The sequence below is a fragment of the Oncorhynchus clarkii genome, chromosome 16 (assembly GCF_045791955.1).
Source record: "Oncorhynchus clarkii lewisi isolate Uvic-CL-2024 chromosome 16, UVic_Ocla_1.0, whole genome shotgun sequence".
Taxonomy (NCBI): domain Eukaryota; kingdom Metazoa; phylum Chordata; class Actinopteri; order Salmoniformes; family Salmonidae; genus Oncorhynchus; species Oncorhynchus clarkii.
Window position 1 is genome coordinate 5,619,794 of NC_092162.1, and position 72,089 is coordinate 5,691,882.

Here is a 72,089-nt window from a genome sequence, read left to right on the forward strand (position 1 = left end):
CCCACTGTTCCTAGGCCAGTTAACCAACTGTTCCTAGACCAGTTAACCCACTGTTCCTAGACCAGTTAACCCACTGTTCCTAGGCCAGTTAACCCACTGTTCCTAGACCAGTTAACCCACTGTTCCTAGGCCAGTTAACCAACTGTTCCTAGACCAGTTAACCCACTGTTCCTAGACCAGTTAACCCACTGTTCCTAGGCCAGTTAACCCACTGTTCCTAGACCAGTTAACCCACTGTTCCTAGGCCAGTTAACCCACTGTTCCTAGACCAGTTAACCCACTGTTCCTAGACCAGTTAACCCACTGTTCCTAGACCAGTTAACCCACTGTTCCTAGGCCAGTTAACCCACTGTTCCTAGACCAGTTAACCCACTGTTCCTAGGCCAGTTAACCCACTGTTCCTAGCCCAGTTAACCCACTGTTCCTAGACCAGTTAACCCACTGTTCCTAGACCAGTTAACCCACTGTTCCTAGGCCAGTTAACCCACTGTTCCTAGGCCAGTTAACCAACTGTTCCTAGACCAGTTAACCCACTGTTCCTAGACCAGTTAACCCACTGTTCCTAGACCAGTTAACCCACTGTTCCTAGGCCAGTTAACCAACTGTTCCTAGACCAGTTAACCCACTGTTCCCCTGAACAAAGCAGTTAACCCACTGTTCCTAGACCAGTTAACCCACTGTTCCTAGACTAGTTACCCCACTGTTCCTAGGCCAGTTAACCCACTGTTCCTAGGCCAGTTAACCCACTGTTCCTAGACCAGTTAACCCACTGTTCCTAGACCAGTTAACCCACTGTTCCTAGACCAGTTAACCCACTGTTCCTAGACCAGTTAACCCACTGTTCCTAGACCAGTTAACCCACTGTTCCTAGACCAGTTAACCCACTGTTCCTAGGCCAGTTAACCAACTGTTCCTAGGCCAGTTAACCCACTGTTCCTAGGCCAGTTAACCCACTGTTCCTAGACCAGTTAACCCACTGTTCCTAGACCAGTTAACCCACTGTTCCTAGGCCAGTTAACCCACTGTTCCTAGGCCAGTTAACCAACTGTTCCTAGACCAGTTAACCCACTGTTCCTAGACCAGTTAACCCACTGTTCCTAGGCCAGTTAACCAACTGTTCCTAGACCAGTTAACCCACTGTTCCTAGACCAGTTAACCCACTGTTCCTAGACCAGTTAACCCACTGTTCCTAGACCAGTTAACCCATTGTTCCTAGGCCAGTTAACCCACTGTTCCTAGACCAGTTAACCCACTGTTCCTAGACCAGTTAACCCACTGTTCCTAGACCAGTTAACCCACTGTTCCTAGACCAGTTAACCCACTGTTCCTAGGCCAGTTAACCCACTGTTCCTAGACCAGTTAACCCACTGTTCCTAGACCAGTTAACCCACTGTTCCTAGACCAGTTAACCCACTGTTCCTAGACCAGTTAACCCACTGTTCCTAGACCAGTTAACCCACTGTTCCTAGACCAGTTAACCCACTGTTCCTAGGCCAGTTAACCAACTGTTCCTAGACCAGTTAACCCACTGTTCCCCTGAACAAAGCAGTTAACCCACTGTTCCTAGACCAGTTAACCCACTGTTCCTAGACTAGTTACCCCACTGTTCCTAGACCAGTTAACCCACTGTTCCTAGACCAGTTAACCCACTGTTCCTAGACCAGTTAACCCACTGTTCCTAGACCAGTTAACCCACTGTTCCTAGGCCAGTTAACCCACTGTTCCTAGACCAGTTAACCCACTGTTCCTAGGCCAGTTAACCCACTGTTCCTAGGCCAGTTAACCCACTGTTCCTAGACCAGTTAACCCACTGTTCCCAGGCCAGTTAACCCACTGTTCCTAGGCCAGTTAACCAACTGTTCCTAGACCAGTTAACCCACTCTTCCCCTGAACAAAGCAGTTAACCCACTGTTCCTAGACCAGTTAACCCACAGTTCCTAGGCCAGTTAACCCACTGTTCCTAGACCAGTTAACCCACTGTTCCTAGACCAGTTAACCCACTGTTCCTAGACCAGTTAACCCACTGTTCCTAGACCAGTTAACCCACTGTTCCTAGGCCAGTTAACCAACTGTTCCTAGACCAGTTAACCCACTGTTCCCCTGAACAAAGCAGTTAACCCACTGTTCCTAGACCAGTTAACCCACTGTTCCTAGGCCAGTTAACCCACTGTTCCTAGGCCAGTTAACCCACTGTTCCTAGACCAGTTAACCCACTGTTCCCAGGCCAGTTAACCCACTGTTCCTAGGCCAGTTAACCAACTGTTCCTAGACCAGTTAACCCACTGTTCCCCTGAACAAAGCAGTTAACCCACTGTTCCTAGACCAGTTAACCCACTGTTCCTAGGCCAGTTAACCCACTGTTCCTAGACCAGTTAACCCACTGTTCCTAGACCAGTTAACCCACTGTTCCTAGGCCAGTTAACCAACTGTTCCTAGACCAGTTAACCCACTGTTCCTAGACCAGTTAACCCACTGTTCCTAGACCAGTTAACCCACTGTTCCTAGACCAGTTAACCCATTGTTCCTAGGCCAGTTAACCCACTGTTCCTAGACCAGTTAACCCACTGTTCCTAGACCAGTTAACCCACTGTTCCTAGACCAGTTAACCCACTGTTCCTAGACCAGTTAACCCACTGTTCCTAGGCCAGTTAACCCACTGTTCCTAGACCAGTTAACCCACTGTTCCTAGGCCAGTTAACCCACTGTTCCTAGGCCAGTTAACCCACTGTTCCTAGACCAGTTAACCCACTGTTCCCAGGCCAGTTAACCCACTGTTCCTAGGCCAGTTAACCAACTGTTCCTAGACCAGTTAACCCACTGTTCCCCTGAACAAAGCAGTTAACCCACTGTTCCTAGACCAGTTAACCCACTGTTCCTAGGCCAGTTAACCCACTGTTCCTAGGCCAGTTAACCCACTGTTCCTAGACCAGTTAACCCACTGTTCCTAGACCAGTTAACCCACTGTTCCCCTGAACAAAGCAGTTAACCCACTGTTCCTAGACCAGTTAACCCACTGTTCCTAGACCAGTTAACCCACTGTTCCTAGGCAAGTTAACCAACTGTTCCTAGACCAGTTAACCCACTGTTCCTAGACCAGTTAACCCACTGTTCCTAGACCTGTTAACCCACTGTTCCTAGACCAGTTAACCCACTGTTCCTAGACCAGTTAACCCACTGTTCCTAGACCAGTTAACCCACTGTTCCTAGACCAGTTAACCCACTGTTCCTAGACCAGTTAACCCACTGTTCCCCTGAACAAAGCAGTTAACCCACTGTTCCTAGACCAGTTAACCCACTGTTCCTAGACCAGTTAACCCACTGTTCCTAGACCAGTTAACCCACTGTTCCCCTGAACAAAGCAGTTAACCCACTGTTCCTAGACCAGTTAACCCACTGTTCCTAGACCAGTTAACCCACTGTTCCTAGGCCAGTTAACCAACTGTTCCTAGACCAGTTAACCCACTGTTCCTAGACCAGTTAACCCACTGTTCCTAGACCAGTTAACCAACTGTTCCTATACCAGTTAACCCACTGTTCCCCTGAACAAAGCAGTTAACCCACTGTTCCTAGACCAGTTAACCCACTGTTCCTAGACCAGTTAACCCACTGTTCCTAGGCCAGTTAACCAACTGTTCCTAGACCAGTTAACCCACTGTTCCTAGACCAGTTAACCCACTGTTCCTAGGCCAGTTAACCAACTGTTCCTAGACCAGTTAACCCACTGTTCCTAGACCAGTTAACCCACTGTTCCTAGATCAGTTAACCCACTGTTCCTAGACCAGTTAACCCATTGTTCCTAGGCCAGTTAACCCACTGTTCCTAGGCCAGTTAACCAACTGTTCCTAGACCAGTTAACCCACTGTTCCTAGGCCAGTTAACCCACTGTTCCTAGCCCAGTTAACCCACTGTTCCTAGACCAGTTAACCCACTGTTCCTAGACCAGTTAACCCACTGTTCCTAGGCCAGTTAACCCACTGTTCCTAGGCCAGTTAACCAACTGTTCCTAGACCAGTTAACCCACTGTTCCCCTGAACAAAGCAGTTAACCCACTGTTCCTAGACCAGTTAACCCACTGTTCCTAGACTAGTTACCCCACTGTTCCTAGGCCAGTTAACCCACTGTTCCTAGGCCAGTTAACCCACTGTTCCTAGACCAGTTAACCCACTGTTCCTAGACCAGTTAACCCACTGTTCCTAGGCCAGTTAACCCACTGTTCCTAGACCAGTTAACCCACTGTTCCTAGACCAGTTAACCCACTGTTCCTAGGCCAGTTAACCCACTGTTCCTAGGCCAGTTAACCAACTGTTCCTAGACCAGTTAACCCACTGTTCCTAGACCAGTTAACCCACTGTTCCTAGGCCAGTTAACCAACTGTTCCTAGACCAGTTAACCCACTGTTCCTAGACCAGTTAACCCACTGTTCCTAGACCAGTTAACCCACTGTTCCTAGACCAGTTAACCCATTGTTCCTAGGCCAGTTAACCCACTGTTCCTAGACCAGTTAACCCACTGTTCCTAGACCAGTTAACCCACTGTTCCTAGACCAGTTAACCCACTGTTCCTAGGCCAGTTAACCCACTGTTCCTAGGCCAGTTAACCAACTGTTCCTAGATCAGTTAACCCACTGTTCCTAGACCAGTTAACCCATTGTTCCTAGGCCAGTTAACCCACTGTTCCTAGGCCAGTTAACCAACTGTTCCTAGACCAGTTAACCCACTGTTCCTAGGCCAGTTAACCCACTGTTCCTAGCCCAGTTAACCCACTGTTCCTAGACCAGTTAACCCACTGTTCCTAGACCAGTTAACCCACTGTTCCTAGGCCAGTTAACCCACTGTTCCTAGACCAGTTAACCCACTGTTCCTAGACCAGTTAACCCACTGTTCCTAGACCAGTTAACCCACTGTTCCTAGACCAGTTAACCCATTGTTCCTAGGCCAGTTAACCCACTGTTCCTAGACCAGTTAACCCACTGTTCCTAGACCAGTTAACCCACTGTTCCTAGACCAGTTAACCCATTGTTCCTAGGCCAGTTAACCCACTGTTCCTAGACCAGTTAACCCACTGTTCCTAGACCAGTTAACCCACTGTTCCTAGACCAGTTAACCCACTGTTCCTAGGCCAGTTAACCCACTGTTCCTAGGCCAGTTAACCAACTGTTCCTAGACCAGTTAACCCACTGTTCCTAGACCAGTTAACCCACTGTTCCTAGGCCAGTTAACCAACTGTTCCTAGACCAGTTAACCCACTGTTCCTAGACCAGTTAACCCACTGTTCCTACACCAGTTAACCCACTGTTCCTAGACCAGTTAACCCACTGTTCCTAGGCCAGTTAACCAACTGTTCCTAGACCAGTTAACCCACTGTTCCTAGACCAGTTAACCCACTGTTCCTAGACCAGTTAACCCACTGTTCCTAGGCCAGTTAACCCACTGTTCCTAGACCAGTTAACCCACTGTTCCCCTGAACAAAGCAGTTAACCCACTGTTCCTAGACCAGTTAACCCACTGTTCCTAGGCCAGTTAACCCCACTGTTCCTAGGCCAGTTAACCCACTGTTCCTAGACTAGTTACCCCACTGTTCCTAGACCAGTTAACCCACTGTTCCTAGACCAGTTAACCCACTGTTCCTAGACCAGTTAACCCACTGTTCCTAGACCAGTTAACCCACTGTTCCTAGGCCAGTTAACCCACTGTTCCTAGACCAGTTAACCCACTGTTCCCCTGAACAAAGCAGTTAACCCACTGTTCCTAGACCAGTTAACCCACTGTTCCTAGACCAGTTAACCCACTGTTCCTAGGCCAGTTAACCAACTGTTCCTAGACCAGTTAACCCACTGTTCCTAGACCAGTTAACCCACTGTTCCTAGGCCAGTTAACCAACTGTTCCTAGACCAGTTAACCCACTGTTCCTAGACCAGTTAACCCACTGTTCCTAGATCAGTTAACCCACTGTTCCTAGACCAGTTAACCCATTGTTCCTAGGCCAGTTAACCCACTGTTCCTAGGCCAGTTAACCAACTGTTCCTAGACCAGTTAACCCACTGTTCCTAGGCCAGTTAACCCACTGTTCCTAGCCCAGTTAACCCACTGTTCCTAGACCAGTTAACCCACTGTTCCTAGACCAGTTAACCCACTGTTCCTAGGCCAGTTAACCCACTGTTCCTAGGCCAGTTAACCCACTGTTCCTAGACCAGTTAACCCACTGTTCCCCTGAACAAAGCAGTTAACCCACTGTTCCTAGACCAGTTAACCCACTGTTCCTAGACTAGTTACCCCACTGTTCCTAGGCCAGTTAACCCACTGTTCCTAGGCCAGTTAACCCACTGTTCCTAGACCAGTTAACCCACTGTTCCTAGACCAGTTAACCCACTGTTCCTAGGCCAGTTAACCCACTGTTCCTAGACCAGTTAACCCACTGTTCCTAGACCAGTTAACCCACTGTTCCTAGGCCAGTTAACCCACTGTTCCTAGGCCAGTTAACCAACTGTTCCTAGACCAGTTAACCCACTGTTCCTAGACCAGTTAACCCACTGTTCCTAGGCCAGTTAACCAACTGTTCCTAGACCAGTTAACCCACTGTTCCTAGACCAGTTAACCCACTGTTCCTAGACCAGTTAACCCACTGTTCCTAGACCAGTTAACCCACTGTTCCTAGACCAGTTAACCCACTGTTCCTAGGCCAGTTAACCCACTGTTCCTAGGCCAGTTAACCAACTGTTCCTAGACCAGTTAACCCACTGTTCCTAGACCAGTTAACCCACTGTTCCTAGGCCAGTTAACCAACTGTTCCTAGACCAGTTAACCCACTGTTCCTAGACCAGTTAACCCACTGTTCCTACACCAGTTAACCCACTGTTCCTAGACCAGTTAACCCACTGTTCCTAGGCCAGTTAACCAACTGTTCCTAGACCAGTTAACCCACTGTTCCTAGACCAGTTAACCCACTGTTCCTAGACCAGTTAACCCACTGTTCCTAGGCCAGTTAACCCACTGTTCCTAGACCAGTTAACCCACTGTTCCCCTGAACAAAGCAGTTAACCCACTGTTCCTAGACCAGTTAACCCACTGTTCCTAGGCCAGTTAACCCCACTGTTCCTAGGCCAGTTAACCCACTGTTCCTAGACTAGTTACCCCACTGTTCCTAGACCAGTTAACCCACTGTTCCTAGACCAGTTAACCCACTGTTCCTAGACCAGTTAACCCACTGTTCCTAGACCAGTTAACCCACTGTTCCTAGGCCAGTTAACCCACTGTTCCTAGACCAGTTAACCCACTGTTCCTAGGCCAGTTAACCCACTGTTCCTAGGCCAGTTAACCCACTGTTCCTAGACCAGTTAACCCACTGTTCCCAGGCCAGTTAACCCACTGTTCCTAGGCCAGTTAACCAACTGTTCCTAGACCAGTTAACCCACTCTTCCCCTGAACAAAGCAGTTAACCCACTGTTCCTAGACCAGTTAACCCACAGTTCCTAGGCCAGTTAACCCACTGTTCCTAGACCAATTAACCCACTGTTCCTAGACCAGTTAACCCACTGTTCCTAGACCAGTTAACCCACTGTTCCTAGGCCAGTTAACCAACTGTTCCTAGACCAGTTAACCCACTGTTCCCCTGAACAAAGCAGTTAACCCACTGTTCCTAGACCAGTTAACCCACTGTTCCTAGGCCAGTTAACCCACTGTTCCTAGGCCAGTTAACCCACTGTTCCTAGACCAGTTAACCCACTGTTCCCAGGCCAGTTAACCCACTGTTCCTAGGCCAGTTAACCAACTGTTCCTAGACCAGTTAACCCACTGTTCCCCTGAACAAAGCAGTTAACCCACTGTTCCTAGACCAGTTAACCCACTGTTCCTAGACTAGTTACCCCACTGTTCCTAGGCCAGTTAACCCACTGTTCCTAGGCCAGTTAACCCACTGTTCCTAGACCAGTTAACCCACTGTTCCTAGACCAGTTAACCCACTGTTCCTAGGCCAGTTAACCCACTGTTCCTAGACCAGTTAACCCACTGTTCCTAGACCAGTTAACCCACTGTTCCTAGGCCAGTTAACCCACTGTTCCTAGGCCAGTTAACCAACTGTTCCTAGACCAGTTAACCCACTGTTCCTAGACCAGTTAACCCACTGTTCCTAGGCCAGTTAACCAACTGTTCCTAGACCAGTTAACCCACTGTTCCTAGACCAGTTAACCCACTGTTCCTAGACCAGTTAACCCACTGTTCCTAGACCAGTTAACCCATTGTTCCTAGGCCAGTTAACCCACTGTTCCTAGACCAGTTAACCCACTGTTCCTAGACCAGTTAACCCACTGTTCCTAGACCAGTTAACCCACTGTTCCTAGGCCAGTTAACCCACTGTTCCTAGGCCAGTTAACCAACTGTTCCTAGACCAGTTAACCCACTGTTCCTAGACCAGTTAACCCACTGTTCCTAGGCCAGTTAACCAACTGTTCCTAGACCAGTTAACCCACTGTTCCTAGACCAGTTAACCCACTGTTCCTACACCAGTTAACCCACTGTTCCTAGACCAGTTAACCCACTGTTCCTAGGCCAGTTAACCAACTGTTCCTAGACCAGTTAACCCACTGTTCCTAGACCAGTTAACCCACTGTTCCTAGACCAGTTAACCCACTGTTCCTAGGCCAGTTAACCCACTGTTCCTAGACCAGTTAACCCACTGTTCCCCTGAACAAAGCAGTTAACCCACTGTTCCTAGACCAGTTAACCCACTGTTCCTAGGCCAGTTAACCCCACTGTTCCTAGGCCAGTTAACCCACTGTTCCTAGACTAGTTACCCCACTGTTCCTAGACCAGTTAACCCACTGTTCCTAGACCAGTTAACCCACTGTTCCTAGACCAGTTAACCCACTGTTCCTAGACCAGTTAACCCACTGTTCCTAGGCCAGTTAACCCACTGTTCCTAGACCAGTTAACCCACTGTTCCCCTGAACAAAGCAGTTAACCCACTGTTCCTAGACCAGTTAACCCACTGTTCCTAGACCAGTTAACCCACTGTTCCTAGGCCAGTTAACCAACTGTTCCTAGACCAGTTAACCCACTGTTCCTAGACCAGTTAACCCACTGTTCCTAGGCCAGTTAACCAACTGTTCCTAGACCAGTTAACCCACTGTTCCTAGACCAGTTAACCCACTGTTCCTAGATCAGTTAACCCACTGTTCCTAGACCAGTTAACCCATTGTTCCTAGGCCAGTTAACCCACTGTTCCTAGGCCAGTTAACCAACTGTTCCTAGACCAGTTAACCCACTGTTCCTAGGCCAGTTAACCCACTGTTCCTAGCCCAGTTAACCCACTGTTCCTAGACCAGTTAACCCACTGTTCCTAGACCAGTTAACCCACTGTTCCTAGGCCAGTTAACCCACTGTTCCTAGGCCAGTTAACCAACTGTTCCTAGACCAGTTAACCCACTGTTCCCCTGAACAAAGCAGTTAACCCACTGTTCCTAGACCAGTTAACCCACTGTTCCTAGACTAGTTACCCCACTGTTCCTAGGCCAGTTAACCCACTGTTCCTAGGCCAGTTAACCCACTGTTCCTAGACCAGTTAACCCACTGTTCCTAGACCAGTTAACCCACTGTTCCTAGGCCAGTTAACCCACTGTTCCTAGACCAGTTAACCCACTGTTCCTAGACCAGTTAACCCACTGTTCCTAGGCCAGTTAACCCACTGTTCCTAGGCCAGTTAACCAACTGTTCCTAGACCAGTTAACCCACTGTTCCTAGACCAGTTAACCCACTGTTCCTAGGCCAGTTAACCAACTGTTCCTAGACCAGTTAACCCACTGTTCCTAGACCAGTTAACCCACTGTTCCTAGACCAGTTAACCCACTGTTCCTAGACCAGTTAACCCATTGTTCCTAGGCCAGTTAACCCACTGTTCCTAGACCAGTTAACCCACTGTTCCTAGACCAGTTAACCCACTGTTCCTAGACCAGTTAACCCACTGTTCCTAGGCCAGTTAACCCACTGTTCCTAGGCCAGTTAACCAACTGTTCCTAGACCAGTTAACCCACTGTTCCTAGACCAGTTAACCCACTGTTCCTAGGCCAGTTAACCAACTGTTCCTAGACCAGTTAACCCACTGTTCCTAGACCAGTTAACCCACTGTTCCTACACCAGTTAACCCACTGTTCCTAGACCAGTTAACCCACTGTTCCTAGGCCAGTTAACCAACTGTTCCTAGACCAGTTAACCCACTGTTCCTAGACCAGTTAACCCACTGTTCCTAGACCAGTTAACCCACTGTTCCTAGGCCAGTTAACCCACTGTTCCTAGACCAGTTAACCCACTGTTCCCCTGAACAAAGCAGTTAACCCACTGTTCCTAGACCAGTTAACCCACTGTTCCTAGGCCAGTTAACCCCACTGTTCCTAGGCCAGTTAACCCACTGTTCCTAGACTAGTTACCCCACTGTTCCTAGACCAGTTAACCCACTGTTCCTAGACCAGTTAACCCACTGTTCCTAGACCAGTTAACCCACTGTTCCTAGACCAGTTAACCCACTGTTCCTAGGCCAGTTAACCCACTGTTCCTAGACCAGTTAACCCACTGTTCCTAGGCCAGTTAACCCACTGTTCCTAGGCCAGTTAACCCACTGTTCCTAGACCAGTTAACCCACTGTTCCCAGGCCAGTTAACCCACTGTTCCTAGGCCAGTTAACCAACTGTTCCTAGACCAGTTAACCCACTCTTCCCCTGAACAAAGCAGTTAACCCACTGTTCCTAGACCAGTTAACCCACAGTTCCTAGGCCAGTTAACCCACTGTTCCTAGACCAATTAACCCACTGTTCCTAGACCAGTTAACCCACTGTTCCTAGACCAGTTAACCCACTGTTCCTAGGCCAGTTAACCAACTGTTCCTAGACCAGTTAACCCACTGTTCCCCTGAACAAAGCAGTTAACCCACTGTTCCTAGACCAGTTAACCCACTGTTCCTAGGCCAGTTAACCCACTGTTCCTAGGCCAGTTAACCCACTGTTCCTAGACCAGTTAACCCACTGTTCCCAGGCCAGTTAACCCACTGTTCCTAGGCCAGTTAACCAACTGTTCCTAGACCAGTTAACCCACTGTTCCCCTGAACAAAGCAGTTAACCCACTGTTCCTAGACCAGTTAACCCACTGTTCCTAGGCCAGTTAACCCACTGTTCCTAGGCCAGTTAACCCACTGTTCCTAGGCCAGTTAACCCACTGTTCCTAGACCAGTTAACCCACTGTTCCTAGACCAGTTAACCCACTGTTCCCCTGAACAAAGCAGTTAACCCACTGTTCCTAGACCAGTTAACCCACTGTTCCTAGGCAAGTTAACCAACTGTTCCTAGACCAGTTAACCCACTGTTCCTAGACCAGTTAACCCACTGTTCCTAGACCTGTTAACCCACTGTTCCTAGACCAGTTAACCCACTGTTACTAGACCAGTTAACCCACTGTTCCTAGACCAGTTAACCCACTGTTCCTAGACCAGTTAACCCACTGTTCCTAGACCAGTTAACCCACTGTTCCCCTGAACAAAGCAGTTAACCCACTGTTCCTAGACCAGTTAACCCACTGTTCCTAGACCAGTTAACCCACTGTTCCTAGACCAGTTAACCCACTGTTCCCCTGAACAAAGCAGTTAACCCACTGTTCCTAGACCAGTTAACCCACTGTTCCTAGACCAGTTAACCCACTGTTCCTAGGCCAGTTAACCAACTGTTCCTAGACCAGTTAACCCACTGTTCCTAGACCAGTTAACCCACTGTTCCCCTGAACAAAGCAGTTAACCCACTGTTCCTAGACCAGTTAACCCACTGTTCCTAGACCAGTTAACCCACTGTTCCTAGACCAGTTAACCCACTGTTCCCCTGAACAAAGCAGTTAACCCACTGTTCCTAGACCAGTTAACCCACTGTTCCTAGACCAGTTAACCCACTGTTCCTAGACCAGTTAACCCACTGTTCCTAGGCCAGTTAACCCACTGTTCCTAGACCAGTTAACCCACTGTTCCCCTGAACAAAGCAGTTAACCCACTGTTCCTAGACCAGTTAACCCACTGTTCCTAGGCCAGTTAACCCACTGTTCCTAGACTAGTTACCCCACTGTTCCTAGACCAGTTAACCCACTGTTCCTAGACCAGTTAACCCACTGTTCCTAGACCAGTTAACCCACTGTTCCTAGACCAGTTAACCCACTGTTCCTAGGCCAGTTAACCCACTGTTCCTAGACCAGTTAACCCACTGTTCCTAGGCCAGTTAACCCACTGTTCCTAGGCCAGTTAACCCACTGTTCCTAGACCAGTTAACCCACTGTTCCCAGGCCAGTTAACCCACTGTTCCTAGGCCAGTTAACCAACTGTTCCTAGACCAGTTAACCCACTCTTCCCCTGAACAAAGCAGTTAACCCACTGTTCCTAGACCAGTTAACCCACAGTTCCTAGGCCAGTTAACCCACTGTTCCTAGACCAGTTAACCCACTGTTCCTAGACCAGTTAACCCACTGTTCCTAGACCAGTTAACCCACTGTTCCTAGGCCAGTTAACCAACTGTTCCTAGACCAGTTAACCCACTGTTCCCCTGAACAAAGCAGTTAACCCACTGTTCCTAGACCAGTTAACCCACTGTTCCTAGGCCAGTTAACCCACTGTTCCTAGGCCAGTTAACCCACTGTTCCTAGACCAGTTAACCCACTGTTCCCAGGCCAGTTAACCCACTGTTCCTAGGCCAGTTAACCAACTGTTCCTAGACCAGTTAACCCACTGTTCCCCTGAACAAAGCAGTTAACCCACTGTTCCTAGACCAGTTAACCCACTGTTCCTAGGCCAGTTAACCCACTGTTCCTAGGCCAGTTAACCCACTGTTCCTAGGCCAGTTAACCCACTGTTCCTAGACCAGTTAACCCACTGTTCCTAGACCAGTTAACCCACTGTTCCCCTGAACAAAGCAGTTAACCCACTGTTCCTAGACCAGTTAACCCACTGTTCCTAGGCAAGTTAACCAACTGTTCCTAGACCAGTTAACCCACTGTTCCTAGACCAGTTAACCCACTGTTCCTAGACCTGTTAACCCACTGTTCCTAGACCAGTTAACCCACTGTTACTAGACCAGTTAACCCACTGTTCCTAGACCAGTTAACCCACTGTTCCTAGACCAGTTAACCCACTGTTCCTAGACCAGTTAACCCACTGTTCCCCTGAACAAAGCAGTTAACCCACTGTTCCTAGACCAGTTAACCCACTGTTCCTAGACCAGTTAACCCACTGTTCCTAGACCAGTTAACCCACTGTTCCCCTGAACAAAGCAGTTAACCCACTGTTCCTAGACCAGTTAACCCACTGTTCCTAGACCAGTTAACCCACTGTTCCTAGGCCAGTTAACCAACTGTTCCTAGACCAGTTAACCCACTGTTCCTAGACCAGTTAACCCACTGTTCCTAGACCAGTTAACCAACTGTTCCTAGACCAGTTAACCCACTGTTCCCCTGAACAAAGCAGTTAACCCACTGTTCCTAGACCAGTTAACCCACTGTTCCTAGACCAGTTAACCCACTGTTCCTAGGCCAGTTAACCAACTGTTCCTAGACCAGTTAACCCACTGTTCCTAGACCAGTTAACCCACTGTTCCTAGGCCAGTTAACCAACTGTTCCTAGACCAGTTAACCCACTGTTCCTAGACCAGTTAACCCACTGTTCCTAGATCAGTTAACCCACTGTTCCTAGACCAGTTAACCCATTGTTCCTAGGCCAGTTAACCCACTGTTCCTAGACCAGTTAACCCACTGTTCCTAGACCAGTTAACCCATTGTTCCTAGACCAGTTAACCCACTGTTCCTAGACCAGTTAACCCACTGTTCCTAGGCCAGTTAACCCACTGTTCCTAGACCAGTTAACCCACTGTTCCTAGACCAGTTAACCCACTGTTCCTAGACCAGTTAACCCACTGTTCCTAGACCAGTTAACCCACTGTTCCTAGACCAGTTAACCCACTGTTCCTAGACCAGTTAACCCACTGTTCCTAGGCCAGTTAACCAACTGTTCCTAGACCAGTTAACCCACTGTTCCCCTGAACAAAGCAGTTAACCCACTGTTCCTAGACCAGTTAACCCACTGTTCCTAGACTAGTTACCCCACTGTTCCTAGACCAGTTAACCCACTGTTCCTAGACCAGTTAACCCACTGTTCCTAGACCAGTTAACCCACTGTTCCTAGACCAGTTAACCCACTGTTCCTAGGCCAGTTAACCCACTGTTCCTAGGCCAGTTAACCCACTGTTCCTAGACCAGTTAACCCACTGTTCCCAGGCCAGTTAACCCACTGTTCCTAGGCCAGTTAACCAACTGTTCCTAGACCAGTTAACCCACTGTTCCCCTGAACAAAGCAGTTAACCCACTGTTCCTAGACCAGTTAACCCACTGTTCCTAGGCCAGTTAACCCACTGTTCCTAGGCCAGTTAACCCACTGTTCCTAGGCCAGTTAACCCACTGTTCCTAGACCAGTTAACCCACTGTTCCTAGGCCAGTTAACCCACTGTTCCTAGACCAGTTAACCCACTGTTCCTAGACCAGTTAACCCACTGTTCCTAGGCCAGTTAACCCACTGTTCCTAGACCAGTTAACCCACTGTTCATAGGCCAGTTAACCCACTGTTCCTAGGCCAGTTAACCCACTGTTCCTAGACCAGTTAACCCACTGTTCCCCTGAACAAAGCAGTTAACCCACTGTTCCTAGACCAGTTAACCCACTGTTCCTAGGCCAGTTAACCCACTGTTCCTAGGCCAGTTAACCCACTGTTCCTAGACCAGTTAACCCACTGTTCCTAGACCAGTTAACCCACTGTTCCTAGACCAGTTAACCCACTGTTCCTAGACCACTTAACCAACTGTTCCTAGACCAGTTAACCCACTGTTCCCCTGAACAAAGCAGTTAACCCACTGTTCCTAGACCAGTTAACCCACTGTTCCTAGGCCAGTTAACCCACTGTTCCTAGACCAGTTAACCCACTGTTCCTAGGCCAGTTAACCCACTGTTCCTAGACCAGTTAACCCACTGTTCCTAGACCAGTTAACCCACTGTTCCTAGACCAGTTAACCCACTGTTCCTAGACCAGTTAACCCACTGTTCCTAGGCCAGTTAACCCACTGTTCCTAGACCAGTTAACCCACTGTTCCCCTGAACAAAGCAGTTAACCCACTGTTCCTAGACCAGTTAACCCACTGTTCCTAGGCCAGTTAACCCCACTGTTCCTAGGCCAGTTAACCCACTGTTCCTAGACCAGTTAACCCACTGTTCCTAGACCAGTTAACCCACTGTTCCTAGGCCAGTTAACCCCACTGTTCCTAGACCAGGGTTTCCTTAGAGATGATGGAAAAATGACCAAGATGTCTTTGATCCGATTGAGGAGTAAGCAGGCTATGTTTAAGTAGTGTCTGGGCTGGACACTCTCAAAAAATTGTGTCCGTCGCTTGTAAAATAAAAAATGTAATAAAACAATTGTTTGTATTGCCCCTGAACTCTCAAATACCCGTCTTTCACTCTATGAACGGTCACTGCTTTCCAGATTCCTTGGGATGACCTTATCCTGAACCCTAAACTACAACCCTATGAACGGTCACTGCTTTCCAGATTCCTTGGGATGACCTTACCCTGAACCCTAAACTACAACCCTATGAACGGTCACTGCTTTCCAGATTCCTTGGGATGACCTTATCCTGAACCCTAAACTACAACCCTATGAACGGTCACTGCTTTCCAGATTCCTTGGGATGACCTTACCCTGAACCCTAAACTACAACCCTGAACCCTAAACTACAACCCTGAACCCTAAACTACAACCCTTAACTAACCATGTATACATGATTGAGGTATGGACACCCCAAGGATCCCAAATAGCACATCTTCCAAGGATTCCGAATAGCACCTCTTCGAAAGCCTATGAACTCCTCAATTCGACTGAAAACCACGGACACAGCTCTTATTGGTTGTCTAACACTGGGAACAACACAGTCTGTGATTGGCTAACAAGATTTAGATCTGAAAACGGTGAGATAACATACCATGCCATGAGGTGTTGAGGGAAAGACAGATTACCTATAGATTGGACATAATCTTTTCTAGGCCCATCAGCGAAAACAGGAAATACACAAGCCTCAAGTTGGCTACTTCGGAATGTCGGCTTGCACGGGTAAAAAAGGTAAGTTTCTAACATTTATGTTTGAGATTTAATTCATATAAATAGAAACTATGCACCTTTATGCCTTTCATTAACACGTAGGCGTTGGTATGACGACGTGTTAGTTACACGCAGCCGTCACGCAGGCGTTGGTATGACGACGTGTTAGTTTACACGCAGCCATCACGCAGGCATTGGTATGACGACGTGTTAGTTTACACGCAGCCGTCACGCAGGCGTTGGTATGACGCCGTGTTCGTTACACACAGCCGTCACGCAGGCGTTAGTAAGGCGTTCAATGGTAGGCGACAGCCACACAGTGGTACGGTTGCCTTGGCTTAATTCTGTCACTTATCACCCCCCATACGCCCCATCTTTCAGGTAGATTTCTATGGAATGCTGTTTGGGTCTTTGTGTGTCAAAAAATAAACACACGTCAAATAACAAAATTCTATTGTAGAATGTTGTGTGTGCTGAATTTGTGTTTACAATACTTTTGGTAATTGTTGGTAATAAGGCATTATTTGTTCAACCAAATGGGAAAACGTCTGTGCTGAGGCATTTGAAATCAGAGCAGGATCAAAAATGTTTGCAGATATCTTTGATACAGATGTTATTAGAAGCTTTAGCTTGATACCTAGCTAGCACCAATACGACCAGCCTGAACACAATGACCAGTAGAAACTGCAGTCATTTTCCTTATTCTTAGCAATGATGATTTGGGAATCCATGTGAGTAAGTATTAGCTAGTTAGCCACTTGTTGTTCTCCTATTGAAATCGAACTTCAGTTCATGAAAATAACGACATTAGCTAGACATCTACCCTGTTGCCCAAAGCTAACATTATAAGCAGCCAGCTAGCTCCAGTTGGCTAAGTGAGGCTCGACCGGACTGGGTTATGTGTTATGAAGCTAGCCACAATAGTGGAATTTGCAGTTTGCCTTCAAAATAAAACTCAAGTCTGCTCAATAAAAGAGAAGGGGAAAACAGCCCATTCTCTGTGGACACGTTAAATGAACACACTTGTATATGACATCACTAACAGACAAGTCATGACACACAGTCGTGCTCCAACTTGACTCAGTTCTCACTTTTTATTATGCGAAATATGTCTTATACATTTAAACATATAAAACACATCTTTGAAGATCCATTAAATACGGCATTTCTGTACATGTTATTTTAGGGGGGGTTTTCTGCGTTGATTAGCGTGTTTAGATTAAATTCGCAAGCATTACTATCTTGCCTTTGGAAGAGGATGGTGGAGGGAATCACCCAGACTAGCTTGGTTTAGTCTGCTCAGTACCCAAGTGCTCCTCAGAGTTATCAGACTCCAAAACATCCACGTTGCTTTGTTTTTCCCATGGAAGTGTTCAATACACCATAGTAGGTTGACTGGTACAATAAATGAGGGCTGTACGGTATTCATTCACAATACACGGGTATTACTTTTCTAAACCATCGCTAACGAAATATGCGGTCCCACATTGCCGTATACTGTTGAATATGAGTACTGCATGATTAATCCATACACTCGTGGATACATTGTGAATACCTGCGACGACTGCTCTGAATTCTGCTGTCCAGGCTGTATCACATCCGGCGGTGATTTTTGAGTGCAGGAGGTGCGGCGCACAATTAGCCCAGCTTCGTCCGGGTTTGGCCGTCGTTGTAAATAACAATTTGTTCTTAACGAACTTACCTAGTTAAGTAAAGATTAAATAAAACAAAACATTTAAAACAATACTCTGGTGTCTGAAGTCAGGAACTTGAGAGAAACACAGCGGGGACGGTTTGGTTTCCACTAGTTACCACAACTACAAAGTGTAAAATAAAAAAAATCGTCAATGTATATTAACAAAAAAATAGCTTTTTGGTCTTAATTGATGGTTAGAGTTAAGCATAAGGTTAACATTGTGCTTATGGTGAGGTTTAACATCTAATTTTAAGAAGCTACATTTAAGAAAAGGGCGGAGTTTATAACTCTGTGGCTGTGGTAACTGGTGACGACCGACTACTGAGACAACAATAACACAAGTCAGGATCAAGTCTGACTTTTACATCGGATTCAACCTATTCTGACAGGCCAAAGCCAACAACATCAGCGAATGTGTGCTTTCATTCTCATGCTGATTGATAGATGACACGCGTCGAATTGTAGGTGAGTATCTGATGATACGTGAATATCGATCAGGGATATTTGTTTTCTTGAGCACATTGGTTGGTGACTGACGGTGTATTCTGAACGTTTCAAGAAATCTGTTCCATACGGTGTTACCGGTTTGTTATGTAGTACCATGGATTCAATCAAACGAATGATGAAGGGAGTGTATAAATGCTACTAGATTGCTGTTGCAGTGTGGAAAGGCAGGTGAACCGGTTGAACTACTATTGTGTTTGGGGGATAGATGCGTTATGAACAAATATAGCCACTAAACTCGTGATCACAGTTTCAGACTAGTCAATCTCAGGCTGATGTGATTGTGAATTAGCCTAGTCGATGCATCATCTTACCGCAGCAGTTGTGCAAAACACAGAACTAGAATTAAAGTCGTGATTCTATTTCCATGCCTGCCAACACGTGATACTTACGGATGCAGGATCAGCACTTTACAATCCTATAGTCCTCTCTGGTTGACTGGCTCATCAAAAAGAGGTTGCAAAATTCTTGTTTTGCAAGAAAATAGCAGAACGGAAGACCGCATCATTTAATCACATCACACCTAGAACTATATGAGTGACATTGGTTCACTGGAAAAAAAAGTATTGTGGCTTCATGTGATCTGTCTGGTCACGTTTTCATTGAAATCGGTTAACCCAGAACTAAAAGCTTGCGTAATTTGGTCAGATGCTTCGTTATGTTTAAGTAGTCTGTCAACGAGAGATAACGTTTTCATAAACTCCCTAACTGTAGGCTGGATACTTTCATTTAAATGGACTGGTGTCGTCCTAGTGGGTCTGGCACAGCCAAGGACACGGGGACAGACTCACAGTCAAGGACACGGGGACAGACTCACAGTCAAGGCATAGCCACGGGGACAGACTCACAGTCAAGGCATAACCACGGGGACAGACTCACAGTCAAGGACACGGGGACAGACTCACAGTCAAGGACACGGGGACAGACTCACAGTCAAGGACACGGGGACAGACTCACAGTCAAGGCATTGCCACGGGGACAGGCTCACAGTCAAGGCATTGCCACGGGGACAGACTCACAGTCAAGGCATAACCACGGGGACAGACTCACAGTCAAGGACACGGGGACAGACTCACAGTCAAGGACACGGGGACAGACTCACAGTCAAGGACACGGGGACAGACTCACAGTCAAGGACACGGGGACAGACTCACAGTCAAGGACACGGGGACAGACTCACAGTCAAGGACACGGGGACAGACTCACAGTCAAGGCATAGCCACGGGGACAGACTCACAGTCAAGGCATTGCCACGGGGACAGACTCACAGTCAAGGCATTGCCATGGGGACAGACTCACAGTCAAGGCATTGCCATGGGGACAGACTCACAGTCAAGGCATTGCCACGGGGACAGACTCACAGTCAAGGCATTGCCACGGGGACAGACTCACAGTCAAGGCATAGCCACGGGAAGTGGCACTGCAGCAACCCCCTGCATTCCAAAGCATTGGTTAGGTTTACCCCATTACATTGTTGGGTGCATTTATGGAGTCGCCATTGAGAACAGGGTCTCTTTCACAAGGCAGCCATATATATGTATTATTACTTACTGATATATATTATTACTTACTTATATATATTATATATATATAGGACTGCCTTGTGAAAGAGACCCTGTATATTACTTATACTTATACTGGGACGGCAGGGTAGCCTAGTGGTTAGAGTGTAGGGACGGCAGGTAGCCTAGTGGTTAGAGTGTAGGGACGGCAGGTAGCCTAGTGGTTAGAGTGTAGGGACGGCAGGTAGCCTAGTGGTTAGAGTGTAGGGACGGCAGGTAGCCTAGCCCAGCCACATGAGGTCTAGCATTGTCTTGCATTAGGAGGAACCCAGGGCCAACCGCACCAGCATATGGTCTCACCGAGATGAGATCCTCAGACCCCTTGTACCTAATGGCAGTCAGGCTACCTCTGGCGAGCACACTGTGCGGCCCCCCAAAGAAATGCCACCCCACACCATGACTGACCCACCACCAAACCGGTCATGCTGGAGGATGTTGGAGGCAGCAGAACGTTCTCCACGGTATCTCCAGACTGTCACGTCTGTCACGTGCTCAGTGTGAACCTGCTTTCATCTGTGAAGAGCACAGGGTGCCTGTGGCGAATTTGCCAATCTTGGTGTTCTCTGGCAAATGCCAAACGTCCTGCACGGTGTTGGGCTGTAAGCACAACCCCCACCTGTGGACGTCGGGCCCTCATACCTCCCTCATGGAGTCTGTTTCTGACCGTTTGAACAGACACATGCACATTTGTGGCCTGCTGGAAGTAATTTTGCAGGGCTCTGGCAGTGCTCCTCCTGCTCCTCCTTGCACAAAGGCAGAGGTAGCGGTCCTGCTGCTGGGTTGTTGCCCTCCTACGGCCTCCTCCACGTCTCCTGATGTACTGGCCTGTCTCCTGGTAGCACCTCCATGCTCTGGACACTATGCTGACAGACACAGCAAACCTTCTTGCCACAGCTCGCATTGATGTGCCATCCTGGATGAGCTGCACTACCTGAGCCACTTGTGTGGGTTGTAGACTCCGTTTCATGCTACCACTAGAGTGAAAGCACCGCCAGCATTCAAACATCAGCCAGGAAGCATCGGAACTGAGAAGTGGTCTGTGTTTATCACCTGCAGAACCACTCCTTTATTGGGGGTGTCTTGCTAATTGCCTATAATTTCCACCTGTTGTCTATTCCATTTGCACAACAGCATGTGAAATGTATTGTCAAGTGTTGCTTCCTAAGTGGACAGTTTGATTTCACAGAAGTGTGATTGACTTGGAGTTACATTGTGTTGTTTAAGTGTTCCCTTTATTTTTTTGAGCAGTGTGTGTATATATATATATATATATAATTTTCAAATACAATATACAAGTAAAATACAGTACAACACAAACATTCAAGACAAGCAGTTGCATTCCTCAATAAGACATTCCTCAATTAGACATTCCTCAATAAGACGGTCCCCAATAAGACGGTCCCCAATTAGACATTCCCCAATTAGACATTCCTCAATAAGACATTCCTCAATAAGACATTCCCCAATAAGACATTCCTCAATAAGACATTCCCCAATTAGACATTCCCCAATTAGACATTCCCCAATAAGACATTCCTCAATAAGACATTCCTCAATAAGACATTCCCCAATAAGACATTCCCCAATAAGACATTCCTCAATAAGACATTCCTCAATAAGACATTCCCCAATAAGACATTCCCCAATTAGACATTCCCCAATAAGACATTCCTCAATAAGACATTCCCCAATAAGACATTCCTCAATAAGACATTCCCCAATAAGACATTCCCCAATAAGACATTCCTCAATAAGACATTCCCCAATTAGACATTCCCCAATTAGACATTCCCCAATAAGACATTCCCCAATTAGACATTCCCCAATAAGACATTCCTCAATAAGACATTCCCCAATAAGACATTCCTCAATAAGACATTCCTCAATAAGACATTCCCCAATAAGACATTCCCCAATTAGACATTCCCCAATAAGACATTCCTCAATAAGACATTCCCCAATTAGACATTCCCCAATAAGACATTCCCCAATAAGACATTCCCCAATAAGACATTCCTCAATAAGACATTCCTCAATAAGACATTCCCCAATAAGACATTCCCCAATTAGACATTCCCCAATAAGACATTCCTCAATAAGACATTCCCCAATAAGACATTCCTCAATAAGACATTCCCCAATAAGACATTCCTCAATAAGACATTCCCCAATAAGACATTCCTCAATAAGACGGTCCCCAATAAGACGGTCCCCAATTAGACATTCCCCAATTAGACATTCCTCAATAAAACATTCCTCAATAAGACATTCCCCAATAAGACATTCCTCAATAAGACATCCCCAATAAGACATTCCCCAATAAGACATTCCCCAATAAGACATTCCTCAATAAGACATTCCTCAATAAGACATTCCCCAATAAGACATTCCCCAATTAGACATTCCCCAATAAGACATTCCTCAATAAGACATTCCCCAATAAGACATTCCCCAATAAGACATTCCTCAATAAGACATTCCCCAATAAGACATTCCCCAATAAGACATTCCTCAATAAGACATTCCCCAATAAGACATTCCTCAATAAGACATTCCCCAATAAGACATTCCTCAATAAGACGGTCCCCAATAAGACGGTCCCCAATTAGACATTCCCCAATTAGACATTCCTCAATAAGACATTCCTCAATAAGACATTCCCCAATAAGACATTCCTCAATAAGACATTCCCCAATAAGACATTCCCCAATAAGACATTCCCCAATTAGACATTCCCCAATTAGACATTCCCCAATAAGACATTCCCCAATAAGACGGTCCCCAATAAGACGGTCCCCAATAAGACATTCCCCAATTAGACATTCCTCAATAAGACATTCCCCAATTAGACATTCCCCAATAAGACATTCCCCAATAAGACATTCCTCAATAAGACATTCCTCAATAAGACGGTCCCCAATAAGACATTCCTCAATAAGACATTCCCCAATAAGACATTCCTCAATAAGACATTCCCCAATAAGACATTCCCCAATAAGACATTCCTCAATAAGACATTCCTCAATAAGACATTCCTCAATAAGACATTTCCCAATAAGACATTCCCCAATTAGACATTCCCCAATTAGACATTCCCCAATTAGACATTCCCCAATTAGACATTCCCCAATTAGACATTCCCCAATAAGACGGTCCCCAATAAGACATTCCTCAATAAGACGGTCCCCAATAAGACATTCCTCAATAAGACGGCCCCCAATAAGACATTCCCCAATAAGACATTCCCCAATAAGACATTCCCCAATAAGACGGTCCTCAATTAGACATTCCCCAATAAGACATTCCCCAATAAGTCGGTCCCCAATCAATATTTAAAATTGCAGAGCGGCACCAGAACATCCAACTGTATTTTGTAGTTGGTTCCAGCAATGAGGTGCTTTCAAGCTTAAAGTGGATTTACCTCATCTTTGTCCCGAATGGCTCAGTTTGTAGAGCATGGCACTTGCAACGCCAGGGTTGTGGGTTCGATTCCCACTGGGGGCCATTATGGAAATGTATGCAATCACTACTGTAAGTCACTCTGGATAAGAGCGTCTGCAAATGTTTTATTTTTGATTTAACCAGGTAGGCTAGTTGAGAACACCTTTATTTAACCAGGTAGGCTAGTTGAGAACACCTTTATTTAACCAGGTAGGCTAGTTGAGAACACCTTTATTTAACCAGGGAGGCTAGTTGAGAACACCTTTATTTAACCAGGTAGGCAAGTTGAGAACACCTTTATTTAACCAGGTAGGCTAGTTGAGAACACCTTTATTTAACCAGGTAGGCTAGTTGAGAACACCTTTATTTAACCAGGTAGGCTAGTTGAGAACACCTTTATTTAACCAGGTAGGCTAGTTGAGAACACCTTTATTTAACCAGGTAGGCTAGTTGAGAACACCTTTATTTAACCAGGTAGGCTAGTTGAGAACACCTTTATTTAACCAGGTAGGCCAGTTGAGAACACCTTTATTTAACCAGGTAGGCTAGTTGAGAACACCTTTATTTAACCAGGTAGGCCAGTTGAGAACACCTTTATTTAACCAGGTGGGCCAGTTGAGAACACCTTTATTTAACCAGGTGGGCCAGTTGGGAACACCTTTATTTAACCAGGTAGGCCAGTTGAGAACACCTTTATTTAACCAGGTGGGCCAGTTGAGAACACCTTTATTTAACCCGGTAGGCTAGTTGAGAACACCTTTATTTAACCAGGTAGGCTAGTTGAGAACACCTTTATTTAACCCGGTAGGCTAGTTGAGAACACCTTTATTTAACCAGGTAGGCTAGTTGAGAACACCTTTATTTAACCAGGTAGGCTAGTTGAGAACACCTTTATTTAACCAGGTAGGCTAGTTGAGAACACCTTTATTTAACCAGGTAGGCTAGTTGAGAACACCTTTATTTAACCAGGTAGGCTAGTTGAGAACACCTTTATTTAACCCGGTAGGCTAGTTGAGAACACCTTTATTTAACCAGGTAGGCTAGTTGAGAACACCTTTATTTAACCAGGTAGGCTAGTTGAGAACACCTTTATTTAACCAGGTAGGCTAGTTGAGAACACCTTTATTTAACCAGGTAGGCTAGTTGAGAACACCTTTATTTAACCAGGTAGGCTAGTTGAGAACACCTTTATTTAACCAGGTAGGCTAGTTGAGAACACCTTTATTTAACCAGGTAGGCTAGTTGAGAACTCCTTTATTTAACCAGGTAGGCTAGTTGAGAACACCTTTATTTAACCAGGTAGGCTAGTTGAGAACACCTTTATTTAACCAGGTAGGCAAGTTGAGAACACCTTTATTTAACCAGGTAGGCTAGTTGAGAACACCTTTATTTAACCAGGTAGGCTAGTTGAGAACACCTTTATTTAACCAGGTAGGCTAGTTGAGAACACCTTTATTTAACCAGGTAGGCTAGTTGAGAACACCTTTATTTAACCAGGTAGGCTAGTTGAGAACACCTTTATTTAACCAGGTAGGCTAGTTGAGAACACCTTTATTTAACCAGGTAGGCTAGTTGAGAACACCTTTATTTAACCAGGTAGGCAAGTTGAGAACACCTTTATTTAACCAGGTAGGCAAGTTGAGAACACCTTTATTTAACCATGTAGGCAAGTTGAGAACACCTTTATTTAACCATGTAGGCAAGTTGAGAACAAGTTCTCATTTACAATTGCGACCTGGCCAAGATAAAGCAAAGCAGTTCGACACATATAACAACACAGAGTTACACATGGAGTAAAACAAACATACAGTCAATAATACAGTAGAAACAAGTCTATATACGATGTGAGCAAATGAGGTGAGATAAGGGAGGTAAAGGCAAAAAAGGCCATGGTGGCGAAGTAAATACAATATAGCAAGTTAAACACTGGAATGGTAGATTTGCAGTGGAAGAGGTAGAAATAGAAATAATGGGGTGCAAAGGAGCAAAATAATACATACATAAAATAATACATACATAAATACATACATACATACATACATACATACATACATACATACATACAGTAGGGTAAGTTAACTAATGACTAACATCCAAATGCTCAGATATTTATAGAACCATTCAATTAATAAATATGCAGTCCATCTGAATTTTGTTTTGTGAGAATTTATTTATTCATCGAAAATGGTGAATAACTCACCACAGGTTAATGAGAAGGGTGTGTTTGAAAGGATGCATATAACTCTGCAGTGTTGGGTTGTATTGGAGAGAGTTTCAGTCTAAAATCATTTTCCACACACAGTCTGTGCCTGTATTTAGTTTGCATGCTAGTGAGGGCAGAGAATCCACTCTCACATAGGTACGTGGTTGCAAAGGGCATCAGTGTCTTAACAGCGCCATTTGCCAAGGCAGGATACTCTGAGCGCAGCCCTATCCAGAAATCTGGCAGTGGCTTCTGATTAACTTCAATTTTCACAGAACCGCTTGTTGCAATTTCTATGAGTCTCTCTTGTTCAGATATCGGTAACTGGACTGGAGGCAGGGCATGAAAGGGATAACGAATCCAGTTGTTTGTGTCATCCATTTAGGGAAAGTACCTGTGTAGCCTAGTGATTAGAGCTAGTAACTAGTAAGACTAGTAACCGAAGGTTGCAATTTCGAATCGCCGAGCTGACAAGGTACAAATCTGTCGTTCTGCCCCTGAACAGGCAGTTAACCCACTGTTCCTAGGCCGTCATTGAAAATAAGAATTTGTTCTTAACTGACTTGTTAAAAAAAATTGCGCACCCAACTCACTCAGGTGCTTCGCTATATCACAAGCTTGAGTTAATTTGCACACAAATAATCATACAATGATGGAAAGATCTGTGTGTTGTCCTTGTTAATGCAGACAGAGAAGAGCAACAACTTCTTTAAAGAAAATTGTATTTAATTTTTTATTTTAGCCCGTTTTTCTCACCAATTTTGTGGTATCCAATTGTTAGTAATTACTATCTTGTCTCATCGCTACAACAACCCGCACGGGCTCGTGAGAGACGAAGGTCATGTGTCCTCCGATACACAACCCATCCAAGCTGCACTGCTTCTTAATACAACCCGGAAGCCAGCCGCACCAATGACCGTGCACCTGACAACCCTGGCAACCTTGGTCGCTGGTACCGGCCAACCCCTCCCTAACCTGGACGACGCTAGGCCAATTGTGCGTCGCCCCACGGACCTCCTGGTCACGGCCGGTTACGACAGAGCCTGGGCACGAACCCAGAGTCTCTGGTGATACAGCTGGCGCTGCAGTACAGCGCCCTTAACCACTGCGCCACCCGGGAGGCCAGCTCCAATGTCTTAATCATCGCCTCAATTTTGTCCCGCACATTGAATATAGGTGCGGAGAATCCCTGTAATCCTAGATTCAGATCATTCAGGTGAGAAAAAACATCATCCAGATAGGCCAGTCGTGTGAGAAACTCATCATCATGCAAGCGGTCAGACAAGTGAAAATTATGGTCAGTAAAGAAAACTTTAAGCTCATCTCTCAAATTTTACCGTACCTCTGGGGATCCAGGTCAAAACCATTTGGGAATAGCTGCTCTATAACCATCAGCTGAAATGGTGCGATGTCCAGATCCTAAACCAGATTGGTGAAATGGTGCGATGTCCAGATCCTAAACCAGATTGGTGAAATGGTGCGATGTCCAGATCCTAAATCAGATTGGTGAAATGGTGCGATGTCCAGATCCTAAATCAGATTGATGAAATGGTGCGATGTCCAGATCCTAAACCAGATTGATGAAATGGTGCGATGTCCAGATCCTAAACCAGATTGATGAAATGGTGCGATGTCCAGATCAAATACCAGATTGGTGAAATGGTGCGATGTCCAGATCCTAAACCAGATTGGTGAAATGGTGCGATGTCCAGATCCAATACCAGATTGATGCACATTTAGAATAGAATGAGAAGTTTAAAAAGTTATTAGCTGAGAGTTGGCCAGGGATTCTAAATCTTTGGAAAGACAAAAATAATTGGTGAATTTGACAGAAGTCAGAAGGATCTCCTCTTTTATGGGGAAGAGGACATAGGAAGAGGACGTAGGAAGAGGACGTAGGAAGAGGACGTAGGAAGAGGACGTAGGAAGAGGACGTAGGAAGAGGACATAGGAAGAGGACATATGCTGCTTTCCAAATCTTAGGGGGGTTTCAAAGATATTTAACCTGTTGCGTCGACCAAACCCGGATCCGGGATTCTATTTACAGACCTAAGCTCATTACCATAACGCAACGTTAACTATTCATGAAAATCGCAAATGAAATGAAATAAATATGCCATCTCTCAAGCTTAGCCTTTTGTAAACAACACTGTCATCTCAGATTTTCAAAATATGCTTCTCAACCATAGGAAAACAATCATTTGTGTAAAAGTGGCTAGCTAGCGTAGCATTTAGCGTTAGCATTAGCGTTAGCATCCAGCACGCAAGATTTCAACAAAAACATAAAAGCCTTCAAATAAAATCATTTACCTTTGAAGAACTTCAGATGTTTTCAATGAGGAGACTCTCAGTTAGATAGCAGATGCTCAGTTTTTCCCAAAAAGATTCTTTGTGTATTAGAAATAGCTCCGTTTTGCACATCACATTTGGCTACCAAAAAAAAAACGAAAATTCAGTCCTCAAAAAGCGAACTTTATTCCAAATTAACTCCATAATATCGACTGAAAACATGGCAAACGTTGTTTAGAATCAATCCTCAAGGTGTTTTTCACATATCTCTTCAATGATATATCGTTCGTGGAAGCATGGTTTCTCCCCTCAATCAAATGGAAAAGTACAAGCAGCTGGCGTTTGCGCACCGAATTCCACGCAGGACACCAGGCGGACACTTGGAAAATGTAGTCTCTTATGGTCAATCTTCCAATGATATGCCTACAAAGTATCATCTTGGTTTCGCCTGTAGAATGAGTTCTGGGGCACTTACAGACAATATCTTTGCAGATTCTGAAACTTCAGAGTGTTTTCTTTCAAAAACTGTCAAGAATATGCATAGTCGAGCATCTTTTCATGACAAAATATCGCGCTTAAAACGGGAACGTTTTTTATCCAAAAATGAAATAGCGCCCCTAGAGATCCAACAGGTTAACTACTTTCCAGAAGTTCGCTGGATTCCCACCATTCTCCCACATAGTGTGAGACTTTCTTTCTTGTTTTATCCAGTCAAGGACAGATGAAACATTTCAACTGTGGTGGAAGTTAGGACTGTCTTTAACAGTTAACTGTGGTGTTAGTCTACCTCTGTGTCTATATAGACCTGTCTTTAACAGTTAACTGTGGTGTTAGGTCTATATAGACCTGTCTTTAACAGTTAACTGTGGTGTTAGTCTACCTCTGTGTCTATATAGACCTGTCTTTAACAGTTAACTGTGGTGTTAGGTCTAGATAGACCTGTCTTTAACAGTTAACTGTGGTGTTAGTCTACTTCTGTGTCTATATAGACCTGTCTCAACTAGGGAGGAGAGGTAGTTTTCACATTCCACTTTTAAGTGGAACACAAGCAGCTATGTCTAATGCTCTCTCACCTCTAACCTAACTGTCTGTGACATCCCTTTACCATGGTGTTACACACACACACACACACACACACACCCACACACACACCAACACCCCCACACACACACACATGCATGCATGCACGCACACACACGCACACACCCACACACACACCAACACCCCCACACACACACACATGCATGCATGCACACACACACACACCCACACACACACCAACACCCCCACACACACACACATGCATGCATGCACACACACACACACACCCACACACACACCAACACCCCCACACACACACACACACACACACACCCCCACACACACACACATGCATGCATGCACGCACACACACACGCACACACACGCACGCACACACACACACACACAGACGTATGTCTATAAGTATCTGAGTGGTGTTGTGGGTCATGTGCTGATGTCAGGGGTCACGGTCATCCTGAACTTCCCGTTTTATAAGTGTGGAGGATACGTGTGTGTGCTCCTGTTACATGGTACAGATAACAGCACTATACTCTGTACTATAACTGTCATGGTCCTTGCTCAAATGCATTCATGTGAGCTCTCTCTTCCTCTCCCCTGTCTCTGTCCTCTCTCTCCTTCCTCTCTCTTCCCCCTCCCCTGTCTCTGACCTCTCTCTCCTTCCTCTCTCTTCCCCTCCCCTGTCTTTGTCCTCTCTCTCTCCTTCCTCTCTCTTCCCCTCCCCCGTCTCTGTCCTTCTCTCTCCTTCCTCTCACTTCCCCCTCCCCTGTCTCTGACCTCTCTCTCCTTCCTCTCTCTTCCCCCTCCCCTGTCTCTGACCTCTCCCTCCTTCCTCTCACTTCCCCCTCCCCTGTCTCTGTCCTCTCACCTTCCTCTCTCTTCCCCTCCCCTGTCTCTGTCCTCTCTCCTTCCTCTCTCTTCCCCCTCCCCTGTCTCTGACCTCTCTCTCCTTCCTCTCTCTTCCCCCTCCCCTGTCTCTGTCCTCTCTCCTTCCTCTCTCTTCCCCTCCCCTGTCTCTGTCCTCTCTCCTTCCTCTCTCTTCCACTCCCCTGTCTCTGTCCTCTCTCCTTCCTCTCTCTTCCCCTCCCCTGTCTCTGTCCTCTCTCTTCTTCCTCTCTCTTCCCCCTCCCCTGTCTCTGACCTCTCTCTCCTTCCTCTCTCTTCCCCCTCCCCTGTCTCTGTCCTTCTCTCTCCTTCCTCTCTCTTCCCCTCCCCTGTCTCTGTCCTCTCTCTTCCCCTCCCCTGTCTCTGTCCTTCTCTCTCCTTCCTCTCTCTTCCCCCTCCCATGTCTCTGTCCTTCTCTCCTTCCTCCCTCTGTCTGTAGGTGCTACAGCCTGACTACCCATACTGCCCTAGTCCCCAGTGTCAGCCTGACTACCCATACTGCCCTAGTCCCCAGTGTCAGCCTGACTACCCATACTGCCCTGGTCCCCAGTGTCAGCCTGACTACCCATACTGCCCTGGTCCCCAGTGTCAGCCTGACTACCCATACTGCCCTAGTCCCCAGTGTCAGCCTGACTACCCATACTGCCCTAGTCCCCAGTGTCAGCCTGACTACCCATACTGCCCTAGTCCCCAGTGTCAGCCTGACTACCCATACTGCCCTAGTCCCCAGTGTCAGCCTGACTACCCATACTGCCCTGGTCCCCAGTGTCAGCCTGACTACCCATACTGCCCTAGTCCCCAGTGTCAGCCTGACTACCCATATTGCCCTGGTCCCCAGTGTCAGCCTGACTACCCATACTGTCCTGGTCCCCAGTGTCGCCTGAGTCTTTCCCCCACACTATGGACCTCAACCTTGGGTAGAGCAGTCCTACACACCCCTGGAGAAACATTCCACCCTCTCTCCTTTCCTCCCTCTTCCCCCTCCCCTGTCTCTGTCCTTCTCTCTCCTTGTCTCCTTCTCTCCTCCTGTCCCTCTCCATCCCTCTCTCTTCCATCCCTCTCTCCTCTCTTGTCTCCCTCTTCCCCCTGTGTGTGATGATGGCTGATGGTACAGAGTCTCTACAGGCCAGTGTAAACTCCTACTGGGCAGCTTCTCCCATCCACGCCTCCGCTATGTCTGACGAGGAGACCGAGGGACAGGACACTGATGAGGTAAATGTCATCAACAAGTTTCAAGATGTGTTAGTCGTGTGTGTATATATATACAGTTGGGCAAAAAAATATTTAGACAGCCACCAATTGTGCAAGTTCTCCCACTTAAAAAGATGAGAGGCCTGTAATTTTCATCATAGGTACACTTCAACTATGACAGACAAAATGAGAAAAAAAATCCAGAAAATCACATTGTAGGATTTTTTATGAATTTATTTGCCAATGATGGTGGAAAATAAGTATTTGGTCACCTACAAACAAGCAAGATTTCTGGCTCTCACAGACCAGTAACTTCTTCTTTAAGAGGCTCCTCTGTCCTCCACTTGTTACCTGTATTAATGGCACATGTTTGAACTTGTTATCAGTATAAAAGACACCTGTCCACAACCTCAAACAGTCACACTCCAAACTCCACTATGGCCAAGACCAAAGAGCTGTCAAAGGACACCAGAAACAACATTGTAGACCTGCACCAGGCTGGGAAGACTGAATCTGCAATAGGTAAGCAGCATGGTTTGAAGAAATCAACTGTGGGAGCAATTATTAGGAAATGGAAGACATACATGACCACTGATAATCTCCCTCGATCTGGGGCTCCACGCAAGATCTCAACCCGTGGGGTCAAAATGATCACAAGAATCCCAGAACCACACGGGGGGGACCTAGTGAATGACCTGCAGAGAGCTGGGACCAAAGTAACAAAGCCTACCATCAGTAACACACTACGCCGCCAGGGACTCAAATCCTGCAGTGCCAGACGTGTCCCCCTGCTTAAGTCAGTACATGTCCAGGCCCATCTGAAGTTTGCTAGAGAGCATTTGGATGATCCAGAAGAAGATTGGGAGAATGTCATATGGTCAGATGAAACCAAAATATAACTTTTTGGTAAAAACTCAACTCGTCGTGTTTGGAGAACAAAGAATGCTGAGTTGCATCCAAAGAACATCATACCTACTGTGAAGCATGGGGGTGGAAACATCATGCTTTGGGTCTGTTTTTCTGCAAAGGGACCAGGACGACTGATCCGTGTAAAGGAAAGAATGAATGGGGCCATGTATCGTGAGACTTTGAGTGAAAACCTCCTTCCATCAGCAAGGGCATTGAAGATGAAACGGGGCTGGGTCTTTCAGCATGACAATGATCCCAAACACACCGCCCGGGCAACGAAGGAGAGGCTTCGTAAGAAGCATTTCAAGGTCCTGGAGTGGCCTAGCCAGTCTCCAGATCTCAACCCCATAGAAATTCTTTGGAGGGAGTTGAAAGTACGTGTTGCCCAGCAACAGCCCCAAAACATCACTGCTCTAGAGGAGATCTGCATGGAGGAATGGGCCAAAATACCAGCAACAGTGTGTGAAAACCTTGTGAAGACTTACAGAAAACGTTTGACCTCTGTCATTGCCAACAAAGGGTATATAACAAAGTATTGAGATAAACTTGTGTTATTGACCAAATACTTATTTTCCACCATAATTTGCAAATAAATTCATTTAAAATCCTACAATGTGATTTTCTGGATTTTTTTTTTCATTTTGTCTGTCATGGTTGAAGTGTACCTATGATGAAAATTGCAGGCCTCTCTCATCTTTTTAAGTGGGAGAACTTGCACAATTGTGTGTGTGTGTGTGTGTGTGCGCGCGCTAAGGTGTGGACATCACAACATATCATTTAGAAAGGCAAAAAATCTAAAAACTCTGGACATTATAGTGAATATTAAACTGCTTTATTTTCAGTGCTACACTAACCCAATGCTAACTTTTATAACTTTTCCCCATATCCACTTCCTTACATTGTAGATAGACAGGGCCCCTCTCCTGCCCAAGCAGCACCATGCAGGACCCCCGGGGGCCACCGGGCGGCCCCTAGCCTCCCGCCACTGTCCAGAAGACTCCTACTGTATGGTGTACATGATCTTCTTCCTGTTGGGCATCGGCTCCCTGCTCCCCTGGAACTTCTTCATTACAGCTAAACACTACTGGACCTACAAGCTGAGCAATAATACTGACGGGCACGGAGAGGAGCCGCGCTCAGACCTTAGTGTGAGTGTGTGTGTGTGTGAAGGTGTGTGTGTGTGAGTGTGTGTGTGTGTGCGTGTGTGTGTGTGAAGGTGTGAGTGTGTGTGTGTGTGTGTGTGTGTGTGTGTGTGTGTGTGAAGGTGTGTGTGTGTGTAGGTGTGAAAGTGCGTGTGTGTGTGTGTGTGTGTGTGTGAAGGTGTGTGTGTAGGTGTGTGTGTGAAGGTGTGTGTGTGAAGGTGTGTGTGTGTGTGTGTGTGTGTCTACTGCATTAAATCACTTGACAGGAATTGAAGTGTTCTTTCACTTGCAACACAATTATAAGAGGGGGGGGACGGCAGGTAGCCTAGTGGTTAGAGTGTAGGGACGGCAGGTAGCCTAGTGGTTAGAGTGTGGGACGGCAGGTAGCCTAGTGGTTAGAGTGTAGGGACGGCAGGTAGCCTAGTGGTTAGAGTGTAGGGACGGCAGGTAGCCTAGTGGTTAGAGTGTAGGGACGGCAGGTAGCCTAGTGGTTAGAGTGTAGGGACGGCAGGTAGCCTAGTGGTTAGAGTGTAGGGACGGCAGGTAGCCTAATGGTTAGAGTGTAGGGACGGCAGGTAGCCTAGTGGTTAGAGTGTAGGGGCGGCAGGTAGCCTAGTGGTTAGAGTGTAGGGACGGCAGGTAGCCTAGTGGTTAGAGTGTAGGGGCGGCAGGTAGCCTAGTGGTTAGAGTGTAGGGACGGCAGGTAGCCTAGTGGTTAGAGCGTAGGGACGGCAGGTAGCCTAGTGGTTAGAGCGTAGGGACGGCAGGTAGCCTAGTGGTTAGAGTGTATGGGCGGCAGGTAGCCTGGTGGTTAGAGTGTAGGGACGGCAGGTAGCCTGGTGGTTAGAGTGTAGGGGCGGCAGGTAGCCTAGTGGTTAGAGTGTAGGGACGGCAGGTAGCCTAGTGGTTAGAGTGTAGGGGCGGCAGGTAGACTAGTGGTTAGAGTGTAGGGGCGGCAGGTAGCCTAGTGGTTAGAGTGTAGGGGCGGCAGGTAGCCTAGTGGTTAGAGTGTAGGGGCGGCAGGTAGCCTAGTGGTTAGAGTGTAGGGACGGCAGGTAGCCTAGTGGTTAGAGTGTAGGGACGGCAGGTAGCCTAGTGGTTAGAGTGTAGGGACGGCAGGTAGCCTAGTGGTTAGAGTGTAGGGGCGGCAGGTAGCCTAGTGGTTAGAGTGTAGGGACGGCAGGTAGCCTAGTGGTTAGAGTGTAGGGACGGCAGGTAGCCTAGTGGTTAGAGTGTAGGGACGGCAGGTAGCCTAGTGGTTAGAGTGTAGGGACGGCAGGTAGCCTAGTGGTTAGAGTGTAGGGACGGCAGGTAGCCTAGTGGTTAGAGTGTAGGGACGGCAGGTAGACTAGTGGTTAGAGTGTAGGGACGGCAGCTAGCCTAGTGGTTAGAGTGTATGGGCGGCAGCGTAGCCTAGTGGTTAGAGTGTAGGGGCGGCAGGTAGCCTAGTGGTTAGAGCGTAGGGACGATAGGTAGCCTAGTGGTTAGAGTGTAGGGACGGCAGGTAGCCTAGTGGTTAGAGTGTAGGGACGGCAGGTAGCCTAGTGGTTAGAGCGTTGGACTAGTCACCGAAAGGTTGCAAGATCAAATCCCAGAGCTGACAAGGTAAAAATCTGTCGTTCTGCCCCTCTCCTAGGTCGTCATTGAAAATAAGAATTTGTTCTTAACTGACTTTCCTAGTTAAATAAAGATATAAATAGTGGGTGTCATTTTAAAGTAATTCTATTGCCAACATGGCTAGTTAAACTATAGTGTTAACCGTTCCAAAAGCCACTTCAGACAAACAGATTGTAATGTTGGTGCCCGTAGAAAGGAGTCCTGACTGCGTTCAGGTGCGTGTGTGGCTGATGTGAAATGGCTAGCTAGTTAGCGGTGGTGCGCTAATAGTGTTTCAGTCGGTGACGTCACTCGCTCTGAGACCTTGAAGTAGTAGTTCCCCTTGCTCTGCAAGGGCCATGGCTTTTGTGGCGCGATGGGTAACGATGCTCCGTGAGTGACTGCTGTTGATGTGTGCAGAGGGTCCCTGGTTCGAGCCCAGTTTGGGACGAGGAGAGGGACAGAAGCTATACTGTTACACGTGATCCCCTGCTAATTGTGTTCACAATACAACAAACAGGCTTATTCTGTTCAGGACACCTCAGGGTGTAAGGTCATGTTATCCTCGGTACTGTGGATCAAATGGAGAACCTGAGCTCTGACATCATGTATAGCATGTTACTGTACAGACACTGACATCATGTATAGCATGTTACTGTACAGACACTGATCTCTGACATCATGTATAGCATGTTACTGTACAGACACTGAGCTCTGACATCATGTATAGCATGTTACTGTACAGACACTGACATCATGTATAGCATGTTACTGTACAGACACTGAGCTCTGACATCATGTATAGCATGTTACTGTACAGACACTGACATCATGTATAGTATGTTACTGTACAGACACTGAGTTTCAATTTAGACTAAATCTGCCATTTTCAGCCCGTATAAGGGTTGACGGGCTGTGAGTGGGGAAGGTCTGTGATGAATGCCCTGACTGTTAGACTCTCTGGATAAGAATCTCTGCTAAATGACTAAAATGTGAATGTTTCCCTATGGCCTTGACAGGATTACTTTGAGAGCTATCTGGCCATCGCCTCTACAGTGCCTTCGGTCCTCTGTCTGGTCCTCAACTACCTACTAGTTAACAGGTAACCTCTACAGTGCCTTCGGTCCTCTGTCTGGTCCTCAACTACCTACTAGTTAACAGGTAACCTCCACAATGCCTTCGGTCCTGTCTGGTCCTCAACTACCTACTAGTTAACAGGTAACCTCCACAATGCCTTCGGTCCTGTCTGGTCCTCAACTACCTACTAGTTAACAGGTAACCTCCACAATGCCTTCGGTCCTGTCTGGTCCTCAACTACCTACAAAACACACACAGAGGCCAAATCCCTGTTTCAGAGAACATCATTAAAGGAACCAGATTCAATCAGCCAATCAGTAGGCCTGGCTACAAACACTTGGAGCCTGTGAGGTCACGTGTTCTCTCAGCCAAACAGACGGTCTGTTCTGGATATAAAGGACTCAGTGTCCTTCCACACCGTGACCTTCATATCACAGTCCTGCAGTGTGTTTGGACCTTTTTAAGTGCTAAGGGAAGGCATCACTGCTACTTCCTGAAACTTAACACGTTTTAGCCCTTTAAGAGCTTTCCTTGTATTAACGTCCATTGTCCTCCGAGAGTTGCTGAATCTCCTCTACTAAAGGAAATGGGTAAACGCCTGATCCCAGATCTGTGTGTGCTGTCTTGCCAACTCCTAGTTAGTTAACAACTCACAACTGCACAAACAGATCTGGGATCAGGCTTGGTCTGGGACAGTCTACAATTATGAACGTAGTCTCCGTCCCTCTGGCTGAACGGAATGTTACGTATTAATGATGTTGTACACTTGAGCAAGATGCTTGACCCCTGATAATTGCTCTAGTGGTTCAAATCAAATTTATTTATATAGCCCTTCGTACATCAGCTGATATCTCAAAGTGCTGTACAGAAACCCTGCCTAAAACCCCAAACAGCAAGCAATGCAGGTGTAGAAGCACGGTGGCTAGGAAAAACTCCCTAGAAAGGCCCAAACCTAGGAAGAAACCTAGAGAGGAACCAGGCTATGTGGGGTGGCCAGTCCTCTTCTGGCTGTGCCGGGTGGAGATTATAACAGAACACGGCCAAGATGTTCAAATGTTCATAAATGACCAGCATGGTCGAATAATAATAAGGCAGAACAGTTGAAACTGGAGCAGCAGCACAGTCAGGTGGACTGGGGACAGCAAGGAGTCATCATGTCAGGTAGTCCTGAGGCATGGTCCTAGGGCTTAGGTCCTCCGAGAGAGAGAAAGAAAGAGAGAAGGAGAGAATTAGAGAGAGCATACTTAGATTCACACAGGACACCGACGGAGAAGTACTCCAGATATAACAAACTGACCCTAGCCCCCCGACACATAAACTACTGCAGCATAAATACTGGAGGCTGAGACAGGAGGGGTCAGGAGACACTGTGGCCCCATCCGAGGACACCCCCGGACAGGGCCAAACAGGAAGGATATAACCCCACCCACTTTGCCAAAGCACAGCCCCCACACCACTAGAGGGACATCTTCAACCACCAACTTACCATCCTGAGACAAGGCTGAGTATAGCCCACAAAGACCTCCGCCACGGGGGGGGGGGGGGGGGCGCCAACCCAGACAGGATGACCACATCAGTGAATCAACCCACTCAGGTGATGCACCCCCTTCAGGGATGGCATGAGAGAGCCCCAGTAAGCCAGTGGTTCTACTCTGCGGATGTCCCCCATTGCCTCCATCCCCTCTGGGTGTGTCTCTGTAAGTTAATGAAGTACATCTTATGTGTAATTAGTTTAAAGTGGCAGCTAGGTCTGAATAACACCATCCCAGTCTCTCATATGCGTTGACCAGACCTGGGTTCAACTAGTATTTTAAATCATTTCAAAATAGTTTTGTATGTGCTTGATTTGAGCTGGCACAATGGGACCAACAGAATGGTCTCTAAAACCCCGCCCACCTAAAGCAAACGCTCAAAAGTATTTGAAAGATTTCAAATAGTACTTGAACCCAGGTCATGTGTTGAGCAGTCTTTGCCGTCTAATTTAATCCACTCGGTCTACTTCCTGTGTGATCAGCAACACCATAATCAAATCAAATCAAATGTATTTATATAGCCCTTCGTACATCAGCTGATATCTCAAAGTGCTGTACAGAAACCCAGCCTAAAACCCCAAACAGCAAGCAATGCAGGTGTAGAAGCATACCATTAATGCATCCTCATACGTAGGTTTGGTTCTCTCCTAGCAGAACACGGAACGGCGAAGAGAACGTCTTATACAATATTACTGTTGTTTTGTCCTTCTTGAGCCACTGAAGCAACAACATAGCCAGAAACACTATCTCAAAAATAAATCAAGAAATCTGTCATAAATGTTGACAGTGACGCCGTTTTAGGGCCTAGCTTTCTGCTCTCTCCTCTTTCTCGTTGAATGACGGCAAACACATTGAAGAATCACGTCCCCTACTGTTGACCAATCCCTCAGTCAGGCAGTCTCTCTGTCAGTCTCTTTCTCTGTCAGTCTCTCTGTCAGTCTCTCTCTCTGTCAGTCTCTCTCTCTGTCAGTCTCTCTCTGTCAGTCTCTCTCTCTGTCAGTCTCTCTCTCTGTCAGTCTCTCTCTGTCAGTCTCTCTTTCTCTCTCTGTCTCTCTCTCTGTCAGTCTCTCTCTCTGTCAGTCTCTCTCTGTCAGTATCTCTCTGTCTCTCTCTCTCTGTCAGTCTCTCTCTCTGTCAGTCTCTCTCTGTCAGTCTCTCTCTGTCAGTCTCTCTCTCTCTCTGTCAGTCTCTCTCTCTCTGTCAGTCTCTCTCTCTCTGTCAGTCTCTCTCTCTGTCAGTCTCTCTCTGTCTGTCTCTCTCTCTCTCGCTCAGGCAGTCTCTCTGTCAGTCTCTCTCTCTGTCTCTCTCTCTGTCAGTCTCTGTCAGTCTCTCTCAGTCAGTCTCTCTCTGTCTGTCTCTCTGTCAGTCTCTCTCTCTCTCAGTCTCTGTCAGTCTCTCTGTCAGTCTCTCTCAATCAGTCTCTCTCTCTCAGTCTCTGTCAGTCTCTCTCAGTCAGTCTCTCTGTCAGTCTCTCTCTCTCTGTCTCTCTCAGTCAGTCTCTCTCTCTCTCTGTCTCTCTCAGTCAGTCTCTCTCAGTCAGTCTCTCTCTGTCTGCCTCTCTCTCAGGTTGTCCCCAGTGGTGCGTATCCTGTCGTCTCTGCTCATCATCTTGGCTGTGTTCATAGTGACCACGGTCATGGTCAAGGTGTGTAATATATATACTACCGTTGAAAAGTTTGGTGTGACTTAGAAATGTCCTTGTTTTCCCATGAAAACATACATGAAATGAGTTGCAAAGAGAATAGGAAATATAGTCAATACATTGACAAGGTTATAAATAATGATTTTTAATGGAAATAATAATTGTCTCCTTCAAACTTTGCTTTCGTCAAAGAATCCTCCATTTGCAGCAATTACAGCCTTGCAGACCTTTGGCATTCTAGTTGTCAATTTGTTGAGGTAATCTGAAGAGATTTCACCCCCTGCTTCCTGAAGCACCTCCCACCAGTTGGATTGGCTTGATGGGCACTTCTTACGTACCATACGGTCAAGCTGCTCCCACAACAGCTCAATAGGGTTGAGATCCGGTGACTGTGCTGGCCGCTCCATTATAGACAGAATACCAGCTGGCTGCTTCTTCCCTAAATAGTTATTGCACAGTTTGGAGCTGTGCTTTGGGTCGTTGTCCTGTTGTAGGAGGAAATTGGCTCCAATTAAGTACCGTCCACAGGCTATGGCATGGCGTTGCAAAATGGAGTGATGGCCTTCCTTCTTACCCTGTACAAATCTCCCACTTAACCACCACCAAAGCACCCCCAGACCATCACATTGCCTCCACCCTGCTTGACAGATGGCGTCAAGCATCTTTTCATTTTTTCTGTGTCTCACGAATGTTGTTCTTTGTGATCTGAACACCTTCAAACGTAGATTCGTCTGTCCATAACACGTTTTTTTCCCCCAATCTTCCTCTGTCCAGTGTCTGTGTTCTTTTGCCCATCTTAATCTTTTATTTTTATTGGCCAGTCTGAGATATGGCTTTTTCTTTGCAACTCTGCCTAGAAGGCCAGCATTCTGGAGTCGCCTCTTCACTGTTGATGTTGAGACTGGTGTTTTGTGGGTACTATTTAATGAAGCTGCCAGTTGAGGACTTGTGAGGCGTCTGTTTCTCAAACTAGACACTCTAATGTACTTGTCCTCTTGCTCAGTTGTGCACCTGGGGCCTCCCACTCCTCTTTCTATTCTGGTTAGAGCCCATTTGCTCTGTTCTGTGAAGGGAGTAGTACACAGCGTTGTACGAGATATTCAGTTTCTTGGCAATTTCTCACATGGAATAGCCTTCATTTCTCAGAACAAGAATAGACTGATGAGTTTCAGAAGAAAGGTCTTTGTTTTTGGCCATTTTGAGCCTGTAATCGAACCAACAAATGCTGATGCTCCAGATACTCAACTAGTCTAAAGAAGGACAGTTTTATTGCTTCTTTAATCAGAACAACAGTTTTCAGCTGTGCTAACATAATTGCAAAAGGGTTTTCTAAATGATCTATTACCCTTTTAAAATGATAAACTTGGATGAACTAACACAACGTGCCATTGGAACACAGGAGTGATGGTTGCTGATAATGGGCCTCTGTACCCCTATGTAGATATTCCATAAAACAATCAGTCATTTCCAGCTACAACAGTCATTTACAACATTAACAATGTCTACACTGTATTTCTGATCAATATGATGTTATTTTAATGGATTAAAAAAAGCTTTAATTTCAAAAACAAGGACATTTCTAAGTGACCCCAAACTTTAGAATCGAAGTGTTCCTGTATATATTTATGGCTTTACAACATGACTTGGGTAACATGGTTTATTGTGTAAATGTCAAGTCTGTAAAGTACCGTTTATTTTCTATACAGCCATAATGTACAGTACCAGTCAAACGTTTGGACACACCTACTCATTCCAGGGTTTTTCTTTATTTTGACTATTTTCTACATTTGTAGACTAATACTGAAGACATCAAAACTATTAAATAACACACATGGGAATCATGTAGTAACCACCCCAAAAAAATATATTTTATATTTGAGCAGTCGCCCTTTGCATTGGCATTCTCTCAACCAGCTTCATGAGGTAGTCACCTGGAATGCATTTCAATTAACAGGTGTGCCTTGTTAAAAGTTTATTTGTTTCCTTCTACAATGTAGAACATAGTCAAAGTAAAGAACCCTGGAATGAGTAGGCGTGTCCAAACTTTTGACTGGTACTGTATGCGTGTCTAAGACAGTTTTCACCTCAGGACATTAAAGTTGATGCTACTGTACAGGTGGATTCCTCTGGTTGTAGAGAGCAGTTCTTCTTTGGGACTTTAGCCAGTGTTGCTATGGTCAGTGGGGCGTCCAACCTCTTCTCTGGCTCTGTGTTCGGGATCAGTGGGCATTTTCCCATGAGGATATCACAGGCACTCATATCAGGTATTACACACACACACACACACACACACACACACTAAGTCTCTCATATTGGGAAGATGAATCTGTCTACATACCATACTTAGCCAATATCATATACCCAACAGTCTAGTCTACATGATAACAAACCAATATCATATACCCAACAGTCTAGTCTACATGATAACAAACCACCCAAACTGTTCCCTTGGAGAGTCTCTGTATCTGTCCCATCACTGCTGACATCATCTTAGTTTCATACCAACAACTGAAACACTCATCAGCTGATTTGACTTCCTTCTCCTGCTTAACCCAGACATCATTTTATAACAGCATAACACAGTCAGTCATTTTGCCTTCTCCCCATCCCTCTCTCCCTCTCCCTCTCCCCATTCCCCATTCCTCTCTCCCTCTCCTCATCCCTCTCTCCCTCTCCCTCTCCCCATTCCTCTCTCCCTCTCCCCATCCCTCTCTCCCTCTCCCCATCCCTCTCTCCCTCTCCCTCTCCCCATCACTCTCTCCCTCTCCCTCTCCCCATTCCTCTCTCCCTCTCCCCATCCCTCTCTCCCTCTCCCCATCCCTCTCTCCATCTCCCCATCCCTCTCTCCATCTCCCCATCCCTCTCTCCCTCTCCCCATGCCTCTCCCCCATCCCTCTCCCCATTCCTCTCCCCCATCCCTCTCTCCCTCTCCCCCATTCCTCTCCCCCATCCCTCTCCCCCATCCCTCTCTCCCCCATCCCTCTCTCCCCCATCCCTCTCTCCCCCATCCCTCTCTCCCCCATCCCTCTCCCCCTCCCCATCCCTCTCTCCCCCATCCCTCTCTCCCCCATCCCTCTCTCCCCACCCCTCTCTCCCCCATCCCTCTCTCCCCACCCCTCTCTCCCCCATCCCTCTCTCCCCCTCCCCATCCCTCTCTCCCCACCCCTCTCTCCCCACCCCCTCTCTCCCCCATCCCTCTCTCCCCCCCTCTCTCCCCACCCCTCTCTCCCCCATCCCTCTGTCCCAGGCCAGGCTATGGGTGGTACTATCAGTGCAGTAGCCTCCATAGTGGACTTGGCAGCAGCTAAAGATGTGACTGACAGCGCTCTAGCTTACTTCCTGACGGCTGATGTCTTCATCCTTTTCTGTATCCTCATGTACCTGCTGCTGCCTAAGCTGGATTACTCACGGTAGACACACACACACACACAGACACAGACACACACACACACACAGACACACACACACACACACACACACACACACACAGCAATAACACTCTCACTCTCACCATATCGATCAAATGTATTTATAAAGCCCTTCTTACATCAGCTGATATCAGCAAAGTGCTGTACAGAAACCCCTCACCTCTGAGGGGTGGCCAGTCCTCTTCTGGCTGTGCCGGGTGGAGATTATAACAGAACATGGCCAAGATGTTAAAATGTTCATAGATGACCAGCATGGTCGAATAATAATAATTACAGTGGTTGTCGAGGGTGCAACCGGTCAGCACCTCATGAGTAAATGTCAGTTGACTTTTCATAGCCGAGCATTCAGAGGTCGAGACAGCAGGTGGACTGGGGACAGCGGGTGAACTGGGGACAGCGGGTGGACTGGGGACAGCGGGTGGACTGGGGACAGCGGGTGAACTGGGGACAGCGGGTGAACTGGGGACAGCGGGGGACTGGGGACAGCGGTTGGACTGGGGACAGCGGTTGGACTGGGGACAGCGGGTGGACTGGGGACAGCGGGTGGACTGGGGACAGCGGGAGGACTGGGGACAGCGGTTGGACTGGGGACAGCGGTTGGACTGGGGACAGCGGGTGGACTGGGGACAGCGGGTGGACTGGGGACAGCGGGTGAACTGGGGACAGCGTGTGGACTGGGGACAGCGGGTGAACTGGGGACAGCGGGTGAACTGGGGACAGCGGGTGAACTGGGGACAGCGGGTGGACTGGGGACAGCGGGTGGACTGGGGACAGCGGGTGGACTGGGGACAGCGGGTGAACTGGGGACAGCGGGTGAACTGGGGACAGCGGGTGAACTGGGGACAGCGGGTGGACTGGGGACAGCGGGTGAACTGGGGACAGCGGGTGAACTGGGGACAGCGGGTGGACTGGGGACAGCAGGAGGACTGGGGACAGCAGGAGGACTAATATAGACTTTACAACAATGTGCATGCACATGTGTCAAAGAGGCTGAGGGAGATGTGGGGAGAGATGATAAGGAACTGTAGTGCCTCTGAGTTTTTTTCTGTTGTGGTCAGGCAAGCCACAGTTAACTGAAACTAGTCTCCTCTCCCGAAACCAAGGAAACGGCTTTATTGATACTGAGAATAAAATAAACGCTTCCCAGTTTCTGTTTGTTAACCTTTTGATATGAGCCTTTGTCAAAAAAAAACTTCTCACAGGTGGCTCCTTTGACCTTTGGTGTGTTCTCAGGTCATCGGTGTGTTGTCAGGTCATCGGTGTGTTGTCAGGTCATCGGTGTGTTGTCAGGTCATCGGTGTGTTGTCAGGTCATCGGTGTGTTGTCAGGTCATCGGTGTGTTGTCAGGTCATCGGTGTGTTGTCGGGTCATCGGTGTGTTGTCAGGTCATCGGTGTGTTCTCAGGTCATCGGTGTGTTCTCAGGTCATCGGTGTGTTCTCAGGTCATCGGTGTGTTGTCAGGTCATCGGTGTGTTCTCAGGTCATTGGTGTGTTCTCAGGTCATTGGTGTGTTCTCAGGTCATCGGTGTGTTGTCGGTGTGTTGTCAGGCCACCGGTGTGTTGTCAGGTCATCGGTGTGTTGTTAGGTCATCGGTGTGTTGTCAGGTCATCGGTGTGTTGTCAGGTCATTGGTGTGTTGTCAGGTCATCGGTGTGTTGTCAGGTCATCGGTGTGTTGTCAGGTCATCGGTGTGTTGTCAGGTCATCGGTGTGTTGTCAGGTCATCGGTGTGTTCTCAGGTCATCGGTGTGTTCTCAGGTCATCGGTGTTTTGTCAGGTCATCGGTGTGTTGTCAGGTCATCGGTGTGTTCTCAGGTCATCGGTGTGTTGTCGGTGTGTTGTCAGGTCATCGGTGTGTTGTCAGGTCATCGGTGTGTTGTCAGGTCATCGGTGTGTTGTCAGGTCATCGGTGTGTTGTCAGGTCATCGGTGTGTTGTCAGGTCATTGGTGTGTTGTCGGTGTGTTGTCAGGCCACCGGTGTGTTGTCAGGTCATCGGTGTGTTGTTAGGTCATCGGTGTGTTGTCAGGTCATCGGTGTGTTGTCAGGTCATTGGTGTGTTGTCAGGTCATCGGTGTGTTGTCAGGTCATCGGTGTGTTGTCAGGTCATCGGTGTGTTGTCAGGTCATCGGTGTGTTGTCAGGTCATCGGTGTGTTGTCAGGTCATCGGTGTGTTGTCAGGTCATCGGTGTGTTCTCAGGTCATCGGTGTGTTCTCAGGTCATCGGTGTGTTCTCAGGTCATCGGTGTGTTCTCAGGTCATCGGTGTGTTCGTCAGGTCATCGGTGTTTTGTCAGGTCATCGGTGTGTTGTCAGGTCATCGGTGTGTTCTCAGGTCATCGGTGTGTTGTCGGTGTGTTGTCAGGTCATCGGTGTGTTCTCAGGTCATCGGTGTGTTGTCAGGTCATCGGTGTGTTCTCAGGTCATCGGTGTGTTGTCAGGTCATCGGTGTGTTGTCAGGTCATCGGTGTGTTCTCAGGTCATCGGTGTGTTCTCAGGTCATCGGTGTGTTGTCAGGTCATTGGTGTGTTGTCGGTGTGTTGTCAGGTCATCGGTGTGTTGTCAGGTCATCGGTATGTTGTCAGGTCATTGGTGTGTTGTCGGTGTGTTGTCAGGTCATCGGTGTGTTGTCAGGTCATCGGTGTGTTGTCAGGTCATCGGTGTGTTGTCAGGTCATCGGTATGTTGTCAGGTCATTGGTGTGTTGTCGGTGTGTTGTCAGGCCACCGGTGTGTTGTCAGGCCATCAGTGTGTTGTCAGGTCATCGGTGTGTTGTCAGGTCATCGGTGTGTTGTCAGGTCATCGGTGTGTTCTCAGGTCATCGGTGTGTTGTCAGGTCATCGGTGTGTTCTCAGGTCATCGGTGTGTTGTCAGGTCATCGGTGTGTTCTCAGGTCATCGGTGTGTTGTCAGGTCATCGGTGTGTTGTCAGGTCATCGGTGTGTTCTCAGGTCATCGGTGTGTTGTCAGGTCATTGGTGTGTTGTCGGTGTGTTGTCAGGTCATCGGTGTGTTGTCAGGTCATTGGTGTGTTGTCGGTGTGTTGTCAGGCCACCGGTGTGTTGTCAGGCCATCGGTGTGTTGTCAGGTCATCGGTGTGATAAACCTGCAGGAGCTCTTAGATCATGAGGTGCAATATTACAGAGAACAAACAGCTGTTGATGCTGAACAGTAAACAATGTTTCCTGGGAGAAAAACAATTCCAGAAGTAAACCAGGAAGTGTTTTGAACAAAAGCTTGTTGGACATAGTTTACTATTCGGGCATTAACTTCTGTTTTGTTCTAATACATTACAAGGGTCAAAGGTCAGTGACTTCTTACTAAATGACTTAATAACATAGAGAGACAACAATGTTATAGACCTTTTATACATAGCCTCAGTTAAAATATTCAGTTAAAGATGTTTCCCTCATTTTATTTTGGAGTTACCTCTCATATCACTCTGGAAGTCAGTTTCCCTTTAGGCACAGATCTAAGATCAGCTCACCTTGCTGAAATTCTATCATGAACCATTTGAGCATCGGCAATCATGAAACTGATCTGGAATCAGTTCTGACAAGTGTAAAAAAACATATAGCCTACAGGTGTTACCGACGTTATTGCATAGATGATACATGATTTAAATGTTGTGTACGTGGATGTCGATTTAAGGCAGCCCCTCCGGCACCTCTCTGATTCAGAGGGGTTTGGGTTAAATGGGGAAGACACATTTCAGTTATACAACTGACTAGGTATCCCCCCCCCCCCCCCCCTTTTTCCTTTTCCCTACTGAAACCGTTCCCCTTCCTCAGGCACTACATGCTGGCAGCAGAGTATAACAAGTCAGGGTCTATACCAGAGCCCCTCGGTGAGGCGGACGGCCCGGAGGGGGCACCAGCGAGCACGGTCTCCTCCGTGTCCGTCCCTCCTCTAAAACCCATCCTTCAGAAGACATGGCTCCTGGGTCTCTGTGTCTTCTACGTCTTCTTCATCTCTATAATGGTGTTCCCTGCCGTCTCCTCTGGCATCCAGGTAGAAGGACAAAGATGTCTCCTTATTAACAATGACAGTTCTGAGGGGGGTGAACAGGGCTGCTAGTCTACAACGCAAACTGTATTCTAAGACAATAGTCAACTTGGGGACAATTAAGTTATTTTATTGTATGTTATGTTATTTTATCTTATGTTGTCTTCTCTTATCAGTCTGTTAACCAGGACAACATGTTCTCTTCTCTTATCAGTCTGTTAACCAGGACAACATGTTGTCTTCTCTTCAGTCTGTTAACCATGACAGCATGTTGTCTTCTCTTATCAGTCTGTTAACCAGGACAGCATGTTGTCATCTCTTCAGTCTGTTAACCAGGACAGCATGTTGTCTTCTCAGTCTGTTAACCAGGACAGCATGTTGTCTTCTCTTCTCAGTCTGTTAACCAGGACAGCATGTTGTCTTCTCTTATCAGTCTGTTAACCAGGACAGCATGTTGTCATCTCTTCAGTCTGTTAACCAGGACAACATGTTGTCATCTCTTCAGTCTGTTAACCAGGACAGCATGTTGTCATCTCTTCAGTCTGTTAACCAGGACAGCATGTTGTCATCTCTTCAGTCTGTTAACCAGGACAGCATGTTGTCTTCTCTTATCAGTCTGTTAACCAGGACAGCATGTTGTCTTCTCTTATCAGTCTGTTAACCAGGACAGCATGTTGTCTTCTCTTATCAGTCTGTTAACCAGGACAACATGTTCTCTTCTCTTCAGTCTGTTAACCAGGACAGCATGTTGTCTTCTCTTCAGTCTGTTAACCAGGACAACATGTTCTCTTCTCTTCAGTCTGTTAACCAGGACAGCATGTTGTCATCTCTTCAGTCTGTTAACCAGGACAGCATGTTGTCTTCTCTTCAGTCTGTTAACCAGGACAGCATGTTGTCTTCTCTTCTCAGTCTGTTAACCAGGACAACATGTTGTCTTCTCTTATCAGTCTGTTAACCAGGACAGCATGTTGTCTTCTCTTCAGTCTGTTAACCAGGACAGCATGTTGTCTTCTCTTCTCAGTCTGTTAACCAGGACAACATGTTGTCTTCTCTTATCAGTCTGTTAACCAGGACAGCATGTTGTCTTCTCTTATCAGTATGTTAACCAGGACAGCATGTTGTCTTCTCTTATCAGTCTGTTAACCAGGACAGCATGTTGTCTTCTCTTATCAGTCTGTTAACCAGGACAACATGTTGTCTTCTCTTCAGTCTGTTAACCAGGACAGCATGTTGTCTTCTCTTATCAGTCTGTTAACCAGGACAGCATGTTGTCATCTCTTCAGTCTGTTAACCAGGACAGCATGTTGTCTTCTCAGTCTGTTAACCAGGACAGCATGTTGTCTTCTCTTCCCAGTCTGTTAACCAGGACAGCATGTTGTCTTCTCTTATCAGTCTGTTAACCAGGACAGCATGTTGTCATCTCTTCAGTCTGTTAACCAGGACAGCATGTTGTCATCTCTTCAGTCTGTTAACCAGGACAGCATGTTGTCTTCTCTTATCAGTCTGTTAACCAGGACAGCATGTTGTCATCTCTTCAGTCTGTTAACCAGGACAGCATGTTGTCATCTCTTCAGTCTGTTAACCAGGACAGCATGTTGTCTTCTCTTCCCAGTCTGTTAACCAGGACAGCATGTTGTCTTCTCTTATCAGTCTGTTAACCAGGACAGCATGTTGTCATCTCTTCAGTCTGTTAACCAGGACAGCATGTTGTCATCTCTTCAGTCTGTTAACCAGGACAGCATGTTGTCTTCTCTTATCAGTCTGTTAACCAGGACAGCATGTTGTCATCTCTTCAGTCTGTTAACCAGGACAGCATGTTGTCATCTCTTCAGTCTGTTAACCAGGACAGCATGTTGTCATCTCTTCAGTCTGTTAACCAGGACAGCATGTTGTCTTCTCTTATCAGTCTGTTAACCAGGACAGCATGTTGTCATCTCTTCAGTCTGTTAACCAGGACAGCATGTTGTCTTCTCAGTCTGTTAACCAGGACAGCATGTTGTCTTCTCTTCCCAGTCTGTTAACCAGGACAGCATGTTGTCTTCTCTTATCAGTCTGTTAACCAGGACAGCATGTTGTCATCTCTTCAGTCTGTTAACCAGGACAGCATGTTGTCATCTCTTCAGTCTGTTAACCAGGACAGCATGTTGTCTTCTCTTATCAGTCTGTTAACCAGGACAGCATGTTGTCATCTCTTCAGTCTGTTAACCAGGACAGCATGTTGTCATCTCTTCAGTCTGTTAACCAGGACAGCATGTTGTCTTCTCTTCCCAGTCTGTTAACCAGGACAGCATGTTGTCTTCTCTTATCAGTCTGTTAACCAGGACAGCATGTTGTCATCTCTTCAGTCTGTTAACCAGGACAGCATGTTGTCATCTCTTCAGTCTGTTAACCAGGACAGCATGTTGTCTTCTCTTATCAGTCTGTTAACCAGGACAGCATGTTGTCATCTCTTCAGTCTGTTAACCAGGACAGCATGTTGTCATCTCTTCAGTCTGTTAACCAGGACAGCATGTTGTCATCTCTTCAGTCTGTTAACCAGGACAGCATGTTGTCTTCTCTTATCAGTCTGTTAACCAGGACAGCATGTTGTCATCTCTTCAGTCTGTTAACCAGGACAGCATGTTGTCATCTCTTCAGTCTGTTAACCAGGACAGCATGTTGTCTTCTCTTCCCAGTCTGTTAACCAGGACAGCATGTTGTCTTCTCTTATCAGTCTGTTAACCAGGACAGCATGTTGTCATCTCTTCAGTCTGTTAACCAGGACAGCATGTTGTCATCTCTTCAGTCTGTTAACCAGGACAGCATGTTGTCTTCTCTTATCAGTCTGTTAACCAGGACAGCATGTTGTCATCTCTTCAGTCTGTTAACCAGGACAGCATGTTGTCATCTCTTCAGTCTGTTAACCAGGACAGCATGTTGTCTTCTCTTATCAGTCTGTTAACCAGGACAGCATGTTGTCTTCTCTTATCAGTCTGTTAACCAGGACAGCATGTTGTCATCTCTTCAGTCTGTTAACCAGGACAGCATGTTGTCTTCTCAGTCTGTTAACCAGGACAGCATGTTGTCTTCTCTTCCCAGTCTGTTAACCAGGACAGCATGTTGTCTTCTCTTATCAGTCTGTTAACCAGGACAGCATGTTGTCATCTCTTCAGTCTGTTAACCAGGACAGCATGTTGTCTTCTCTTATCAGTCTGTTAACCAGGACAGCATGTTGTCATCTCTTCAGTCTGTTAACCAGGACAGCATGTTGTCATCTCTTCAGTCTGTTAACCAGGACAGCATGTTGTCTTCTCTTATCAGTCTGTTAACCAGGACAGCATGTTGTCTTCTCTTATCAGTCTGTTAACCAGGACAGCATGTTGTCTTCTCTTATCAGTCTGTTAACCAGGACAGCATGTTGTCATCTCTTCAGTCTGTTAACCAGGACAGCATGTTGTCTTCTCAGTCTGTTAACCAGGACAGCATGTTGTCTTCTCTTCCCAGTCTGTTAACCAGGACAGCATGTTGTCTTCTCTTATCAGTCTGTTAACCAGGACAGCATGTTGTCATCTCTTCAGTCTGTTAACCAGGACAGCATGTTGTCATCTCTTCATTCTGTTAACCAGGACAGCATGTTGTCTTCTCTTATCAGTCTGTTAACCAGGACAGCATGTTGTCATCTCTTCAGTCTGTTAACCAGGACAGCATGTTGTCATCTCTTCAGTCTGTTAACCAGGACAGCATGTTGTCTTCTCTTATCAGTCTGTTAACCAGGACAGCATGTTGTCTTCTCTTATCAGTCTGTTAACCAGGACAGCATGTTGTCTTCTCTTATCAGTCTGTTAACCAGGACAACATGTTGTCTTCTCTTCAGTCTGTTAACCAGGACAGCATGTTGTCTTCTCTTATCAGTCTGTTAACCAGGACAGCATGTTGTCTTCTCTTCTCAGTCTGTTAACCAGGACAGCATGTTGTCTTCTCTTATCAGTCTGTTAACCAGGACAGCATGTTGTCATCTCTTCAGTCTGTTAACCAGGACAGCATGTTGTCATCTCTTCAGTCTGTTAACCAGGACAGCATGTTGTCTTCTCTTATCAGTCTGTTAACCAGGACAGCATGTTGTCTTCTCTTATCAGTCTGTTAACCAGGACAGCATGTTGTCTTCTCTTATCAGTCTGTTAACCAGGACAACATGTTGTCTTCTCTTCAGTCTGTTAACCAGGACAGCATGTTGTCATCTCTTCAGTCTGTTAACCAGGACAACATGTTCTCTTCTCTTCAGTCTGTTAACCAGGACAGCATGTTGTCATCTCTTCAGTCTGTTAACCAGGACAGCATGTTGTCTTCTCTTCAGTCTGTTAACCAGGACAGCATGTTGTCTTCTCTTCTCAGTCTGTTAACCAGGACAACATGTTCTCTTCTCTTCAGTCTTTTAACCAGGACAGCATGTTGTCATCTCTTCAGTCTGTTAACCAGGACAGCATGTTGTCTTCTCTTCTCAGTCTGTTAACCAGGACAACATGTTCTCTTCTCTTCAGTCTTTTAACCAGGACAGCATGTTGTCATCTCTTCAGTCTGTTAACCAGGACAGCATGTTGTCTTCTCTTCTCAGTCTGTTAACCAGGACAGCATGTTGTCTTCTCTTATCAGTCTGTTAACCAGGACAGCATGTTGTCATCTCTTCAGTCTGTTAACCAGGACAGCATGTTGTCTTCTCTTCCGTCTGTTAACCAGGACAGCATGTTGTCTTCTCTTCTCAGTCTGTTAACCAGGACAGCATGTTGTCTTCTCTTCTCAGTCTGTTAACCAGAAGAGTGGCAGCCCCTGGACAACAACATATTTCACCCCCATCACCAGGTGAGAATCAGACTGATTCAGCTCTTTATTTTGTCATTAGGTGTCTATATCAAATCAAATTGTATTTTTCACATGCGCTGAATACAACAAGTGTAGACCTTACTGTAAAATGCTTACTTACAAGCCCTTAACCAACTATGCAGTTTTAAGCAAAATAAGAGGTTAAGAAAATATTTACTAAATAAACTAAAGTTTTTTTTTTAAATATATATTTTTAAATATCACAATAACGAGTCTATATACAGGGTGTACTGGTACTGAGTCAATGTGCGGGGGCACCAGTGTTAGTCAAAGTAATTGAGGTCATTTGTACATGTAGGTAGGGGTGAAGTGACTGCATAGATAATAAACAATGAATAGCAGCCGCATTAAAAAAAGGGGGGCGTCAATGTGAATAGTCCGGGTGGTCATTATTATCTGTTCAGGAGTCTTATGGGCTTGGTGGTAGTCAGCTGTTTAGAAGCCTTTTGGACCTAGACTTGGTGCTTGGTGCTCCACTCTCCATACATATGGAGAGTGTGATCACTCAGTGTTGCTTGCCTTGAAGCGCACATAGAAGTAATTTAGCTTGTCTCGTAGGCTCGTATCACTGGGAAGCTCGTGACTGGACTTCCCTTTGTAGTCTGTAATAGTTTGCAAGCCTTGCCACATCTGACGAGCATCAGAGACGGTGTAGTACGATTCAATCTTAGCCCTGTATTGACGCTTTGCCTGTTTGATGGTTCGCCGGAGGGCATTGTGGGATTTCTCATAAGCATCCAGGTTAGTGTCCCGTTCCTTGAAGTGGCAGCTCTACCCTTTATCTCAGTGCGACTGTTGCCTATAATCCATGGCTTTTGGTTGGGGTATGTACGTACGGTCACTGTGAAGACGACGTCATCGATGCACTTATTGATAAAGCCCGGTGACTGATGTGGTGTACTCCTCAATGCCATTGGATGAATCCCGGAACATATTCCAGTCTGTGCTAGCAAAACAGTCCTGTAGTTTAGCATCTGCTTCATCTGACCACTTCTATATCGAGCGAGTCACTGGTACTTCCTGCTTTAGTTTTTGCTTGTAAGCAGGAATCAGGAGGATATAATTATGGACAGATTTGCCAAATGGAGGGCGAGAGAGAGTTTTGTATGCGTCTCTGTGTGTGGAGTAAAGGTGGTCTAGAGTTTTGCTCCACATGTGACATGCTGATAGAAATGAGGAAAAACAGATTTAAGTTTTCCAGCATTAAAGTCCCTTGTCACTAAGAGCTGGGTGACCATTTTCTTGTTTGCTTATGGCCTTTCTACAGCTGGTTGAATGCGGTCTTAGTGTATCTATGCTTCCTATATGTATGCTTGACATGCCATGAAAGCGTTACAGAGGAGGGCTGATCTAGGATCAGTTTTGGCTTTTTAGATCATAATGAAATTGATTACATGGACAGGGAGAACCTGATCCTAGATCACCACTCTTTCTGAGACTCTTCATGACCTGATCCTAGATCAGCTACTATGCGACTCTGTATGACCTGATCCTAGATCACCACCACTGAGACTCATTATGACCTGATCCTAGATCACCACTCCTGAGACTCATTATGACCTGATCCTAGATCACCACTCCTACTGAGAGTCTTTATGACCTGATCCTAGATTACCACCACCGAGACTCATTATGACCTGATCCTAGATCACCTACTCTGAGACTCATTATGACCTGATCCTAGATCACCTACTCTGAGACTCATTATGACCTGATACTAGATCACCTACTCCGAGACTCATTATGACCTGATCCTAGATCACCTACTCTGAGACTCATTATGACCTGATCCTAGATCACCACCACTGAGACTCATTATGACCTGATCCTAGATCACCTACTATAAGACTCATTATGACCTGATCCTAGATCCCCACCACTGAGACTCTTTATGACCTGATCCTAGATCACCTACTCTGAGACTCATTATGACCTGATCCTAGATCACCTACTCTGAGACTAATTATGACCTGATCCTAGATCACCACCACTGAGACTCATTATGACCTGATCCTAGATTACCACCACCGAGACTCATTATGACCTGATCCTAGATCACCACTCCTACTGAGACTCATTATGACCTGATCCTAGATTACCACCACCGAGACTCATTATGACCTGATCCTAGATCACCACTCCTACTGAGACTCATTATGACCTGATCCTAGATCACCACCACTGAGACTCATTATGACCTGATCCTAGATCACCACCACTGAGACTCTTTATGAATATGGACCATGGGGGAATAATGTAGTCATTATCTTCTCTCCAGCTTCTTCCTCTACAACGTGGCTGACTTCTGTGGTCGCCAGGCCACGGCCTGGCTGCAGGTCCCAGGCCCCACCAGTAGAGTCCTCCCCGCCCTGGTCCTCTCCCGGACAGTCCTGGTGCCTCTCCTCATGTTCTGCAACTACCAGGTAAAGAAAAGGAGAGAACGTCCACAACTTTCTAGGGGAGTTTTTCCATGCTGGTCATTTATGAACATTTGCCTGGTTCCTCTCTAGGTTTCTTCCTAGGTTTTGGCCTTTCTAGGGAGTTTTTCCTAGCCACCGTGCTTCTACACCTGCATTGCTTGCTGTTTGGGGTTTTAGGCCTGGGTTTCTGTACAGCACTTTGAGATATCAGCTGATGTACGAAGGGCTATATAAATACATTTGATTTGAACTCTTATCCTCTAGTGGAAATAAGGTAAAAGGTGCCAGTCTGTCTGTGTTACCATGCCAACTCCTTGTCACTCATTGGCTAGACACATGACCAGGCAGTCGATCACATCAAATATATCTATCTTTTTTAATTAAAAGACCAGCACTCAGTTGAATATAATCTTTGTTAAAAAAAACAATAAAACATTTGTTTAAAATAAAAAAAAAAATTTATTCTTATTGCAACACGTCTTAGTAGTTTTTTTAGTAACACCTTCTATGTAGTACATGTGTATAATGCGTTATAACGTCCTTTATAATGCCTCATAATACACTTAGTGGGGAGAACAAGTATTTCACACACTGTCGATTTTGCAGGTTTTCCTACTTACAAAGCATGTAGAGGTCTGTAATTTTTTATCACAGGTACACTTCAACTGTGAGAGACGGAATCTAAAACAAAAATCCAGAAAATCACATTGTATGATTTTTAAGTAATTCATTTGCATTTTATTGCATGACATAAGTATTTGATACATCAGAAAAGCAGAACTTAATATTTGGTACAGAAACCTTTATGTTTCTTTAGCTGTTATGACATTGACTATTAGCTTATTGTTTTCCCCCTGTAACTACCCAAGAGGGCTAGCGCTTTGAGTGAGTCCCAAATGGCACCCTATTCCCTATATATAGTGCACTACTTTTGACCAGGGCCTATAGCACTAGTGCACTACTTTTGACCAGGGCCTATAGGGCACTAATGCATAACTGTTGACCAGGGCTTATAGTGCACTACTTTTGACCAGGGCCTATAGGGCACTAGTGCACTACTGTTGACTAGGGCCTATAGGGCACTAGTGCACTACTGTTGACTAGGACCCATAGGGCACTAGTGCACTACTTTTGACCAGGGCCTATAGGGCACTAGTGCACTACTGTTGACTAGGGCCTATAGGGCACTAGTGCACTACTTTTGACCAAGGCCTATAGGGCACTAGTGCACTACTTTTGACCAAGGCCTATAGGGCACTAGTGCACTACTTTTGACCAGGGCCTATAGGGCACTAGTGCACTACTGTTGACCAGGACCTATAGGGCACTAGTGCACTACTTTTGACCAGGACCTATAGGGCACTAGTGCACTACTTTTGACCAGGACCTATAGGGCACTAGTGCACTACTTTTGACCAGGACTCATAGGGCACTAGTGCACTACTGTTGACCAGGACCCATAGGGCACTAGTGCACTACTGTTGACTAGGGCCTATAGGGCACTAGTGCACTACTGTTGACTAGGGCCTATAGGGCACTAGTGCACTACTGTTGACTAGGGCCTATAGGGCACTAGTGCACTACTTTTGACCAGGACCCATAGGGCACTAGTGCACTACTGTTGACCAGGACCCATAGGGCACTAGTGCACTACTGTTGACCAGGACCCATAGGGCACTAGTGCACTACTGTTGACCAGGACCCATAGGGCACTAGTGCACTACTGTTGACTAGGGCCTATAGGGCACTAGTGCACTACTGTTGACCAGGACCCATAGGGCACTAGTGCACTACTGTTGACTAGGGCCTATAGGGCACTAGTGCACTACTGTTGACCAGGACCCATAGGGCACTAGTGCACTACTGTTGACCAGGACCCATAGGGCACTAGTGCACTACTGTTGACCAGGACCCATAGGGCACTAGTGCACTACTGTTGACCAGGACCCATAGGGCACTAGTGCACTACTGTTGACTAGGGCCTATAGGGCACTAGTGCACTACTGTTGACCAGGACCCATAGGGCACTAGTGCACTACTGTTGACTAGGGCCTATAGGGCACTAGTGCACTACTGTTGACCAGGACCCATAGGGCACTAGTGCACTACTGTTGACTAGGGCCTATAGGGCACTAGTGCACTACTGTTGACCAGGACCCATAGGGCACTAGTGCACTACTGTTGACCAGGACCCATAGGGCACTAGTGCACTACTGTTGACCAGGACCCATAGGGACGCTACCTTTGCTTTCATTTAGTTTGTCTTATAGAAACTTGTCTTTAATTTTTTTTCAATATCTTTGTGTAACCTCTAGCCCAGAGACCACCTTCACACGGTCCTCTTCAGCCACGACCTCTTCCCTGTCTTCTTCATCTGTCTCCTGGGCATCACCAACGGGTACCTGGGCACCTTGCCCATGATCTACGGACCCAAGGTGGTGCCACGGGACCTGGCAGAGCCCGCAGGCGTGGTCATGAGCTTCTTCCTGACGTTGGGACTGGCTGTGGGATCGGCCTTCTCTGTGTTGATAGTACACTTCATCTGAAGAAGAGGAGGAGACGGGAGGAAGAGGAGACGGGAGGAGGAGGAGACAGGAGGAGGAGGAGGAGACAGGAGGAAAAATATGGCAAATCCAGACTGACTTCTCCAACAAACTTGGTCTCCATGCAGAATCTAACATTTGTCCATAAACGTCAAATTGCAAAGGTTAAGTTTAGGCATTTACTCTGAATGGTTAAAGTTTGGGATTGAACTCATGACCCTCGGTGCCAAAACTCACGGCATACGCCCATCCACCATCCCAGTCCACAACGGCCTACTTGACGGTTGTTCCACAACGCCCTACACTCACCGTTGTTCCTACTGTTCCTATTTTGAAGTCATCTCCCGACGTCCTGCTTACCTTGGACGGACGTCGAATTTCACAGTGGATGTTGGGCGACCTGGCTGGACTTCTCTGCCCTCATAGTCCACTGTATCTGAGGAGGAGTAAGGCCTAGATTCAATCAGATAAAGCGATAGCCGACACCCACGTAAATGGGGCGGCAGGGTAGCCTAGTGGTTAGAGCGTTGGACTAGTAACCAAAAGGTTGCAAGTTCGAATCCCCAAGCTGACAAGGTACAAATCTGTCGTTCTGCCCCTGAACAGGCAGTTAACCCACTGTTCCTAGGCCGTCATTGAAAATAAGAATTTGTTCTTAACTGACTTGCCTAGTTAAATAAAGGTAAAATAAAAAAAATAAAAAAATGTATGGATTTGTTTAATGATTTAATGACTAAAGTTGGTTCGGTTCTCTCCATGTATTATAACAAGTCATCTACATTTCCTGTTTTGATAGTTTCGTAATAAATGGTTGCAGTAAGTCATTTTGCCGGTTCTTCTCTCTTCCACCCATCACATGGGTTATCATCACAAGAGGTTTAATAAGAAGTGGCGACTGCGTCCAAGATGTCCGACCGTTGTTTTCAAGGTAATCTACTCACGTTCGCATATGCCCAGGGTTGCCAGGTCTAGGGCCTGGGGCCCTAAGCAACCACTTACGTAGCTTATGGCTGGAGCCGGCCCTGCATAACACCACATAGTGTTTATGTACATGCATCATGTTCGTGATGTTGCCAAACCCTTTAAAGCCAGCTAATATATAGGATGACTCATTAGAGAGAACAGAAATGGAAGGCTGGCTGGCTGCTACTGCATGAAAACAGAGATCGAAGGCTGGCTGGCTGCTACTGCATGAAAACAGAGATAGAAGGCTGGCTGGTTGCTACTGCATGAAAACAGAGATCGAAGGCTGGCTGGCTGCTACTGCATGAAAACAGAGATCGAAGGCTGGCTGCTACGTCATGAAAACAGCTAGAAGGCTGGCTGGCTGCTACTGCATGAAAAGAGAGAGAGAAGGCTGGCTGCTACTGCATGAAAACAGCTAGAAGGCTGGCTGGCTGCTACTGCATGAAAACAGAGATCGAAGGCTGGCTGGCTGCTACTGCATGAAAACAGAGATCGAAGGCTGGCTGGTTGCTACTGCATGAAAACAGAGATAGAAGGCTGGCTGCTACGTCATGAAAACAGCTAGAAGGCTGGCTGGCTGCTACTGCATGAAAAGAGAGAGAGAAGGCTGGCTGCTACTGCATGAAAACAGCTAGAAGGCTGGCTGGCTGCTACTGCATGAAAACAGAGATCGAAGGCTGGCTGGCTGCTACTGCATGAAAACAGAGATCGAAGGCTGGCTGGTTGCTACTGCATGAAAACAGAGATAGAAGGCTGGCTGCTACGTCATGAAAACAGCTAGAAGGCTGGCTGGCTGCTACTGCATGAAAAGAGAGAGAGAAGGCTGGCTGCTACTGCATGAAAACAGCTAGAAGGCTGGCTGGCTGCTACTGCATGAAAACAGCTAGAAGGCTGGCTGGCTGCTACTGCATGAAAACAGCTAGAAGGCTGGCTGGCTGCTACTGCATGAAAACAGCTAGAAGGCTGGCTGGCTGCTACTGTATGAAAACAGCTAGAAGGCTGGCTGGCTGCTACTGCATGAAAACAGCTAGAAGGCTGGCTGCTACTGCATGAAAACAGCTAGATGGCTGGCTGCTACTGTATGAAAACAGCTAGAAGGCTGGCTGCTACTGCATGAAAACAGCTAGATGGCTGGCTGCTACTGTATGAAAACAGCTAGAAGGCTGGCTGCTACTGCATGAAAACAGCTAGATGGCTGGCTGCTACTGTATGAAAACAGCTAGAAGGCTAGCTGCTACTGCATGAAAACAGCTAGATGGCTGGCTGCTACTGTATGAAAACAGCTAGAAGGCTAGCTGCTACTGCATGAAAACAGCTAGAAGGCTGGCTGGCTGCTACTGCATGAAAACAGAGATCGAAGGCTGGCTGGTTGCTACTGCATGAAAACAGAGATAGAAGGCTGGCTGCTACGTCATGAAAACAGCTAGAAGGCTGGCTGGCTGCTACTGCATGAAAAGAGAAAGAGAAGGCTGGCTGCTACTGCATGAAAACAGCTAGAAGGCTGGCTGGCTGCTACTGCATGAAAACAGAGATCGAAGGCTGGCTGGCTGCTACTGCATGAAAACAGAGATCGAAGGCTGGCTGGTTGCTACTGCATGAAAACAGAGATAGAAGGCTGGCTGCTACGTCATGAAAACAGCTAGAAGGCTGGCTGGCTGCTACTGCATGAAAAGAGAGAGAGAAGGCTGGCTGCTACTGCATGAAAACAGCTAGAAGGCTGGCTGGCTGCTACTGCATGAAAACAGCTAGAAGGCTGGCTGGCTGCTACTGCATGAAAACAGCTAGAAGGCTGGCTGGCTGCTACTGCATGAAAACAGCTAGAAGGCTGGCTGGCTGCTACTGCATGAAAACAGCTAGAAGGCTGGCTGGCTGCTACTGCATGAAAACAGCTAGAAGGCTGGCTGCTACTGCATGAAAACAGCTAGATGGCTGGCTGCTACTGTATGAAAACAGCTAGAAGGCTGGCTGCTACTGCATGAAAACAGCTAGATGGCTGGCTGCTACTGTATGAAAACAGCTAGAAGGCTGGCTGCTACTGCATGAAAACAGCTAGATGGCTGGCTGCTACTGTATGAAAACAGCTAGAAGGCTAGCTGCTACTGCATGAAAACAGCTAGATGGCTGGCTGCTACTGTATGAAAACAGCTAGAAGGCTGGCTGGCTGCTACTGCATGAAAACAGCTAGAAGGCTGGCTGGCTGCTACTGCATGAAAACAGCTAGAAGGCTGGCTGGCTGCTACTGCATGAAAACAGAGATGACATAACCACATGGAATAAAGTAATCAAATAAAACATGCATATATATATATATACACACAACTGAAATATTACTTAACTGAAATATTTTATTAAAGTAATGTAGATGAATTAAGGTTAATAAGTGATCAGCAGTAATGGACAGTCACTACCATCATGGGACTTGTATTAATTGTTTTATTCTGGGTTGTTACAGCATTCAACCCACATAGAGCCTGATTCAGACATGGGAAATATACACCTTTCTTACACACTCCTCAGTAGTTGGTATTCACACTTACCTTATGCAGGTGCGCAGCGGTCTTTGTAGGTCTGGCTCCTTTGCGCACTGAAAACCCTTACATTTGCTGGCCTGCAGATTTTCTCACTGAGTTCTACTTCAATAGGGTTTAAAATACATTTATCTAAAGCCATATATTTCATTTTGGTGTACCTTTTAATTCTAATTCTCTTGACAGACTGATAAGGGAATTATATGCATAAAGGTAATGATTAAAGTATTCCACCCTGAAACGTAACTAATTAGATTATGTAGCATGTATAATGAATGATTAAAGTACTAAACATAAGTCCAATAATGTTCGTTAGAGACATGCGAGTGTGTGTGTGTGTGTGTGTGTGTGTGTGTGAAAATACCGTTGACCCGACCTGGCTAGAACTCTTGAGAAACGTAGGTCTCCCTAATCTCCGAGGAATGGACCTGTCGACTGGGCAGTGATACACAGTGGTGAGAACTACGGAGAAGGATAAAACTCACCTACTGTTTGTGTGTAGGATATCTACTGTTTGTGTGGAGGTATGTGTGTAGGATATCTACTGTTTGTGTGTATGTATGTGCGTAGGATATCTACTGTTTGTGTGTATGTATGTGCGTAGGATATCTACTGTTTGTGTGGAGGTATGTGCGTAAGTGGGGAGCAAGTTATAAAATGGATGTCTTTGTATTATGGACTTCAGAACGTTCTCGTGAATAACTGTACCTTCTGTTGGAAGGTGAAGCTTCTCCCCAGTCTGAGGTCCTGAGCGCTTTGAATCAGGTTTTCATCAAATATCTCTCTGTACATTGCTCCATTCATCTTTCCCTCGATCCTGACTAGTCTGCCAGTCCCTGCCGCTGAAAAACATCCCCACAACAGGATGCTGCCACCACCATGCTTTACCATAGTGATGGTGCCAGGTTTCCTCCAGACGTGACACTTGGCATTCAGGCCAAAGAGTTCAATCTGGGTTTCATCAGACCAGAGAATCTTGTTTCTCATGGTCTGAGAGTCCATTAGGCAAACTCCAAGCGGGCTGTTAGGTGCCATTTACTGAGGAATGGCTTCGGTCTGGCCACTCTACCATAATGGCCTGATTGGTGGAGTGCTGCAGAGATGGTTGTCCTTCTGGAAGATTCTCCCATCTCCACAGAGGAACTCTGGAGCTCTGTCAGAGTGACCATCGGGTTCTTGGCCACCTCACTGACCAAGGCCCTTCTCCCCTGATTGGTCAGTTTGTCCAGGCGGACAGCTCTAGGAAGAGTCTGGGTGGTTTCAAACTTCTTCCATTTAATAATGATGGAGGCCACTGTGTTCTTGGGCACCTTCAATGCTGCAGAAATGTTTTTGGTACCCTTCCCCAGATCTGTACCCCGACACAATTCTGTCTCGGCACTCTACAGACAATTCCTTTGACCTGATGACTTGGTTTTTGCTCTGACATGCACTGTCAACTGTGGGAGCTTATATAGACAGGTGTGTGCCTTTCCAAATCATGTCCAATCAATTGAATTTACCACAGGTAAATTCAAGTTGTAGTCAAAGGGGTCTGAATTTTAATTTATCCGTTATTTTACCAGGTAAGTTGACTGAGAACACGTTCTCATTTGCAGCAACGACCTGGGGAATAGTTACAGGGGAGAGGAGGGGAATGAATGAGCCAATTGTAAACTGGGGATTATTAGGTGACCGTGATGGTTTGAGGGCCAGATTGGGAATTTAGCCAGGACACCGGGGTTCACACCCCTACGATAAGTGCCATGACATCTTTAATAACCCCAGAGTCAGGACACCCGTTTAACGTCCCATCCGAAAGACGGCACCCTACACAGGTCAGTGTCCCCAATCACTGCCCTGGGGCATTGGAATATTTTTTTTAGACCAGAGGAAAGAGTGCCTCCTACTGGCCCTCAAACACCACTTCCAGCAGCATCTGGTCTCCCATCCAGGAACTGACCAGGACCAACCCTGCTTAGCTTCAGAAACAAGCCAGCAGTGGTATGCAGAATGGTATGCAGGATGGTATGCAGGGTGGTCTGCTGGGTGGTATGCAGGGTGGTATGCAGGGTGGTATGCTGGGTGGTATGCAGGGTGGTATGCTGGATGGTATGCAGGGTGGTATGCAGGGTGGTATGCAGGGTGGTATGCAGGATGGTATGCAGGATGGTATGTAGGGTGGTATGCAGGATGGTATGCAGGGTGGTATGCTGGGTGGTATGCTGGGTGGTATGCTGGGTGGTATGCTGGATGGTATGCAGGGTGGTATGCAGGGTGGTATGCAGGGTGGTATGCTGCTGGCATTCGGAATACTTTCCGAATACACTGCATGTCATGTTTCATGTGGACCCCAAGAGGAGTTGCTGCTGCTTTAGTAGTGGCTAATGGGGATCCTCATAAATACCAAAACCAAAGTCAGTGACAGTTATAAATGCATTATTACACCTTTATTTCAACAAGGAACACAGACTGAGACCGAGGTCTCTTTAACAGCTGGGTCCTGCGTATACATGTTTACACATACAGTTTAGGTACAATGATTAAGAAACTACACAAGACAAAACAAAACGATCATAGATAACACAAAAAAATACAGCAACAGAGTGTGTCAGAGTGAGCAATGAGCTGTCGGCCACTCTCAGCTATGATGTGGCTGTGCCCCAAGGGTCAATACTGGGGCCCCTCCTGTTCAGCTTGTACATTAATGATCTGCCTTCTCTCTGTACTGGGTCTGAAGTGTACATTTATGCAGATGTACAGTGATACATGTGCTTGCAAATAGCTAACAACAAGCTGCACAAGAACTCACTACTGTAATGGTCCAGGTTACAAAGTGGCTCAGTGACTCGTGTTTGCATCTCAATGTGAAAAAAACTGTTTGCATGTTCTTCACAAAGAGGGCAACTGATGCTACTGAGCCAGATGTCTCTGTGTCAGGGGAGAAGCTCCAGGTGGTATCTGATTTTAAGTACCTTGGAATCATACCTCTCTTTTAAAACGCATGTGAAAAAGGTCATTCAAATAACTAAATTCAACCTAGCTAATTTCCGATTTATACGAAATTGTTTGACTACAGAGGTAGCAAAACTGTACTTCAAGTCTATGATACTCCCCCACTTAACCTACTGCTTGACTAGTTGGGCCCAAGCTTGTTGTACAACATTAAGACCTATTCAGTCTGTCTACAAACAGGCTCTCAAAGTGCTTGATAGGAAGCCCAATAGCCATCATCACTGTTACATCCTCAGGAAGCATGAGCTCCTGAGTTGGGAAATTCTTGTGCAATACACCGACGCATGTCTTGTATTCAACATCCTAAATGTCCTGGCTCCCCCTCCACTCAGTGTTTTTGTTAAACAGAAAACCCAAACATATGGCAGCAGATCCACAAGGTCTGCCATGAGAGGTGACTGTATATTTCCCTTAAGGAAAAGCACCTTTAGTAAATCCGTTTTCTCTGTGAGATCGTCCCATGTCTGGAATACACTGCCATCAGACACACATAACTGCACCACATATCACACTTTCACAACATGCTTGAAGACATGGCTAAAGGTCAATCAGATTTGTGAACATGGTCCCTAGCTGTGTGTTGCCGCTTTCCATGTTGTCTGTTGTCTGTAGCTTGTGAGGTGTGGAAACACTGTTGCTTTTATGAATTTTGTCTTGCTGCTTTTTGTTCTATGTTGCTATGTCTGTATGCTACGTCTTGCTTGTCCTATGTTGCCCTGTCTGTATGCTACGTCTTGCTTGTTCTATGTTGCTCTGTCTGTATGCTATGTCTTGCTTGTTCTATGTTTCTCTGTCTGTATGCTACGTCTTGCTTGTCCTATGTTGCTCTGTCTGTATGCTATGTCTTGCTTGTTCTATGTTGCTATTGTCTATATTAGTAATTGTTTTTAATATCCTGTCCTGGGACTGCGGTTGAAAATTAGCCGGCAGGCTAAAACCAGCACTTTTACTGAAACGTTGATTAATGTGCACTGTCCCTGTAAAAATAAAAATAAACATCAAACATCAAACGTAGGGATGGTGGCTGCAAGGGCAAAGCAAAGCGTCCCAAGTAATTATTGTCAATGTAGATTGTAGAATTGTAGAAATGTAGAATTGTAGAAATGTAGATTGTAGATTTTGGTCACACATTACCCCGTAATTATGCACGCTGGTATGAATGATTCGGGAGACAGATGAAGGAATGCGTAATATTTTATTTTTATTTTTATTGTACCCAAATGATGTCGTGTCGTGTAAAGACACGGGGACGAAGTCCAAACAAACACGTAACAAAACACAGGGTTGAAACCCAAAACAAAAGAGCCGAGGAGCACCTCGAATAAATAACACACGAGCACAATGATGATTATCACACGGGACGAGACCCGTAATCATCTGTGCAATCCACAAGGGCACGAAATCCCAAAACACACAGCACAGGTACTCACTCCCCAACGGACATTGTAACAATAACGGACAGCCCAGTGGAAACCAAAGGGCACATTTATACAAGTACTAATCCGTGGACAGGTGTGCGTAATGAAAGTTTGTAATATTTTTTGCAGAATATATTATTCACGTATTGGCTGTTAACAAATTAGCGGGACCATTAGAGAGGTTACGGTTAGGGTTAGAGGGACCATTAGAGAGGTTACGGTTAGGGTTAGCGGGACCATTAGAGAGGTTACGGTTAGGGTTAGAGGGACCATTAGAGAGGTTACGGTTAGGGTGAGAGGGACCATTAGAGAGGTTACGGTTAGGGTTAGAGGGACCATTAGAGAGGTTACGGTTAGGGTGAGAGGGACCATTAGAGAGGTTACGGTTAGGGTTAGAGGGACCATTGGAGAGGTTACGGTTAGGGTTAGAGGGACCATTAGAGAGGTTACGGTTAGGGTTAGAGGGACCATTAGAGAGGTTACGGTTAGGGTTAGAGGGACCATTAGAGAGGTTACGGTTAGGGTTAGAGGGACCATTAGAGAGGTTAAGGTTAGGGTTAGAGGGACCATTAGAGAGGTTAAGGTTAGGGTTAGAGGGACCATTAGAGAGGTTACGGTTAGGGTTAGAGGGACCATTAGAGAGGTTAAGGTTAGGGTTAGAGGGACCATTAGAGAGGTTAAGGTTAGGGTTAGAGGGACCATTAGAGAGGTTAAGGTTAGGGTTAGAGGGACCATTAGAGAGGTTACGGTTAGGGTTAGAGGGACCATTAGAGAGGTTAAGGTTAGGGTTAGAGGGACCATTAGAGAGGTTAAGGTTAGGGTTAGAGGGACCATTAGAGAGGTTAAGGTTAGGGTTAGAGGGACCATTAGAGAGGTTACGGTTAGGGTTAGAGGGACCATTAGAGAGGTTACGGTTAGGGTTAGAGGGACCATTAGAGAGGTTAAGGTTAGGCTTAGAGGGACCATTAGAGAGGTTAAGGTTAGGGTTAGAGGGACCATTAGAGAGGTTACGGTTAGGGTTAGAGGGACCATTAGAGAGGTTACGGTTAGGGTTAGAGGGACCATTAGAGAGGTTACGGTTAGGGTTAGAGGGACCATTAGAGAGGTTACGGTTAGGGTTAGAGGGACCATTAGAGAGGTTAAGGTTAGGGTTAGAGGGACCATTAGAGAGGTTAAGGTTAGGGTTAGAGGGACCATTAGAGAGGTTACGGTTAGGGTTAGAGGGACCATTAGAGAGGTTACGGTTAGGGTTAGAGGGACCATTAGAGAGGTTAAGGTTAGGGTTAGAGGGACCATTAGAGAGGTTACGGTTAGGGTTAGAGGGACCATTAGAGAGGTTAAGGTTAGGGTTAGAGGGACCATTAGAGAGGTTAAGGTTAGGGTTAGAGGGACCATTAGAGAGGTTAAGGTTAGGGTTAGAGGGACCATTAGAGAGGTTAAGGTTAGGGTTAGAGGGACCATTAGAGAGGTTACGGTTAGGGTTAGAGGGACCATTAGAGAGGTTAAGGTTAGGGTTAGAGGGACCATTAGAGAGGTTAAGGTTAGGGTTAGAGGGACCATTAGAGAGGTTAAGGTTAGGGTTAGAGGGACCATTAGAGAGGTTACGGTTAGGGTTAGAGGGACCATTAGAGAGGTTACGGTTAGGGTTAGAGGGACCATTAGAGAGGTTAAGGTTAGGCTTAGAGGGACCATTAGAGAGGTTAAGGTTAGGGTTAGAGGGACCATTAGAGAGGTTACGGTTAGGGTTAGAGGGACCATTAGAGAGGTTACGGTTAGGGTTAGAGGGACCATTAGAGAGGTTACGGTTAGGGTTAGAGGGACCATTAGAGAGGTTACGGTTAGGGTTAGAGGGACCATTAGAGAGGTTAAGGTTAGGGTTAGAGGGACCATTAGAGAGGTTAAGGTTAGGGTTAGAGGGACCATTAGAGAGGTTACGGTTAGGGTTAGAGGGACCATTAGAGAGGTTACGGTTAGGGTTAGAGGGACCATTAGAGAGGTTAAGGTTAGGGTTAGAGGGACCATTAGAGAGGTTACGGTTAGGGTTAGAGGGACCATTAGAGAGGTTAAGGTTAGGGTTAGAGGGACCATTAGAGAGGTTAAGGTTAGGGTTAGAGGGACCATTAGAGAGGTTACGGTTAGGGTTAGAGGGACCATTAGAGAGGTTACGGTTAGGGTGAGAGGGACCATTAGAGAGGTTAAGGTTAGGGTTAGAGGGACCATTAGAGAGGTTAAGGTTAGGGTGAGAGGGACCATTAGAGAGGTTAAGGTTAGGGTTAGAGGGACCATTGGTAATTATGACTGAACAGTTTTAGCAGTATAGCACCAACTTCTGTATAGTTGGTTGTGTTTCATCGGTTCAGGGTAGTGCTGCCACCATGGCGCATCGGTGAGAAAGCAGTGGAGTCAAAAGGAAAGAGTTCCATTATTGGATATTTATTACACAGATCAAAACAGTAACACAGAGGCACACGAGGGGGGGTTTGAATGGAGACGAAGTCGTTGGAGTTTCAAGCGCTGTGGGATGGTTGCGGTCGGTAGGAAGGTTTCTGGTTTCTGGAAGGGAGATGAAAAGCACATATTAGGATAAACATCATATAAAAAGCAAACTAATGATAAAGTCGTGGGAAATATAGTGATTTAATATGTAGGGAGAGTGTCAGAACTGAAGAAGGAAAAGGTGGGAACGAAGAGGATCCTAACTAGGGAAGAAAAGACCTCTCCGGACTATCATAACGATGTGCAATGAGACGAGCATTGCATTTGTATTGGCAGAGTCTGAACAATTTATTGTCCAGCTTTAATTGTCTGGACTTTAGTACTGAGAAGGATGAGCTGCTGTGTAAACTCGTATCATTAGAGCACAAGAGGAACATTGATTTGGTAATAGAGGAAGAATTGTTGCAATAAACAGTTGCATACATTAGTTTATGTACTTTTTATTTTACCAAAATTTTAACAGAGACTTAGGTCTCCTTTACAAATGTTCCTTGTATATACACACAATATATATATATAAATATACAGTGCCTTGCAAAAGTATTCGGCCCCCTTGAACTTTGCGACCTTTTGCCACATTTCAGGCTTCAAACATAAAGATATAAAACTGTATTTTTTTGTGAAGAATCAACAACAAGTGGGACACAATCATGAAGTGGAACGACATTTATTGGATATTTCAAACTTTTTTAACAAATCAAAAACTGAAAAATTGGGCGTGCAAAATTATTCAGCCCCTTTAAGTTAATACTTTGTAGCGCCACCTTTTGCTGCGATTACAGCTGTAAGTCGCTTGGGGTATGTCTCTATCAGTTTTGCACATCGAGAGACTGAAATGTTTTCCCATTCCTCCTTACAAAACAGCTCGAGCTCAGTGAGGTTGGATGGAGAGCATTTGTGAACAGCAGTTTTCAGTTCTTTCCACATATTCTCGACATCAATAAGTCCCTAATCAATACTTTAAACTGAACGGCACCAGAACATCAATATTAAATGTATTTGGAATTTCGTTCCAGCAAAACGGTGCATTAAAACTAAACCGTAGCCCTACTGTAGCTCGGTGGAGACCCTTAGGAATCTCAAGAGTTAACCAATCCTGTGAACTGTTTTTTTTTTTTTTGCAACTCAGGTGTCTCTACTTCAACAGCAAAGTTAGACAGAAGTTTATGAAGTATGGCCTTGTAATTGTATTCATCCGACGAACCAATCTGGGTTTGGCAGATGCCAGGCGAACGCTACCTGCATTAGTGCATAGTCCAAACTGTAAAGTTTGGTGGAGAAGGAATAATGGTCTGGGGCTGTTTTTCATGGTTTGTGCCCCTTAGTTTCAGTGAAGGGAAATCATAACGCTACAGTATACAGTTACATTCTAGATGATTCTGTGCTTTCAACTTTGTGGCAACAGTTTGGGGAAGGCCCTTCCCTGTTTCAGCATGACAATAAACCTGCGCACAAACATAAATGGTTTGTCGAGATCGGTGTGGAAGAACACGACTGGCCTGCACCAGAGCCCTGACCTCAACCCGATCGAACACCTTCGGGATGAATTGGAATGCAGAGTACCAGCCAGGCCTAATCGCCATGTAGCCATTTACTCTGGGATCTCCTTCCCTGTGATAGATCTCCCTCGCAGCTGATTGATGAAACATGTTACGATTCATACAATTAAATAATCTCTGCCTTAAATCTTTGGATCGAGTTTTCCACAACAGTATCAAAACTGTCACCTGTAAGAAAACGAAGTGCATTATGGTAGATGGCATCCAAAAGTTAAAGAGTAGTACCAGCTTTACTTTGATGAATAATGTAATATCATAATCAACAACAGATAAAAAGTTTGACTGAATAACCTGCTTCCTACTGCTTAGAGAAAAGGCACCGTCTGTTTCTGTAGAAAAAGACAACTTTAACATCTTAGCTTCTTCTATGTCATCTATGTTTTATAAACATAAAATCCATACCAATCCAAATGCCTGAGTATATACAGTGGGCTCCAAAATTACTGCCACCCCTGACTGACAATGCACAAACAACACTTAAACAAATATAAACAATATAATTATGGAGATAAACTCAAAATACCAACATGAGAGAAAGACTGTACTTTATGTTTCAAAATCATTTATTGATTTAATTAAAAATCAATGTCCTCCAAATCTAAGTTAAACAATTAATGGCACCTTTAAATATTATTGTAAATAACATCTACCAACATTAAACCAGGAATTAAATTCCACTTCTTTAAGTTTATCTAAGTGTTAAGGAACTATATTGAGCCATTACATCACTTCCTGTTTCACTAGGGTATAAAAATGAGGTAACAAACATGCAATATCCCTTTGTCATCCAACACGATGAAGAAAACAAAAGAACTGGCAGTTGAAAAGAGACAGATGGTCGTAGACCTTCATAAATCTGGAAATGGCTAAAAGGAGATTCACAAACGATTGAATATCCCACTGAGCACTGTCAGGACAATTATTAAAACATTCAAAAGATATGGAACAGTTGAAAACCTCACGGGAAGAGGACGCAAATGCATTTTGCTCCCCAGGAGAGGGAGGAGGATGGTGAGAGAAGCAACTAAATCCCCAAGAATCACTGAAAGAGTTGCAGGCCTTGGTGTGTCTTGGGGTCACCAGGTTTCAAAAAGCACCATCAGACTCCACCTCCACATCCACAGGCTCTTTGGAAGGGTTGCCAGAAGAAAGCACCATCAGACTCCACCTCCACAACCACAGGCTCTTTGGAAGGGTTGCCAGAAGAAAGCACCATCAGACACCACCTCCACATCCACAGGCTCTTTAGAAGGGTTGCCAGAAGAAAGCACCATCAGACACCACCTCCACATCCACAGGCTCTTTGGAAGGGTTGCCAGAAGAAAGCACCATCAGACTCCACCTCCACAACCACAGGCTCTTTGGAAGGGTTGCCAGAAGAAAGCACCATCAGACTCCACCTCCACAACCACAGGCTCTTTGGAAGGGTTGCCAGAAGAAAGCCCTTTCTGACCCTAACACACAGACGCAAAGCGCTTGGAGTTTGCCAAACGTCATTTAAATTATGACTGGAGGAAGGTGCTCTGGTCAGATGAGACCAAAATTGAACTTTTTGGTCAGAAACAGCATCGGCATGTTTAACGTCGAAACAGAGATGCAAGGAGAGGAACCTCATACCCACGGTGAAATATGGAGGGGGGTCAGTGATGTTTTGGGTCTGTTTTAATTCCAGAGGTCCAGGGGCACTGGTTAAGATTGATGGCATAATGAATTCCATCAAGTATCAGGCAATTTTGGCTGACAATCTGATTGCCTCTGCCGGAAGGCTGGGTCTTGGCCGTAGGTGGACTCTCCAACAAGACAATGACCCGAAACATACCTCAAGGTCCACACAGAAATGGTTATGTGACAACAAAATCAATGTTCTGTCATGGCCGGACCTCAAACCAATGGAAAACATGTGGGCTGAGTTGAAGAGGGAAGTTGATAAGCACAAACCCAAGAATGTGAAGGATCTTGAAAGGATCTGCATAGAGGAATGGCCCAAAATCCCTCCAAATGTGTTCCTTAACCTTGTCAAACATTACAGGAAAAGACTCCATGCTGTTACCCTTACCAGAGGTGGTTGCACTAAGTACTAAATGAGGAGTGCCAATAATTATGAAACCTTGATTTGATTTTAGTGAAATGTATTTTGTATTAAATAATTGTATTGATTTTGGTGGGTTCCATTGGAACATTATTAAAGACCATATTTCTCACATGTTGGTATTTTGAGTTTCTCTCTACAATTATATTGTTTAATGTATTTTCTGTGCATTGCCAGTCAGTGGAGCCAGTAATTTGAGACCACTGTATATGTAGGAACACGTTCGATTGGAGAGCCATCTAATGATATGTACCCACTGATTCTTGGAGAATATTACGGCGCTTAGTTTAACTCTCGTACTAGAACCCAACATATGAGCTTGTTTTACTGCAATGTTTGTAAACAAAAGTTTAAAAAACAACAACAACTATATAGCCACAAAACATTGTTAAAACGATAATTTTGATGGTCAAGTCCTTGCATCCATATCTCTGTCTATGAATTTGAGCGTGGTTACATTTCTCCATCTTTATCCCTCAGCTTTTTAAGAGTTATGAGCCCAGTCCAAAACCTATTATGTGGATATTATCTTTTTGTTGTTTTCAATGAGTGAGTGCAGCACAAAGAAATACACCTGAACTGGACCACCACAGTTCTCAGTCCTATTCACACTGTATATGGGTGACTGTAGGAGCAGCTGCCCTGAGACATGATATCAGATACTCGAATGATGATACTGTTATTCTTGATATATGTGGAATTATAGGGTGGAGACAAGGGTAGATGTATGGGAGGGAAAAGGAGAGGGGGGGGATATCTGTGAGTAGAGGGCTGTCAAATAAGGTCAAAGGTCAAGTCAGTACCCCCACAGCCACTCTACTTCCCACGGCTGTGGTTGTTCCCTAATGTACCTTGTAATATATGAGAACTCCTTCTCTGGTGTAGATGCGGGTCACAAGGGGAGGATGGGGGGGGGGGTCTTCTACATGTGCTCATCGATGTTGACCTCCAGTGGGTACACCCCTACCTGGTTCTCCTAGAGGACACACAAACATAGCCGCGGGAAGTAGGGGTGCCTCCGCGTTGGCCACTATGTTGCGATAATGTTCTCTGAGCCGTCTGTTCGTTGATACAATGTTTCAATGTTCTCAGTCGTCTGTTCGTTGATACAATGTTTCAATGTTCTCAGTCGTCTGTTCGTTGATACAATGTTTCAATGTTCTCTGTCGTCTGTTCGTTGATACAATGTTTCAATGTTCTCAGTCGTCTGTTCGTTGATACAATGTTTCAATGTTCTCTGTCGTCTGTTCGTTGATACAATGTTCCAATGTTTTCTGTCGTCTGTTCGTTGATACAATGTTTCAATGTTCTCTGTCGTCTGTTCGTTGATACAATGTTTCAATGTTCTCAGTCGTCTGTTCGTTGATACAATGTTTCAATGTTCTCTGTCGTCTGTTCGTTGATACAATGTTCCAATGTTTTCTGTCGTCTGTTCGTTGATACAATGTTTCAATGTTCTCTGTCGTCTGTTCGTTGATACAATGTTTCAATGTTCTCAGTCGTCTGTTTGTTGATACAATGTTTCAATGTTCTCAGTCGTCTGTTCGTTGATACAATGTTTCAATGTTCTCTGTCGTCTGTTCGTTGATACAATGTTTCAATGTTCTCTGTCGTCTGTTCGTTGATACAATGTTTCAATGTTCTCAGTCGTCTGTTCGTTGATACAATGTTTCAATGTTCTCTGAGCCGCCTGTTCGTTGATACAATGTTTCAATGTTCTCAGTCGTCTGTTCGTTGATACAATGTTTCAATGTTCTCTGTCGTCTGTTCGTTGATACAATGTTTCAATGTTCTCCGTCGTCTGTTCGTTGATACAATGTTTCAATGTTCTCTGAGTCGTCTGTTCGTTGATACAATGTTTCAATGTTCTCTGTCGTCTGTTCGTTGATACAATGTTCCAATGTTCTCTGTCGTCT

At 46.0% G+C, this 72,089-nt stretch overlaps 1 protein-coding gene across 2 annotated transcripts; it reads left to right on the plus strand.

Annotated features, from left to right (window-relative positions):
• Positions 1–17,706: 17,706 nt before the first annotated feature.
• Positions 17,707–56,828, plus strand: LOC139367890 (solute carrier family 29 member 3). Of its 2 annotated transcripts, none has more exons than XM_071106257.1 (11): positions 17,707–18,310; positions 30,228–31,000; positions 32,794–33,036; positions 35,646–35,728; positions 38,802–38,880; positions 40,994–41,141; positions 42,125–42,287; positions 46,090–46,309; positions 51,081–51,139; positions 53,439–53,583; positions 55,896–56,828. In XM_071106257.1, the coding sequence occupies exons 2-11, from the start codon at positions 30,884–30,886 to the stop codon at positions 56,124–56,126; spliced, it is 1,488 nt and encodes a 495-aa protein (XP_070962358.1). In that variant the 5' UTR covers positions 17,707–18,310; positions 30,228–30,883; the 3' UTR covers positions 56,127–56,828. The 2 variants fall into 2 exon arrangements, with proteins under 2 accessions (XP_070962358.1, XP_070962359.1); XM_071106258.1 differs by having other exon boundaries at positions 17,747–18,314; positions 30,303–31,000.
• The last annotated feature ends 15,261 nt before the right edge of the window (positions 56,829–72,089 follow it).

Bases quoted from the DNA above. Each gene is read 5' to 3' on its own strand.
- LOC139367890 (XM_071106257.1), top strand. From the start codon at position 30,884: ATGATGGCTGATGGTACAGAGTCTCTACAGGCCAGTGTAAACTCCTAC. The intron at 33,037-35,645 runs GTGAGTGTGTGT...TGGCCTTGACAG, and splicing joins AGCCGCGCTCAGACCTTAGT to GATTACTTTGAGAGCTATCT. The intron at 41,142-42,124 runs GTATTACACACA...CCTCTGTCCCAG, and splicing joins ATCACAGGCACTCATATCAG to GCCAGGCTATGGGTGGTACT.